At 36.1% G+C, this 72,089-nt stretch overlaps 1 protein-coding gene across 7 annotated transcripts; it reads right to left on the reverse strand.

Annotated features, from left to right (window-relative positions):
- Positions 1 to 14,729: 14,729 nt before the first annotated feature.
- Positions 14,730 to 53,708, reverse strand: GABRG2 (gamma-aminobutyric acid type A receptor subunit gamma2). 7 transcript variants are annotated; one of them, XM_042826336.1, is made up of 9 exons: positions 53,652 to 53,708; positions 52,494 to 52,714; positions 49,557 to 49,639; positions 48,727 to 48,864; positions 47,474 to 47,494; positions 20,485 to 20,655; positions 18,245 to 18,450; positions 15,147 to 15,164; positions 14,730 to 15,005 (listed from the first exon to the last, which is right to left on the reverse strand). In XM_042826336.1, the coding sequence occupies exons 1-9, from the start codon at positions 53,691 to 53,693 to the stop codon at positions 14,730 to 14,732; spliced, it is 1,176 nt and encodes a 391-aa protein (XP_042682270.1). In that variant the 5' UTR covers positions 53,694 to 53,708. The 7 variants fall into 7 exon arrangements, with proteins under 7 accessions (XP_042682270.1, XP_042682271.1, XP_042682264.1 ...); XM_042826337.1 differs by lacking the exon at positions 47,474 to 47,494 and having other exon boundaries at positions 20,485 to 20,634; XM_042826330.1 differs by lacking the exon at positions 47,474 to 47,494 and having other exon boundaries at positions 20,485 to 20,637.
- Positions 53,709 to 72,089: the final 18,381 nt, after the last annotated feature.

The raw sequence follows: 72,089 nt of genomic DNA on the forward strand, positions 1-72,089 counted from the left end.
TAAGTTTTGGTAAAAGTCGTAACTTCAGTCTCAGTCTGAAGAGGAGTGGAGGGCATCTGTCTCTTGCTGCATTTCCACTTACCTGCTGAGATTGTACTCATACTGGGGAGACTCAACTGTTTACTTAAGAATTTTCATTCTTTACAACAAGACACATTAGGCTATTAACATAAACTAAGTCAGTGCCTGTTTAATGTGTGGTGGTTCAACTGTTACTTCATAAACAGCTGAAAAGTCTCTCCAGGGAGAAAATGAACTTTTCAGAGGTAGATGTGAAAAAAGCCAGGGAGAGGATTCCCAAAGTTTCTCACTGTGGTGAAGATGCATGAAGCGTAGTGAAAACCCATAAGTAACCTCCTGGTCTTGGTGTAAATCAGTTTTGCTGCTGTGAGTTATGAATTTTCAGTAAATCTATTATCTTGAACTTGTCCGTTCTAAATCAGTCCGTAATATTTATTTATTTTTTTTTTTATCAGTTCAATTAAAGTTTATCAGACTCTTAAGATGGAATGTGTTCAAGTGTGCCCATGAATATCAGATGCCTTTCCTAAATTCATGAATGAATTTTGGATACCAAATTCTTCAAGAAAAAAAAGAAAAATAACAAGGTGTCTTTATTGTTCTGGTTTAAGGAAGCTAAAAACATGAAAAAAAAAAAAAAAAAAAAAGTCAGCATTCTCATGTGGAATACTGCGTCCAGATGTGGAGTCCTCAGCACAGGAGAAACTTGGACTGGTTAGAGCACATCCAGAAGAGGGCCACAAAAATGTGAAATGGAACGTATGATAAAATGTAATGCAGAGATGGCTTGTATTTAACTTAACCTAGTTTTCATGCTCCCTTTTTTCACGCAGCGTGTGCTGGCCTTAATGATATCACCCTCCTTTTCAGATTAGCAATTAATTCAGTTAGACATCTGACATGCCTTTAAAATCAATTTGACAGTATAAAAGAAGGCGTTTTTCTTCAACTATGTTCTGCTGTTTGATTCTTGAATAATTTAATGTAATCAACTGACCATCTTCATTTCTCTGTCATAATAGCTGAAAGAGACACAGTCGTGGACCAGTTAAATAATGGGGCTATATTGTCTACAGTAACCTTTCCAGAAAAAGGAAACCTGCAGCTCATGAATATGCCTTAATATTTAGTGGGGGAAAAACAATTTTGCAAGTGTGACTTGGTTTGTGTGAATGTTGATGAAATAAAAATTTGATACGATACTAAGACTTGAGTAATCAAAGCAAGACTTTAGCAAGTAGGAATAGCTTGCAAAGGTCAGATCACATAATCAGGAACAGAATTGGTCTAATGTGACTTTGGTGATCACAGTAAAAGGACTGAGTGCTTGAACAGCCTACAGGTTGAAATCCAGAGCTTGTTAACTTAAATAGCCTAAATATATATATATATAGGGAGAGAGAGAGACAGAGAGAGAGAGTTTAGTTTCTTAAGAGTTCAAAGCAAGAAATTACACAGAGAGAATGTGAAACTAATCAAGGAAGTTTGAGAAGTGAAATAGTGAGCAGAATGTTTCCTGATGCATGAATACACACTGAGGATATTTTAGTATGAGTTTGCTGCTAGAACAGCTGGGTATTGAAAATTAATATAGTAGTTAAGAATCATTTGTAAATTATTTTATCAATTTACATTTACTATGGAAAATAATATCATTTGGATGCATCATTAAATCTGTAATGTAAATATAACCTAATATCTGAAAACTGTTAATGATAATAATATCTTTCTTTGGGTTCTTGTATGTTTAAATGACTTAAAAGTTTCAGTCTCCTAATGGCTACCACAATTGGAGGCTGGAAAAGGAGAATCAGCTGAGGAGCAAAATACTAATCCTCCAATCTGAGAAGTTAGAAAAAGATTTGCAAATTTCTGTTTTCCTAGCAACAGATCATAACAACAGTTATGACCTGCTGACAGATTGTTTAACACAGAACATCTGAAAACAGATGTGTTTGCATTGTTATAAACTGATGTTAAATCTTCAGGGAGTTGCAGATGTACAAGAACAGAGAGATGCAAAAGCAAAAATGTACTATGAACTTGGGGTTTTTGGAGCTAAGAGCATCAAAATGGTGCTTTGCATTTCTGCAAGAGGAAACAGTGATTGAGATAGAGATGGATGAGGTTAGGTTGCCTCCCAGTTGCAGGAAGTTGTCACCCCCAAAACGATGTGTTCCATATACATTTTTTTCAAAACTCAAAGCAAAAGGAGGTAACATTCTATCCGGTGTCAGGCAAGGTCTGCAGTGCGTTGATATCAGATAGCCATGGTTCTGAAAAGAGCAAAAGCGATGATCTTGTCACCTCTCAGTAGTCTTATTGGCACTGTAAAATGGAGAAGGAACTAACCGCATGTGTAATTTGCAAAACAGTTAAATTGTTATAGGGAAACAGAAAATGGTGTCCTGAGTCAGATCACTGCTTGTACTGTGTAGCTGTAGTGCACAACTGAAAAAGTTCCACTGCATCTCCCGAGTCTCCAGATGATTTTAAGTAGAAAGCAGATCAGGAATTCTGGCTGGTGGTCTGTTTTCTACTCTTAGTGAGACTTACTGTGACTCCATTCTCAGTCATGGTCTCAGCAGTACATGTGATGCTGGCGTACGCTATCAGCAGGGCTGCTCTGAGCATAACTTGTACTAGAGGTAGTAATCTGTGGGTTTCCATCCAGTCTGGCAAAATGCTGTTGTGGTCCAGTTTGTGTGAGAGCTGTTCGTCGTTAGCTGAGGTGAAAGGTTCCCTAATACACTGCATTTAAAATTCTTTTTGCCCAGATTTACAGGTTCAGACACCGGGAGTCTTAGTGCACTTTTGTCCATGAGAAACTTCTGTTTACTTTTGTTTTTTATTCCATCCCGTGCCTGTTATTAAACCTCTGTGTGACCTTAAGATACCAAGAGAAGGGGAATTAACTGCCAAATCAATATAATTGTGAATAATTTTAGGGTTGTTCTGTGTCCTTCTTTACTCCAGGAGTAGTTCTGGGGGGGAAATCAGAAGAGTTGCAGTAACTTTTAAAAACTGCTCATTTTGAGAATTTGCAGAAAATATTAATTACTACTTGGTAACGCATGACAAGATTTTTTCACTCTTTTCAATTAAACTGAAAACTTCCACATTTGAGCAATATGCTGCTTTACTCACTTGCTTGATAGCTTACTCTTTTTGCTTTTTTCTATTATTTCTACTTCTTATGCAGGAGCCCTCTCAACACTTTGCTCTCTCGAAGCAATTTGTTGTTTTTCACAGTTTGATCTTCACTGACAGTTTCTTTGCTGTGTTTTCTGTGCATAAAGAGCAAAACATACATTTCATTCTCAGTGACTTTCATTCTAGATTAGGAAAACTAAAATACAAAGTGAGAACAAATAAAATCTTCATGAGAGAGAGAGTGAAGAATCTGTAAGATCTGCAGTTTAAAACCCTCTGTAAAGCCTTTCATCTTTAATCTTCTTATAATGCTGTCACTGGCTGACAGGCAGGTGGAGAGATTTTTTATTTTCTGGCATAGAAAGACAGATATGTGATTAAGGCATAGATTGAGTCTCAAAGGATTCTAGTTCAGTTTACATCTTTTGGTATAAACTTTGTATGTGTGTCAGTTCAGGCTTCACATCGTCTGTATCTTTTATTTCTTTTCCTCTCCTCTGTAATATGGGGATAATAGTGTACCTCAGTCTGTTCAGATGCTGTAGTCTGCAAAATGCCTATGTACTGGAAGAGCTAACCTTGCTATAATCTGAAATTTAGGCCTGGTTGGTGTTGCACGATATCTCCAGTTCAGGGGAGCAATTGTGCACATGCTAATAATCCCTTCAGAATGTGTGGCTGAGGGCATATTCATTGTAGGTGTCTTCTCTCACCTGAACTGATGAAGTATTTCTGAACGAAATAAAATGCCAGATATGTCTATTAGCAATATGAAATCTAGATAGCACAAAGTAAACATTAAGCAGACTTCAGTGATGTGAAAAGAATGAGGATATGTTTGTATTTCAGCATGTAGATGTCTCTGATGTGTAAGCACAAATGAAAATTCATCCTTCTGATGCTGCACAGACAGCAGTGGCTATTTCAAGGGCAATATCAGCAGCATATAAACGCAGGTCAATACTTTAAAACACTCCTATTGGAAGCTATTACTTTTTCACTCATGATATCTTACTGAAGGCAATTTATTTTATGCCATTCTCATTTAGTTATGGATTGATATCTCATCTGACTTTCATCTTGTTAAACTCACAGTGAAACCAGATTCCTTTTCAGCTGGGCATTTGTCTCTTGCTTAATTTTAACCTATTTTTCTTTTTTGTGTATTGGAAGTATACAAAAAATAAGAAAGAAGCACTTTGGAAAATAATGCAGGAACTCTGATGGTGTTCAGTCTTCTGTACTTACAGCATCAGTCAAGTGAAGAGTTCTGTGCTAGTGAATGAGTGAACCTGTGTCATTCTACAAATAATTTTTTTTTTTTTTTTCCCAGCTGATGAAAGTAGGATGATGTTTTTTGTTGTACATTAAGCAATCTTAAACGACTGTTTGAAAGCCATCTGGTATTACCTGCAGACAGTTTTAATACCTGTAGGAAAGGAGAACAGTGTGTCAAGCTGACTTTTACCTTCACTCAAAGTCTGTGAAATATGCTCAGGAGGAAAAGAATCAACCAAATGAATGGAAAAAGAGAATTAAGAAGAGGCTTGAACAAATGGCCATTACATTTACCACTGTCCCCAGGAGCATCACCATCAGAAATGTTCTTGATAGGAAGAATTGCACGGCAATACAAACCAATTTACCCGCTTTTTACTTGCAGATTGGGGAGCCTATACAAAAATACAGGAGGAAAGCTCTGCACAGATGCACAAAATTGCTGCAATTGCTCTGTCTCCCTGATTCTTTTGTCCTGCCCTAGAAGGCTAGAACTAAATCATTATACTTCTGTGCAAAAAGCTTTTAGCCATGGATTTTCAGTTCATCATGGAGTCTGAATGTGAAACTCAACATAAAATGAGCAAACTCAGATGATAGGTGTATCTTGCAGATCAGCTGTAGAGTATGCATCCTTGGTTTATATTGTAGCAAAACTAATTTCTCTGAAGATAACTCATACAAAGCAAATGAACATACAGTTTATAATACTAGCCAAGTGTGATTACTCCAAGGAGGATTCAGTTTTAAGCTATTGTTTCTTGAAACAGAGAAAATCTTAACATTTTACATTTAAAAGGGATGGAATAATGCAGTATAACTTTATGTTACCCCTCAACCTGCAAAAAACACAAGTATCCCTTAAGACAAATAAGACTGCTGCTCTCTTAAGGTGACATTGAAAGAGTTTCCCTCCTTAATGGGGTTAGGCAGATTGCTAGGCAGTTTGAAAATGCAAAGCAGGGCTTCACCTGCTCTCAGAACATATCCAGGTAGCCTGATATTTCCTAAAGAATATTTGGGTAATTTTTATAAATAATCAATAAAACTGAAGATTACTTAAAAGATGCTATACCTAAATGGCATTTTTAATACTGTTAACTTGTATAAGACTTTGCAGGTGTGAGTGAGACAAGAAAAAATGAATATTGTTGCCTTTTTAATGTGTATTTATGTTGAGCTTTATAAAAAGAAGTGTGGCCATCCACACGTGTCTGTGAGGTTTGGATAGTCAGTAAAATCCCCAACAAAATGCAGAAGTTCACAGCAGATGTTTCTGTAGTTCTGGGGTCAGTTTTGGCTAACGCTGGTCACATTGTTCTCATTCAGTTGTGTCCTGCCTGCTAAACCTCACTGGCAATTTATCCGGTACACCATAGATCATATAAATGGGCATGTGAGATATTGGGCTAATCATAAAAAAATGAATAGGTTCCTTATTAGTTAAAGATAATTTCTTTGTCTGTTCTCCAGTAAACAGAAAGTAATTTTTTTTACTATGAGATTATTATCTTGATAATTAATAACTTATTTTTTATAATGTTTTGTAGAAAAGACCGAAGGTTGTTTCTGAACAAGATAAATCTGAATAAAATTATAGATAGGTGCGAAGTTACTTTCAGGTGGCAATGAATTCATTGATACTTGTAATATAAATGCAAGGAATCGGATTTTTAATTGTAATATATTTGAAATTACACCGAAAACGAGAGCATGAAGTTTTTCAAGGGTCCTAAGCCTTAAAAAATGTAGCTAGTGACTTTTTCATCTTGCAGTTTCCATTATTTTACTTCTTTCTGCAAGCTTTCCTTTGATTTCCTTTAAAGCCACAGAATTGTAGGGGTTGGAAGGGACCTCTGGAGATCATTGAGCCCAACCTCTGGTTGGACTTTTTCATCTTTTTCTTAACAACAATAATAATAAGGAGCCGAGTCTGCATTTTATTTATTTTAAAAAGATATCGTTCTTCATGACTGTTAAGCACCTTTAGAAATTCACTGTTGCTACCTTTTAACAAGGAAAAAAAGCATTTTGTTCTTCTGCACAAACTCACATGATTTTTGTTTAGCATTTTGATCAATGCTTTGCCTGCTACCTTTACATTAAACAAAGCTATAAAAGTTAGTAAGGTTTTTGTTATTAAAACCCTTTCATTCTGTTCTAAATGTTCACTGAACACATGCTCTAGGTAACATCAGAATGTCAATCCACTTATTAGAACTGTGACAGATTATTCAGGCAGGATAGGATGATTTTAACGTATTGGTTCTCAGAATGATTTAAAAACTAGTGTACTTGTAGAACTGGTCATAATGGTCTTACCACACCAAGATTCCTTTTCTCAATTACTAGCTGCTCATTCTCCTAAAATTTTAAGGAGAATGCAGACCAAGAATTAGACTGCCAATGTTTTATCTTTCTTTATCTAGAAATGTTGATGGCCACCTTGAAGTTTTTTTTCCTTTTTAAAATTTCCTCAAGTGCTACTTTCAGTTCTGTGATTTTTTTTTTTTTTTTTTTTTCTAAAATATGTGTAAAGAAGGGCTGTTTTTGAAATTCATATTCTTCCTTTGCACTGTGTGTGAAAGGAGAAATCCCCAGTGAGCTCGCATCTACAGAGAGCTTTCCTCTCCTGTGTCTGGTGACCAGGCAGTGTGAGGTGGTAGGAGCAATAATGTAATACTTTGTATTTATGGGGCAAAATCCTCAGAAGAATTTTTTGCAATTACCTGAGCTGTACATGGGATGTGAACTTCCACCTGCTAACGCAATCAATGCCCACAATCTCTACAACAGCATTATCATTGGTCCTCCTTTGTACAGATAGAAAAAAAAATCTCTAGGGGATAAATTATATGTTCACACAATGAGCTTGTTTCGAACTCATCCCTTTTACCACAGTGTATCTTATTTCAGATTTGAGATGAATATTAAGACCTCTCTCAGAAAGGTCAGTGTTTTGCTCTTTAACTCTTTGTGAAGGACAAAAATCATATACAATGAAAAAAAAAAATGGGGGGGACCAAGTGATTCTCAAATTTCAGGCATACTGAACAGAGCTATCCACTACATCTTTACTGGGTGGACTTCCTGCACTTTTGTCAACTTTTGAATAGCTGTAAATATGCAGTTACAGAGAAAGTTATGCTTACAGAAAGCTGCAGCACACTGCATGTGAGAAGGCTCTGTAAAAATTGTGGCAGAAAGTTATGATTTTGGCTAAAACAGCTTCACAAACTGTTTGAGAGTTCTGTTCAGTTCTGTTCCCAGATATGTGGGGCTTAGTTTTGTTTCCTTGCACACGAGTGGTAGGGGATGAGGTCGGCCACAGCTGGAAGGAGGAGCTGCCCTACATTTTCTTTGAAGTGAATGTCTGAAGGACAAAAATCCCTAAAATGTTATTTTGTTAAAACATAGGCTAATCTACTAGAACAAGATGACTCTTCAAATAGAATAATTTCTGATTAACTATGGCAGATCGTGCAGAGCAGTTTAAAGCAAATCTCTTTGTGCATATTAGGAATTTGCAAGGTGGTTTCTTCCACACATTTGTACTTTCTATGTAGAAATTTTCAGTAGGTTTGTACTTTGAAATAATGCATTCCATATACAGTTCTATAACAGAAGCTGCCTGTTACCTGTCTGTCCAAATGCTCTGATGGACCTTCTCTATGGGACCAGGACCAACAGAGATGCTCCTGCCACTTCCTCAACTTTCTAAAAATTTTTAGGTTATCTTTATATTAAATTTGAAATTAAATCATTCTGACAAATCAAAACAAGAGCCTTCCTTCATATCTTTGTATTTTTTAAATTTTTTTTTATAGTATCTTTACAAAATTATTCTCAGAAATAAGGGGAGGAAAACTCTTCAATAGCTAAATGGCCATCCCTTGAGCTGCTCCTGCAGTATCACTCAGTAAATATTACTATTCTGCAGAGCTGATAGTTCTTCCCTATCCCAGGTGTTTAAGCCAAACAACAAAAGTTCTGTTATCAGTTCACTGCTAATAGAAGACTTAGGGAGCTCCCCTTTCTCAGTTGTCAATGTCCTCTGTCAAGGTGAGCTCTCACTGATCTAGTCTATATCTGTGATTCTCAGACACTGTGAGTCTCCAAGAGCCATCAGGGTGTGCTCACTTGGTGCACACTGTTCCAAAAAGCACTGCTGGAGACTTCTGAGGGAGCAGCAAAATTACAGGATCCACTGAGGGCAGCCAAAAACTTCTGATGAAGTGTTGCTCAGGTTTGGAAGGAGGTCATGACAGCTGTGTCTGTGTGACCACTGTCTTTGTTTTCCAAAAGTATTAAAGGAGTTAGAGCACCTGGATGTAGAAGGCATCTCCAGGTGCTTGACACTGCAGGAGTGCTGCTGTATGAGGAGAGTACAGACCTGGGGAGCTTAGGCCACAGCGATGTGCCACCATGGTTTGTAGGCTGTGCAAATGAATGTATTCTCTGGGCTACCAACATTCAGTCTATAAAGACTGGGCCTTATCACTAGCTGGCATCAGCTCTGCTGAAATCAAGGAAAGTGAAGGCAAGCTTGAATGTAGCAATATGTTTGTCTTACTAACTTCTTAGTATTGAGTATTGAGTATTAACTCACTGCTTTTCTTTTCTTTAAAAGTGATAGTTTGCAAATTACCAGAATTTTTCAGAACTGAAGTGGAGTCAGAGAAAAAAAGCTGGAAGAAGCTGTGAATACAGTGATTTGTGGGACAGAAAAAGGATTCTTCACAGTGAGGGTGATGGAACACTGGAACAGTCTGTACACAGAGGTTGTGGAGTCTCCTTCTCTGGAGATATTCAAGACCCATCTGGAAGCCTACCTGTGCAGCCTGGTCTAGGGAGCCTGCTTTGGGGGGGGTTGGACTCGGTCATCTCTGGAGGTACCTTTCAGCCTCTAGAATTCTGTGATTCTGTGATCGAGAGCTGTCAGATAAAGCAGGAAAGATATCACATTCATGTGAGTGTTCTGAGAGGGTAAAAGAGAAATGCTTTTTTTCTGTGATAAAAGAAATATTAATCTCACTGTAACAGTGTGTTTAGCAGCCCTAATATAAATAAGAGAAGAATCTCTGAAAAAGTGGTGAAATCCATACAGTTTTATGAGATTATACAATAGGAAAAGCTATTTGGAATTGCTGAAATTATAAGTTCAATCTTTTGCTTTAAGGCTGAAGGGAAATACTGAAACGAATTTTGCAAATCTCTGAATTTGCATTGTCTCTTCAACACAAGGGTGCAGGTTTATTTATTTAGCAAAAATTGCAATTTTCATTTTCTTTCACACAGCAAAGTCTCCTACCGTGCAAAATTCTCTTTGGCAGGACTCTCTAACTTTCAAAGAGTTTGTGGCCTAAGCTACTATTTTTATATGCACCTTATAAACGTATAAAGTTGACAGATGTTCCTGTGCTCTTGTCTGTCTTCAAGAATGAAATGAAAAGATTGTGTGTTGTGTTGCTTTTTTTTCTTTTTTTCTCTTTTTGTGAGTGACTTAATGTGAAGCTTCTCAAAGCAAAATATTTGAGTTTATAATTAGGCTTATAGCACATACCTGAAAATATGAATGAACCTGAAAAATAGGAATGTCAGGAAAACTTGAAGCTCATCAGAAACAGATTTCAGTGTGCTGGTATCACAAGCCGTGTCTCTGGTGGGAAGATTAATATTTCTAATATATTTCATTCTAGTTGAATTAAATTTATACTCATGTTTCTTCATTTCTTATTTTCCCTGTTCTCATTCTGATAATGGATATGAATTTTATGTAAGTCTAAATGAGAAAATCTTATCCAGTCTCATCATACTGCGCCTTTTATTTTTCCTATAAGAAAGGCAAACTTTTTTAATATTTCTTTTTCTGAACTAATTCAGCATTCCTCAATGAAATATTCAGAGAGGCTTTCTGATACGTAAGCAAGGCTTTTAGTTTATGGCTGTTATTCAACATCTTTTAAAGGTCATGAACTTTCTTTTTCATATTCAACAGATACATTTTCCATTGCAAATCTTGAATTTAAAAAGAAAAATATGGTGACGTGTAAATAGGAATTCCAAATCTTATCATCTGTAGGATTCTTCTAAATAAGTAAGGGAAGTGCACTGGCTTTTAATTTTTATAAGTGGAACAATACATCTCTCATGAGTTTAATAATGATTTACCTGTGAAGTTTTTCATAAGATTTAATTAAATTCTCTTTACAAAGCAATTGAATTTTTTTATAGAAGACAACACTTGCATTTTAAAATGTCACTTTTTCCCCTGGGCTTTAATTAAGTTTCATCTTGATGGGTCTTATATTTGCATCTTTCTTTCCATGTTCGTACTTGGAAGAATTCAATCTTCCTTGTATCCCTCAGCTTATTTTAGAACGGGCATTTTTTTTTTCTTTCAGCTGCTATGAATAGGCTTCATTTTTTCCCTTAGTCCTTACACTGGACATCCTCATTCATTTCTAAATAACATGAACTTTCTCCTATAGTGTCATCAAAATCTGGTTCCTCACCAATGTAGTGAAAGCCTGAACCCAAACTGTGCTCTAGTTGGTTCAGAGACCTGCACCTTTTGTGGTTCTGACCTTGACAATCACTTTCTCCTACGGATCACATTGCTTCTTATCTCCTCTTCTTAGCTTGTTGCTTTCAATTGCCTATTTAGTCCATTAATGCACACAATTTTTCCATAATTCAGCAAATTCTTTGTTTTTTCTCTAATTCAGTTCTCAGCTGCAGGCAGGGCAAAGCACATTAGCTCAATATTGATTTCAGCTTTTGTGTCATTATCGTGCTTTAATTTCATGGTAAAAAAACATGGTAAAAATGAAAAATTACAGCTGTGAGACACAGAGGCTTAAAAATCTTCAGTACTGACTGTTTATGTTCTGTTCATATTTTTCTGATTGCCAAGTTTTGATGATAGGAGGTTATATAGAAGTTATATACAAACTATATAAATTTTATAAACTTTTAATTTTTAAAAGCCTTGAGTGTATTCTCTGTTGATGTGCTATGTTCATATGCATATTTGCCAGGATTTCTGGGATAAAAATATGTTGTCTTGATCGGGACATTAGGTATACTTGCAACGCAAATAGCAAATAAATAATTGCACTGCTAACCTCTACTTGATTGAATTTTAACAACTATCCGAACATCCAGAGACACGTACAGGAGCAGCTGTAGCAGTCTGCAACATGATGAACTTGAACACATTTTAATAAATGTGATGAGTCAGGAGAGTTTTTCTTCCCTAAAATGCAGCAGGGAAGGTTAATATATGTAAAATATATAAAAATATTATATATATAAATACGTACAAATATTTATATAGCTAGGTTTCTGAGCAGTTTTCTTCTGAATAACAACCCTCCTCACACCAAAAGAGCATTTTTCTCACTATTTTGTTTGCTGTGATGGCAGTCTAACCACAATACAAAAGTCATTGTTTGATTCTGGGCAGCATAGCTAGTGCTGTCTCTGTTCCGAGGAACATTGTGCTTCTTGCTCAGTCAGCACTGCATCATGCACTTCCCTGCTGTAATTACATGTTTCAGCATGAAATGTCTTTTTCAGACTCGTGCATCTGCTTTTGGAGGAAATTATAAATTTCCTAAATAGGAGTGGTAGAACCTGAGGTATTTGATTACAGTTGAGGAAGGGCTTGTTTGCTCTCCTTTCAGTAATGATACATGGTAAGAAAATGTCACTCAAATCCTGAGCTGCAGAGTTGGCATGATTCCTTTTGTATACTGTGCTTTATTTCATTGGGGGTATTGTGATTTTTGAGCTGAACCGCTGTCCTGCTGTGGGGAGACGCTGCTGCACAAGCAACCTGATCGTTCGATCCTCATTAGTGCCTGCAATTTGGTTGTGCCGTGGGCCTTCCATAGGCATGTTCAGCCTGATGGTTGAACTAGGCTAATGGGTTCTGAGCATCTGAATCCTTCATTTCAGTGACCTTGACAGAAAAACAATGTGAGCATGTTAACTGAAATCCACTTGGCCTGAGGGAATTAAAGGTCTGATTTAGGCTGAGACTCATAATGACCTTTATACAGGCTATCTGGGAGAAGGGAAAAGATGCAGGTAAAAATTGAATTCATAAATGTTTGACGCCTGCCACTCATTAAATGAAAGCTGCTAACAGAAAGCTGCTAAGTCACTGACCACTGCAGAAAATAATTAGCCAGCGATCTGTCTGGCAGCAGCTGATATGCATTTCCTTGTGAAAGATGATTGGAACCCATTCAGGGAGTAGAGATGCTCTGCTCAAAATAAAGAAGGAAAAGTTCTCTCTTTTCATGATGATAAGTCTAGCTCAGAGATTTTTTTATTTTTTTATTTTTTTTTTTATAGAATAAGGTAATCTTCAAAATACTTTTGAAGACGCTTAGTCTCAAACCATGAAAATGTGAGTGGGCCATTTGACTACAAAATGAGACAGTGCAGAGGGTTACGAGGATTATTGTCACTTTATGTTTAGACAGCTGATGAATCGAACTTCTTAGGGCCGAGTCTAGTCCTTGACATGTGCTTTTAACAAACTAATCAAAAGAAAACTCTGGAGCTGAGTGCAGCAGTTTTATTGGAAAAAGTCCACAGGTGTGTGCAATTCCTTTATTAAAAGATTTTCAAATACATTGGACAAGAAGCAATTGATGATTGAGTTATTCCTTTTTTATACATTTTTTTTATTTCCAAAACTATACAAACATTGGAAAACTTTCATTTTCCTCCATTTCAGCTATTAGTAATTCTGTAATGATAATTAAATATCTCCCATTTCAGTCTGCAAACCCACTTTTCAGGAGTTGACATTTTACATCTTTGACAGTAAAAAAAAAAAAAGTCAGTCATATGTACATGTGCTTAAGGTTGCATAATTGAGCATCATTAGGTGCTGAAAACTAGTGAGTATGTGGGTTTCAAGATTCACCCAGGAGGGCTGAAGGTTCTGAATACACATAAACTGCGTACATATGATTTAGTAGCCAAGACACTCTTTGTTCCCTTTTGTTTTCAAGGATATATATCTGTGTGCTAGCTATGGTTTAAGGGTTTCTTTAGTAAAGGTACTCACGGAGTGAAAAGCAGCACTGGCAACAACTATTGCTGATCAAGGACATGAATGGGCAGAGAACTGTATGCGTATACACAATACAAATATTTCAGAAAGAAGTTCTTATGTAAAAATAATATCTAGAATAAAACCTATTTCTTGGACTGGACTAAAGGACAGGGAAAAGAAAAGAAAAAAAAGCCTTGTGTGAATATAATAGTTCAGCATGGGAGAAGAACAATGTAAACACATGGATTAAATTCAGAAGCTGATCTTGCAATGTATAATTACTGGAAATTCATTTGAAATATAGCAACATTATCGATGGAAAATGAAGGCTACAACTGCAGCAGACATGTACAGTATACTTTATGAGCTATTATATTGGCCATACAGATTTGTCTACATGTTATTTATTTGAATCCTTAAGGCTTCTCTAATGTCTTACATGAAAGTGCTGTCTGCTTGGATCTTCCATGCATGAGGGAAAGGGGACATTTTCCAAGGAAAAAAATATGATTTTTATTCACATTTCAATTACAATAGCACAGCCAGAGACACAAAATAAAAGACAATACTTTATGGTACCTTTGTTTCATTTATTTTGGCCCCCAAAAGATGCATGCACTAGACTTTATGTACTACAAGGTATTGAAATATTTACAGCAATTGTACATGTGCTCTTAAAGGGATGGCAAAGGGAAAGGTCTATTTTTATCTGGATGGGAGTAAAAGTTATTTTCCTAGCTTATTAATACATATTCAAAGTGAGAGATGACTCTTCCAAAAAGAAAAGCCCACAAAGAATAAAGCTATAACATAATTATAGCCAATGTTAACAAACTGTACAGTACTTTACCTGGGAATTCTGCTCTCTGTCACTCCTGTTTTAAATGGCAGCGCCTACTAGTGAGTGATGTTGCCATGCTCCCCTTGCCCTGTCTGCCCTGATTCTCCTTATTCCATCAGGTATAGCTGAGTATTACCTGTTTATGATATTTTTGAGATATTTTAATATGTTGAATGGACAATTAATTCGCAATAACCTGATGGCAATTTCTGGATAAATGATATAATTGGTATTTACTGGGTTATGGCACTAAAGAATTCAGACCACTATAAAGCGCATCCTCAATACTTCAAGTGGACTTTGGGAACCATCTCTCTAAGAAATTCAGTGAGTAAGGCTCGTATCACTGATCTCCTGCTTTTAAAGGTAAAGATATGATACCCAATACACCAAGTTAAACAAACAGAAGGCAGTGGGGAAGAAGATGCGGGCATAGGAGTCCATTTTGGCAATGCGGATGTGTATTCTTCCATGCCTCCATGCTCCTGTTCGACAATCCTCAAAGCAGCAAAAAAAGCTAGCACAGTCCTTGCCATCAAGACACTCATACCCGTATTCTTCATCCCTTTCTTGGAGGTGTGTAGCATTGTTCATTTGAATAGTAGCTGATCGAGGTCGGATGTCAATTGTGGGTGCCTAGGATGGAATGGCAGAAAAGAAAAAGACGGCAGGAGGGAGACACTCTGTTATTATCACCAGACCAACAGGAAACAGAAATTAATGGTCAACATGGGAATGATGGTTCTACAGGGGTACATGGGAGACTGGTAATATTACCTTGAACTTAAAAATCAGCTTAAATCAATTGCATCATACACTAACTTTACAGGAAAGCAGCACAAATCAAGATCAAGTTGACAGCTGAGGACAGTTAGCTTTAATGCCAGACTAAGTAAACCATAGAGGTTAAAAGAAACAGAACTGATGATATTTGGAATTGTTTCTGTTTTATACTTCATGTAACTTCCTGATATATGAAGGCAATTCGGGTGTTGAGCATGGGTGGAACGAAAATAATCAGTTGGAAATGCAGGATTATTTGTGTTACTGGGCTGGCTTGTGCAAATATATATATATGGAAAAAAGGCACAATTAAAGTATTTTTAGTAAGGTTATGAAAATCTTGGTAAGACTCTCCAATAGTTAATTTGAATGTATGCAGTTCATCTATTAGTGTTCACCAACTGGAAGATTCATCATGTACCCAACTTTATATGGCAGGCATACATTTATTTGAGTGACTTGAATGAGCTATGCATCTAAAATGCTGTTAAGCACTGGTGAACATTACTATGATGAGTCTTAGAATTTGCTGCAGATTGTGTAAAATAATTATAGTTTCATTCCATGAGCATGTACAATTCTTGGCTTTCATTTTACAATGGTTCTTTGTTTTGGACAAAATCTCTGCATTTCTGAATGAAGATAAGATTTAGACATATTACAAAGTTAGATATATTTGCTAATTTTGCTAAGAATGTGTTGGTCAAGTGTCAGCATTAAAAAATATGTGCATCTTAAACCCTTTCAAAACTCTGACTTTTTTTTGCATAAGGAACAGCATTTGAGTGATTGATGATAACACTGAATTTCATTCATGTCAATATCAAAACAAATTTAGTTTCATCATTTGAAGTTAAGTCATAAATTGAGGGATCAGATCTGAGTTCTAAAAGGGTGTATTGCGGTTTCTGGTGTAGCTGGTGGCATTGGATCCCATGGGCAATTAACAAAGAGAGAAGCAGAAATACTTTGAACAGAAACTCTCTTAATTCATGCGATCCAATAATGTTGGTCACTCTTGAACTTAGTGTAAGTTCAAAATCATAGTGAATCAATAATTGGGCTGCTGAATCAACTCTACGTATTATTTAGAGAAGCATAAACATTCTACTTAATTAGGAAGTTACCTAGAGTAGAATGCTTAGATGTCTAATTTAAGAAAACAAACAAAAAACAGCACTCTCATATATGCTCTAATAGTTAAATTCAGCAGTCGCATGCAGTGAATTTCCATTCCAAAAAACATTATACCTTGAACGAAAAAATATTTTTATTTTTTTATAAAAAAAAAAAAAAATTTTTTTTTTTTTTTAAAAAAAAAAAAAAAAAAAAAAAAAAAAAAAAAAAGAAAAAAAGAAAGAAAGAAAGAGAAAAAAATAATGTAAATTAAAAATATGTTTCTAAAACATAGTAAGTCAAAAAGAACTAAATTTATAGAAAGTTTGGGGTAACAGCCATTTAAACAAGAATCTATGCTATGAAACCCACATTTCTTTATCTTATCTCTGACTTGTAACTACATCCAGACCAAAGACAAAGTGTATCAAACTCCATTTAGATCTTTTCATATTCTCAAGGTATTCCTGTCTTTTATGTTGAACTGCTTTGAAAGAAGAGACAATTCAGAGCTTATGAAAGCAAATTTTAGGAAAAGCTACCTGAATACAGAGTACTGAAGACTCTACTTTTAAGTTTTCTAGACTCTAGGTTTAGATTTGGAGAATTGTTATTTCTATTTGTCCCAGGATTGTCCCAGATAAAAAGTGTAAAGAGCAACTAATCTCTAAGCAAGGTAAATAGATCTGAGATAGTTAATCTTTGCTCTCTTAATTGTCTGTGACACAGGTTCTCATAAGCAGCCATTTATTTCAGCCTAAGACAGACATATGTGCCACCATCCAAAAGTGCTTTTTGATCTAAACACACCTATGATGAAATCCAAATTCACCACACCTGAAGTAATGTGAAAATTCTTCCTGTGTAGTCTTACGGATGTTTAGCTGGCTGTTTATCCACTGCAGTGTATATCTGTAATTTTAAGAGTGTATTTCTCATCAAGCTTTAAAATTGAAATTATGACAAGTAAGTGTAATGAAAACTAGTTTAATTTATATATTTTACTATTTTTTTTCTTTCTTGCAAGCTTGCTTGCTTCTGTGTAACTAAGAGAGAATATCTTAAGGACTTTAGCAGAGCAAATCCAGACACTTTCATTATTTCCTACATGCCTGAAGTGGATTTGAAAATATTCTTAACTAATATAAAACACTTGTGTTCGTCACATCTTGCAGATGCATATTTGATTTTTCTTTGAAGAAGATTAGGCTGCTTTTGTTCCCTGTAGTATTCTACACTCATTCCTTTCACCTCACAGTTTCTAGACAACACACTTCTCAATCAGCAGCAAAAGGCAAGAAGTCTGCCCTGGACAAAATAAGACAATACTTTTTCCCTACCTAAGCATACTCTTAGAAATCTCCTAAGGGTATTCCTGGGTCTTCTCTTTTTACTGTGGTTATTATATACATTATTTATTATTGTGTAGCATGCATCAATAAGTAACATTGCCAATGCTGATAAATCACTTTCAAAAGGAGAGAAATACATAATGGAGAGAGAGAATACAAGAAAAAGAAGATAAGGAAACAATAAAAAGGAAACAGGTGCTTACGGGGGAATTAGAAAGAAAGCACAGTCCATAGTTTGAACGTAACGTTACAAAAAGCAGAATCATGCCAATAATACATATGTAAGTTAATGGCAGAGAATATTGCTAAAGATAACAAAGAGACACTGAGAGTTCTTCCATGGCGGTCATAGTAAAAGCTCTATCTATAACATAAATAACAATTTCATTGATAGTTATTTGTAGAACAATTTGGCAAAAAGGGTCCTTGTTTTAAGACATTTGTTTCTCTGCTGTCTAGACAACTGTGATATATGCATTCTTAATTATCGAGGTAAATGATTTTATTCCTATTAATACAGAAGTGTAGATATGCTCAAATGAGAGTACAGGCATAGAGAGAAGATAAGTATTCCTTCAGATAATGTAATTTAATTTTATACCTCACTGGTAAAAAGATACATACTGGATTTTTCTTCTTTTTGTCTTTATCCTTGCTTGGCTTTCTGTTGCTGACAAAGTAGTGCAAAGTTCCGTATTCCACCAGTGCAGAGAAAACAAAAATAAAGCAAACTGACACAAAAAGATCCATTGCTGTCACATAAGAGACTTTTGGAAGAGATTTACGAGCAATCGTACTTAGGGTGGTCATTGTCAGGACAGTTGTAATACCTGGTAGACAGACAGAAAACATCAGAAATGTTATAACTTCATGTAACAAAGCCATGCTGCCATTTCTCTCTCTGACTGTTTCTGAAGGATGCCAGCAGTTCTGATAGAGAGCAAAAATATCAACCCATCCCAAGCAGTGAAATGTGGATTCAGTGAGAGCTTCAAGGATGAATAGGGAGTGTGAATCATTTTTGCATAGTCATTGCAAGTGTTGCCCTGCTGATGGATTCTAATTTTAAAAAATGTATTGAATTCAGCTTTGTTGCTTTATAGTTTTGCTTTTAGGTATCCATTTTTCATTTCTAATTGAGAAATGCAGTTTTAGGGTTTATGTTCTTGAATCCCGAAACTGATAGAGAGAAAAGAACTTTTTCTAACAGAGTGAGAGGTCAGGTGGAGAAAAAAATATACCTGTCACTTTAATCCATTCTTTGAAGTACTCCAAAGGCTAATATAAAAGGCTCTAAATATAAATATAATATAATTTATATTATGTATTATAAATAATATATTCTCATCTATTTATTATATATTATAAATAATATAATAAAAATATAATATAAAAGGCTCTAATATAAAACTTTCCATGCTGTCCAGCATGTGTCATTTATGGAATTCATATCAGTAATGACAATAATGCCAGTAAGAAATGTATTTACAGCCATTATATGATTTAGAAATTATGAAAATTCTTAAGGAAGCCTGTAATCCAGATGAAAATTCAGATCAAAAAGTGTATTTATTTGTATGTGTACTGTGTAAACGAGACTTTGTTTCCTTTCTCTTATTTTTAATGCATTCTAGTTGTAAGCAAATGATACTAGCCCCAAATTTCCACACTAATTCTCTGTTGCTGCTTATTTAAGTGATTTCTTGCAAATAAAGCTGGAAGAGAGTCTCTCAGGACTGTTTACAATTGTCACGCTGTGAGGTCAGATTTCTCTCAGTAGTGCCTCCTCTGGTTTTCAGAAGTGACTGTAGCTCATAACTAAAAAGTATTAGGACAGGCCTCACCTTCCCTTCTCCTTTCAGAACATTATTGCCTGTGATGTAAATAACATTAAAAATGCACCAGAACGGCTAAAATTCATCATATTTTTATGGCAAATTTCATACCACTGATTTTATCTTAGAGGTATGAATAGCCAAATTTTCAGCAGAGAGACAAGTCTGCATTGTACGTCTAAGCAAAAACAAAAATAATAGCTGAATGCCTTTATTCATTTTATACTTTAAGGCACATTTTCTTGTTTCATAGAGTGAAAAAAAAGCAATAAAACACTTAAAGCATTATGCGTTTGGGCTGTTGGTCCTCTATTCCTCTATTTCTTTCAAGGGAAATCTGTAATGAAAATGCTGACCCTCCCTGCAGTGCTCTATTCTGTAGTTCTTGAGGAAATGAAAATGCAGAAGGAAAAACTAAAATGATTCTTAGTAGCACAGGTTTAATTCAGAAGTAGAAAACAGTGTTTTTTAATCTCCTCAGTTTGGTTTCCACTCTGCTAGCTCTTACAGATGCAGCTGGTTTGTGTGAGCAGGCTGAACTCGGTAGCTCCTTCATTCGTGTCAGAGCTGCTAACTGTGTAGAAAATGCTAATTCAGATAAATTGCATTTCACTTTTTAGATATAGGCAAATTCAGTTGATTTTTTGGTCCGAAGGACATATTTGACCTTTGGAGCTTCAAGCTGAAGGCTGGTACCGCATTCTTTTTACCACTGCGTCACACAGCCAGAGGGATTGCTTCATTCATGGTATGTATTTCATTCTTTTTGATGTTCATTAAAAAAATCAAAAAAGGTAATCAGAAAAGATGCAAAAGCTTTTGGAGATGATCGTCAGTACTCCTAGTTAGGTTGTGACATGGTAAAATGGAAGAGAGACAAATATGGTCTAAGTGCTGTTACTCTTTGGAAGTGATTACATTATTCTAAACAGGGGGAACTTGTATTAAATTCTCCCCTCTTGCATTTAGAAACTGGTGTCAGTTTAACATCATAATGCTGAATAAAAGCAGGAAAGTAAAGCAACTCACCCAGTGATGTTCTGGCTGGAACTGCATCCTTGTTAATCCAGAAGGAGACCCAGGACAACACAACAATAAGTGTGCAGGGAATGTAGGTCTGAATAGTGAAATAACCCATTCTCCTGCTCAGGTTAAAGTAAACAGACATGACTACATAGTCTCCTGTAAAATAAAAAGATACTGAAGTAGAATAATATGTTAAATAAGTTCGTAGAATTTCTAGATGTTGGCTAGAACTTTCCTATTCTATGTCTGTAGTATATATGAAAGACATGCGTGTTCACTTATGCAGCTTGAACTTCAGATTTCAAGGGTAATCTCTTTTGCATAGCACAGCAGGCTTCTAATTTACCACTTCATTCATCACATCTTGCAGATGTATAGATATTTCTCTTCAGGATTCAGGAATAAAGCAAAGCTCTGGATTTTGATGTATTTCTTCTAAGCTAAAAAAAAAAACAAAAAACAAAACAAAAAAAAGCCCTGGATCTCATCTTTGCTTCAGATTACAGCACTTCTGGGAAATCTTGATTGCAAAAGAACTGCAAAACCCCAGGCTGCAAAAGACTTCATTGCAATTCTATGAAATGCGGTCTAGAGATAATTCCCAAACTCAAATAGAAGGTTTGCAAATCCAGAGTGAGATGCTTTCCTGGAGATACCCAAAAGGCTCTATGGCTAGTATGCATTCTGTTTAGATCAGTACTGCTCCTTAACAGAGAAAGTTCTGTTTTCAGATGTAATGAAAATGTTAATTTGCCCACCTTTGAACTTAGTCACAGAAGAAGCTTCAAAGTTAATTTTTCAGCTGGTGTGGCTTTTTTGTTGTTGTTGTTATTTTTTCCCTCCAATATGAATGTCTGTTTACAAGGGATTAATTGGTTTTTAATTTCATTGCATTATAAGGAAACTAGAAACTTTAAAAAGCAACTTATGTACTTGGGATTTACAAGATCTGGTTGAGCATGAGCAACCAGTTTTAACAAGTAGATGTCATCTGATTATCCCCTCAATTCACAGAGAAACTTGTCTTGTATGTTTGTGTCATTGCGCTAAGCAAGACATTGACCAGGAGCACAAGAACTGGAGCCTGTCTCATTCTTCATCTCTGTGGTACATCTACTGACTTCTTGGAAAGTGTCTATTTTATCAGTTTGGGCAACCAATTTCTTAACATAGGTTTTTCAAAACCACTTATTTTTTTTCCTATTTTCCTCTTCTGTATTATTGTAGAGATCACTTAAAAGCAGTACTTGTGTTACTTCAAAGTGAACAGTCTCAGAGAAAAGGCTGTCTTCAAGTTTAGTGTTACTGTATTGCTTTAGTGAATCAACAAATTACCAGAAAGAAGAGGTGGGAAATATGAAGCCAAAAGCATGTGACAACATAAGAAGTTAGAAAAGATTAGCTCAGAATTGAAACAAAATTTGGTTGTTTTCTCTCTGCTCTTGCTTCTTTTTAAGTTCCAGCTGCAGTAGACCATCCTGGGGAGTAGCTGAGCAGATATATCAGATCTGAGCTAACTACTTCTTTCATATATTTTGCCCATAATGTTTGTCCTGTAGTTGGGCACGTCTGTTTGCCTGTTTTGTTGGTTTTATACTCTTGCTTTGTAGGTTCTTTTACTCAAAAGAACAAAAAATATCGCAATTAAGTACAGAAGCCAGCACTACTGCTCAAAGGTGTTAGAGCCAAATCCACAACTCGGCACCAGTGCTGAAAAAATGAACAGTAAATCCATCTGACCCAGACTGGGGTGTGCTGCAGAGACTTCATACAGAGACTCCTTCTTCAATAACCATGTGTGCAACCGCACCAAGTGGTGTGAATAACACACAAAAATGCGTTTATATCAGGGAGAGGAAGCGACTCCAATCTTTCAGTTTTTTAGGTGATTTTCACAAATACTATTTCACTGTTTTCCCTAGGAAACCTGGTGGAGATTATCAGTGAGATTTATTTAGATTTTTATTTTGATGGAAGTCGTTTTTTGTTTTTTTTTTTTTTGAATGGTGAACTATTGTACTGATATTTTTACAATTACGCATTTATTTAAATTTAACACATATTTTGTCAACAATGTAATGCATACCAGGTTTTAAAATGCTAACTAACGTGTGAAGGTCTTGGTCCATTCCACAGCAATGAGTCATTACTTCGAAATCTCTGTCATCTCAATGACATGCTCTGAGGACAGTCCATTTACACAGGGCAACAGCAGTATCCCAAACACAAAGCTTTTGCTACTGGAGACAATCCAAGTGGAAGGAATTTATATATAATTTAACACAATTCCTTCTGCTTTTTTTTTTTTTTTTTTTTTTTTTTTAATACTGACCTTAACCAATTTAGAAATAGCATATTTCTGCTAGTGTGTTCTCAAAATTAGAAAGTGATGTAATTGTTCTAGATAATGCTCATTTCCCATAAATGTTATTGGACTTTTCATCATGCAAAGCCTGTCTTTCTTATTGCATCTGTACATAAAAAATTCCAGCCACTCCAGAACAATATTTAATGGAAATTCTTTTTGTCAGTTTCTGATACTTGTAGCAAAGCCCACAGCACTGTTTTGGCAGACCTTATTTCACACCTTGTATAATCTGAAACATTCTACAGAAAGCTCAACTAACTAAACCCCTATATACTTAACAAGCTTTATGGTTTTTACAAACTGAGCAGTTGAAGCAGAGGAAGTCAGGACTTGAATATCCGATATAACTTGCCCAGCAGCATGGAGATTACCAGTCAGAAGAACTATTTAAGTATATGTAAATTCTTTTAAATTACATGTTGCTTTCTAATGTGAAAGCCTACTGGTGCTATAAATGTTGTTGTGCTGTGGAGTAAATACTACTACTTCAGAGAATCTTACTAGAGAAAGGAATAACATTAAAACCACAAAGATAAATAATTTTTCCTTATCTTGCTTTGTTCTGATTTTGGGAAGTGGGATGTAGAGATGATTTTTTACCAGTATATGACAGGAAAGGCTGTGAGACAAGGCAAGCCAATAATTCTGTAATGTATTGAATATTTCCTCCAGCCTTTGAGTAATATGAACAATTATAAATAAAGCAGTAAGGAAAACAAGATTGCCCCAAAGAGGCATGATGCTAAATGTTGCCTTTATATGTAATGGTGCAATGTGCACAATGTAACGGTGTAAAAGCAGGACTTTGAGATGTGTGGTTTAAAATAAGGCAAGTAGTCTGGAAATAATCAAATACGTAATGCTATAGAAGCATACAAAGTAATGCAAGACCAAACATGTGCAATTTAGGACCTAATACCAGTTGTCGTAAGATGTACATCCAAAAGGTAAAGCGTATTAAGTCCTCTGTGAGACATGGACTTGGCAGCATTTTGCTTTAATCCCACTTTTCATGACTTAAAACCATAGCCTCTTAAAATGGATTCTTGCCTCACTGCTGTTTTTATCCATATTTGTTTTATTTCTGACTTTATTCATGGTCTTCTCTGCTCTTCAGCTGGGGCCAGCTTAAACACTTTGTTATTTTCAGATTATCTCTGTGCCTGAGGTGATTTTCACTCCTGGTGTGATGCCTGCATGAAGCTGTCAAGCTAAGACACTATTTTAGTAAAAAATGACCAGAATTGATACTTAGCACAGTGTTATTCACTAGTTCTCACTTGGTAAATTGTTATTTTTTTTTCATTATTACCTCATCCTTGTTCCCTGAACTCTGATTCTTGTCTATCCAATGTTGCATACTGCGGCTACAGAGATTCTCAGACTGCCAGATGGCTGTTGGGAAGACTGATATACTTTTGGACTTTTTTGGAAATGAATGATAATGTAACCTGGCAGCTTCTCTGCGACACAGCATACCTACATATTTAACATTTGGCACTATAATTAGATAATTATTGGATTATTTTAGCCTTTCACTAGAGATATTACAGTCTTACTCTTTCTATGGTTTATATACATTATTATATATGTTTAGAAAACACCTAGTGTTTTTTACTTGTAAAGAAATACAGTATTTCTCTGGCAAAAATAATCCTCTTACATTGAAGAGCACAAGTCATTCTTAATATATTTACACATCATTTCTCTCTCCCCTCCACCCTATGAATATGTATATATCTTCCATTCCTCTATGTCAGTATATATGGATAGCTAGATGTAGTCTACAGATATGATAATCAGTTCAACCGTTTCTTCAGCAACATGTATTTGAATTTTTAACCAGAATGCAGTCTCTTGGGAAAGTGTTCTTCAGATCACGCTTATATTCATGTACAAATACTCATCACATTTTCTACTAAGTGCATATTCCTGTTATTTATTTTCTGAAGAGCAGGAGACATGAAGCAGGATTCTGACTTCAGGCACAGCCTCTTCATGATGCTACTTCTAATTGGAAATAGGGATTTCTCTTGGTGGCAAAAATCCTTGTTACATATAGAGAAAGTGTGTGGGCTTAAATTCACATCTATAGAGCAAGAGATATTTTGAAATGGAGATCAATTTTCCATCAGTGTCAGATGATCGTGACTTCTGTGAGCCCTTACAAGAGGATTTTTTTTCAAACAGTCCTATACCATTCTAATATACACAGACTCAACGCTTGGAGTGGGAACTTGAATCTCTTCTTTCCATATACTTGTGTAATACAGCAATTTGAGTACTCAGATTCTGGCTCTGTTAGACATAAGGGGAAGTGAATTCCTGATTTGAGGAACCATCTGTGCGTACGTCCTGGCCTAATTCCCAAAGGTTCAATAGAAGGAATTAGTTGTGCCAGGAAGTGTAGCCAGGGGGAGATGTACATTGCACTTAGTTGATTTAATCAGCACAGTGGGTGTGATCCTTCACTACATCCCGCTTGTGGAATCAGTTATACCTGTGCAAAGTGGGGGGGAAATTATACCTACTAGTAATGCATGTTTAAGTGACTGTGCAATGTGTGAGGTGCTGGGGCAACAAGACTCTAATTTGTTCTCTAAACCTATTTGGAAGCTGGTACAAATGCTAGAGAGAAGAACAGCTTTCTATCGCAGGGAATTGGTGTCTTAATTATAGTTCAGGTAGCAACACTTACAGCTCAGATTGCCTCACTATTATTATAGGATCCCATTTTCTGTTGTTTTAAACCACAAGTTTAGATTATAAAAAAAAGTTCAGAAGAGCTTCATAAATGTTATGTTAGCAATTTGATCGAGTTACCCATATGTATCATTTCAGTTCATTCCCATAGATAGTTTTGGAGTGGGTAAAATTCAGTGTCACTCCTGTTAAATATACAGTTTCTAGCAAGAAAATTCAGTTAAGTGAAGGTCTGGCCTTTTTACATGAGGGCATTTCTGTGGAAATCTTTTTAAGCTAACAGTTTGGAAAACAACCCATGTGTCCATAGACGTAGGCAGTTGTTAGAGAATTTTTGCTAAGACTTGATTCTGATAAGCTTCATGCTGCCTCCGCTGCCTACCAAACCACACACTGCTCTGCAGGACGCAGCAAAAAGAGACAAAAAAGAGATGGATGCTCATACAGTGAGATGGCTCTGTTCTCCTCATACTTTCTTTGTTCCTTCAGACAGGATGATACCTAAAATCTCCAGAAATTCTGTAAGTGATGGAAGTTTACAGAGCAAGAGCTCTTCAATTCATGCCAATTCCATAGTGTAGGAGCAATTCTCCCCCAAGAACATGAATGTTCTGAACATGAATTTCCTTCAATATTTTGGTTACCTTGAATATTTTCATTAGGTATAACAGCATGAAAATCCACGAGTGCTTTAGTAAGTCTTCATATTATTTATAATTTTGTACTTTTCATGCTTGAAATACAAAAATCTGTGGAGAAAATATATTCCATAGCAGAATAATAATGATGAATCAGTATCTGGCAGAAAAAAATTCTATCAAGTAGCTACATAATACTGAAGAAAGCAAGGGTAATATATGAGCCAAATTCCCCCAGAATTTTCCCTACAGGCCATCATTTGTTCTTCAAGGACTGCTCAAATGACTAGCCACTGGGATTTAACATAAGTCACTGTTTATACAGCAACTAACAGGCACAATTTTGTTTACGCAGCCAACAGCATCCACATGGTGCATACAGACCCAGACACACACCAGCTGCCCAGATTTCCACTGCTGATTTTCTTTTTTTCTCCTAATCTTAAAAAGAAACCAAATAGCAGGTTTATCTGGAAAAACATACGTATAGAAATATAGATAGAAATGGAAGGTTTTGTCATTTAACTGGTATAAACGAGTACATAAATGAGTCACTATATATGGAAAACTCTGCTTAGCTCTGTCACTGGATGGATTGTACATCGGGAAAAAAAAATCAGGCCACAGGAGGGCACTGTCACCTCAGACTGGAAATGAGCAGCGTTTCCAAGTCTGCCCGTGGAAAACTGAATTGTAAAAATTTCTGTGATTATTTTCCATTTGACTTACACAAACACTGGAATGGCATAACTGATTCCTACAGCTGTGTTAATATAGCAACACTTGTATGAATAAAACTAATTTTTGTACGAAAGAAATATTACCAGAGGAATATCACCTTTGTGCTACACGTAATGAGTGTATAAACTGCATAAATTGTTAATGAGGAACAACCATAGCAGCAGAATTTATTTTCTTTTCCTCATAAATAAGTAATGGAAACATCCTTGTTCTCTCTCTCTTTTACTGTTAACGTGGCCAGAGGTCTCATTTTCAGTGAGGAGGAGATCATAGCTAATGCTGCTTTCTTTTATCGTTTTGTTTGCTTCTTTTTTTAAAGAATGAACAGGTAAATGGGAGTTTAATGGAATAGAGCAGCTGTAGTGATAAGTTCATTGCTGTCAGTGCTCAAGGTAAGCTGTCTCTGAATTAATCTCAGTAAAAAAGACAAAGGAAGGCCATTCACATTGTGAGACATTTAAAAGAATGCCTTTGAAAAATGTCTACAGTATTTTTACAGAATTGAAAGGCCTTAGTCACTGATTGGTTTCTGTGACGATTTACCCACACATAAAACAAAATGTTCCCAGACCCAAACGGGCCATTGTTTGAGATGCTCAGATTTCTAGAATATATGAAAACCATCTGTTATTTTTCTAGAGCTGACAGAATTGCACCTTGCTGTGTATTAATTCAGTGCTGTAAGTATCTGGACTGGAGATATATACTTAAATCCTACTGAATCCAGACGAGATTCTAATTCTCTCAAGTTCTTAAAAATTCAATTTTTTTAGACCAGTACTTAGTATAAAAATATTAGCAAATGGGACCAACAGAGATTCTAAATGCATCTATCTTTTTTAAAGGACTGGGTTTGGTGCCATTTTTAATACAAATATTCAGATATTTGTATATTCAGATATTCAAATACAGACGAGGCCATGAGGATGCTCAGAGGGCTGGAGCACTTCTCTTATGAGGACAGGCTGAGAGAGCTGGGCTTGTTCAGCCTGGCGAAGAGAAGGCTCCAGGGAGACCTCACTACAGCCTTCTGGTACTTAGAAGAGGCCTAAGGGAGAACTTGGGGGGAACTTTATCAGGAACAAGCATAACTGGGTTTAAACCATAAAAGGGTAGATTTAGATTAGGCATTAAAATAAATTCTTCACTCAGAGGGCAATGAGGCACTGGCACAGGCTGTCCAGAGAAGCTGTGGATGCTCCATCCCTGGAGGTGCTCAATGCCAGGTTGGATGGGATGCTGGGCAGCCTGACCTGGTGAGGGCAACCCTGCCTATGGCAGGAAAACGGAATGAGCTTTAATAATAATAAATAATATGATAATGAGAAATGATAATAATAAATAACTAATTGGTAATTAAATTGCCTGTAAGATGACAGACTTCTGGTATATTATGTATACTTCCACTTCTGACACATTGGAGGGCAGCAGGGCAAACAGACAAAAAGAACTGGTAAAACATGGGGAAAGCCTTTTCTCTTTCATGTCAGAAAAGCGATGGCAGCTGAGCTCTGGTGCTCAGCAGTGGTTGGGGCAGAGTGCCATCCTCAGGGCAGGCAGGAGAAGAGACAACAGGAGATGGGACTCCGGTCTCTCCCAAACCAGGCCAGTGTCAGACTGTGGGCTGCATTGCACAGTGCATCTTTAATCTAGAAAGAAATATCACGTAAATAGTTTAAGATTGGTGTACTCATTTCAGTGCTTTTGTTTCCATCTCTTTTCTTGCCTTGACAGGGTCTGTGTTTGGAATTCTTGCTAGCATTTATTGTTTTGTTAGGGGTAAGAGGTCAGTGAGATGTCTTGTGATGTTACTGTGATATAAGAAAAACATATTCCTTTCTCAGCACAGAATTTTTTGTGTGGATTCATATTTAACCTACACAAATTACTCTTTTATATAACATCTAATATCACATATTTTTGATATGTTATTTCTTTTTTACTGCAGATCAGGATGTCCTAAGGTTTGCCTGGTCCTGCAAACCCATTTTGCTAATGGAAACGAACTTCTAAGAGTGGTTATTTGTCAAAGGAAGAGATGATGACATTTACTTATCTTTGCATTGTGCTTTTACATATATCACAGTAAAATCATTTTGGCCAAAATATTTTATCACAGGAGCACTTGAGCGAATTTTCATAAAGACAGATACTTGATCACAGTGCTGATCATAAGCTGATAATTATAAGATTTATTGCTTTCCACAGCCAGGTAAAATAAAAGACTGGGGAAGAGGGAGAGTCAGAAAGAGTACTGCACCCTAGGTATCTGACCATGACTCCTCATTATTTCATCCTTTCCTAGATACCCTTTCATTGCTTCTGTACTTTACAATTTTAGATTCTTTCATCGACTCATTTTTGAAATGCATAAGTGCCAGACAGCTTCAGAAAATAATTAGGTCTTTTCCTTTTCAAAACTGCTCAACATTCTCTTTTTCTCTGAGTTTTAGCAGTAAAATACCAGTATTGTGTCATAGGAAGTCATGATGTGAAATAAAATACAGTGAATGTTTAGCCTTTGGGGCAAAGAAAGAAAGGAAATCTGCAATGGCATTGTATTTGCTTGCAATAGACTTGAAGCACTTGGAAACAGTCTCATTTTCTACCTGACTGCTGGTGCTTGCTGTGCCTGGGTGTTACATAAAGGACAAGGCGATTCATAGTCATCACTGATCCAACGTGGCAGCTGTACTAAGTGACTTCCACTCCAATGCTAAATATCTATTTCTAAGCCATGATTATAGCTTGATTATGTAATGGGGTAAAACAACATTAAGACTTTCACAAAGCTTGTACTATAGTCCATTTATATAAGATTATCTCTGGGATTCAGATAGCAGCAAGCCCGGTTTTCAATTTACATTCCAAAGGATGAATCCTAACTACATTGAACAGCAGGGTGGAAGGCGGGAAGAGATTTCCTCCTCTTTTTTTCTGTTTTTAAAGAGTAACACATGTATGTCTGTGTGTGGATGTGCCTGACGTCAAACACCTTGATTTCCAGCAGGACCAGGGGAGAGGAGCTGGAATTAGTTTGTGTTTGTGTGAAATGACAACTCGAGCTGATGAAATTCCTGCAAAATGAGATGAATCATTATAGCTATCCAAAGAAATGGAATTTCTTTATGTATGACATGATGTTCTGACCACATTTCTGAATTTCTTTCTGGTCCTTGGCTGCTCGTTCCACATGACGTGCTGTTTTCTCTGTTTGTTTGACAGAATGTGTTCCACTTCTCATTAGTTTCTAATTATAGAAGGAAAGAATGTAATGACTCTAGACAGTAATTAAAATCTATTATTGTTGTTCCCACCTTCCCTTTGAATTCAGAGAGACATGCTTCACCCTAACAATTTTTTGTTGCTAAGAAATATCACTACACAGGAATGGAGGTAAAATTCTGTATGTTTCTATTCCTCAGTCCATTCTACAGTTCTGAAAGAAAAATGTATGATACAGAGCCTTTCTTTCTTTTAACATATATATATATATTTTTTTTTCCTGATTAGGGATGTAATTATGAACTTTTAGAATTTGTTTTGGAGTATTTGTTATGAAGGCAGCTTAGCTACTACAACGGCATCAGCAAATGCAGTAGGATTTTTAGTGTGCAGGATTAGTGTTCAGATGTGGCAGCAGCATGATGTAATAGGTTGCAACTGCTGTGAGGGAGTCATTAAGTGCCAGTGTGCAAATAATCTGCAAATTAAAGAACCTTCTGCTCCTTTTCCAACTTCTCTCTTCTCCAGGAAGTGTTAGCCTAGCTCAGCATCTCATCTCATCTCTGGGCAGTTAGAAGTTGGGTTTCTAAATAACTTGTTTGATGTACTGTGGTAGGAAATAGGAACAAATAGATGAGCAAATGTGAGACCGACAAAAATTTCAACTAAAATGAGAAAGCAGACAGCCACAATCCCCACAGGCAGGCGTCCTGTGTCCTTGACTCTTTTGGATGTCTATTTGTTCTCTGAACAACCAAGTAAAGCCTGTTCACTTCAGCAAATAAATAATAAAACGACACTCCAACAGCTGACAGCTCCACGTGTGTTTAAAGCAAGACTTGATTAGTTTTGAATTGCCAGTGTTATAAAAAAGGTTTTGAGATGCAGTGAGATCAGCACTGTAAGCAAATAAGAAATATGATTTATTGTATTTAATTCATTTCAAAGTATCCAAGTCATATACCCCTAGTATACACATTTCCTGGCAGTATCCAACCCTGGCTGCTCTTAAACACAGGAGATAACTACCTATGTACCTAAGTACCTGTGAGAACAAGTCAACCGAATGGTCAGTCAAGGGAGACAAACAGATCCCAAAGTGAATCAGTTCTCAGGTGGGCTTGCGAGACTTTCTCATCTGAGCTGACATTGCGCTTAGAGCATAGAGTCTGCTGTGGTCAGTGAATGAATCTAAGGGCAGAACTACTCATGACTGAACAGGAAGGTTCACATCCTATCATGCATTTATGTACGCTACTGCAGACTTCTCAGAATTTCAGAAATGGTAGAAAACTAGATGCAAGCCTATTTGATGAAGAAGATAGAACAAAGAAAATAAAAATATAGAAGGAAATAAACTATAGAAGGAGATAAAACAATGTAATATTTCTGATCTAAATAACAGACTTACAGGCATGTTAGCAAACTCCCTGAAATAAAGCATTCTTTAACAAGCTTTGTGTGTGTTCTGCTTGCTGAACTGACTGCACAGGACTAATGTAGTTTGTACAGCAGTGCTTCATAGGTTTGCTTTTAAATCTTCCTAAATTGTTTTGCATGGCAAAGGTCATTTTGGAATTCCTCTGAAGGCCTTTCATTCTGAGAGAAGAGGAATTTGAGGATACAGTGCATTTAATCTTTTCTCTTGATGTTTCCAGTTATTTTCAGAGCCAAGAGACAGTATTACATAACCTGGGGCTGCAACAACACTTGATGTTTTCTTGTCTTTCCTCTCCAGAGAAGACATGAGTGCATGGAGGCAAAGTTCTGCAGGGAAGCTATGGGTTTCACAGATTCATTCTGTCTTAACCCCCCAGCAAAAGAAATATTTATAAAAGAAAGTACCACTTGAACACCAGCATTTCTTCCACTGAATGCACAGGGAGATCACTAGAAAGACAGTACGATAAACAAAAAGCCCAAGGGATGCTGGGAGGAGTACAACATGCTTTATTGCTTGACTTCCAGCAGTATGTTTATTTTAGACCCTTAATTTCATTTATTTTTGGCATCCTTTAAATATTTTAGAAGATTTAATCAGCAAATATTTAATTTTAAACCCCCAGGAAACCATTCTAAGTAACAAGAAAAGACTAAAATTCGCCCAGCTATGAGATCCTGGAAGGCAGAACATAAAGGAACAAAAGTAGCATAGATCAAAACCAACTTTCTTCAGAGCTCAGTGTGATCAGCTACCAAATGTCAGGGGCTGCAGAGAGCTAAGGCAGCTCAGTAATAAGAGAAGATGACTTTGAGCTCAAGAACCCAGCACAGATACAGAATAAAAAATAAACTGACTTCTTGAAAGGCAGCAGAGCCCAACAATATCTCCAGCAGTGTGGATTATTGTTCAGAACATTGAAGCAACAGGCAAGATATCTCAGGTCTAGTCCCAGCACCTCCATGAACAATTTTAGGGCTGTAAAACAGCTGTTTTTCTTCTCTCAACCCCATCTTTCTTCCCATGGAGGTTTTGGAACATATGCCCACTGTATGCTTGAACTACATCTGGCAGATTCTATTTTGAACTTAAGTGAAAATATTTAATGGGAGTGGCTGAGAAAAAGAAGAAATAGTCATTGCATAATATATGATTTATATTTTATGTCTATATACATATTATATAATATCTTTCTTTTTGCTTTCACACCCTAAGGAAATTTCAACAAATCTGTTAAACACTCTTGTCTTCCTGTTGACACTAAAAGCCATTCAATATAGGTATAGTTGAGCAAAGAAGCAAAATAAAATATACAGTGTTTCGAAAAAGAACAGTTGTTTTGTAATATTTATATATATTTAACAACGTGGAAGTAAGGTAACAACTACAGATAACAGAACTTGGTAAAAAAATAACACTGGCACTTGCAAAATGTTAGAATGGCAAGATGCAAAATGCCAACACTTTTAAATTTGCATTATTTCCTGCTGCTGAGTAAACTTAAAAAAAATAAAAATAAAAATAAAAAAAATTCATAGCAAAAGATTATTCTCTCTTAAAAAAAAAAAAAAAAAAGGCAAAAGGCAAAAGGCAAAAAAAACTATCAAACATAAAAACCCATGGTTTAATTATAAGGAGTTTCAGTGTTGAAAAGCCTGCTAAATTCTGCAGGAATCCTCCTCAGCTTCCAGTTCTGCTTGTTGGCATATTGAGTTCTTCAGAAAGCTGTTATTTTCTGAAATATTTCACTAGACAGAGTCAGGAAGAGAGGATGTTCATGCACTTTGTTAAACTGTGATCTAATGCTAAATCCTTGTTTAAAACTTTCTTATTTGACTACGTAGTGTGTATGACTATGATGTATATGACTATTCCTGTGTGTATCTTAGTATTCATTTGCATTAGCAAGACGTAGTGGAATTGGTTTCCTGTTATATAAAGCAAACACCAAAACATAAATTGTCAATCTCAGCACTGGCTTTTTAGCATTTAGCACTACTGAGTTAACATGGAATAAAAACATTTATATATTTAAAAAACAAACAAATAAAATAAAATAAAATAAAAAAAAGAGAAAAGCAAGAGGAAACGGCAGTATTTAGCCTGTAGCATTCAGAATTTGTTAATGAGGTTTTATGAGGTTTTTGCTATGAAACCAAAATGATCAGCAGCAGGTACAGTTTCTGGGAGGAAACTTTTGACCAAAAATATTGCATTTAAAACGTTAGCCCAAGCCTTGCATGTGGGATGCCCTTTCGTGCCTCAACTGTGCTGGTCTGAGCACACACTGGGTTACTATTTCCAGGTATTTCAGTGTCTGCCCTGTTTAAAGATTTGCTCAGTCCTGGCTACCTCTTTATGGAGCCATTCTTGTAGCCTCCTCAGGTCATTTTTTAATTGAGCTGCCTCCACTTCCCAGCAAATAAAGCACTGGAGTAAGCATGAACTTGTGACATAGGGTAATCTTGATTCAGCACTTATCAGGTTTGCTGTTGGTCTGTACAAGTTGCCTAGACCAGGAAAAGCTGATGATGAAAGAGATCTGAATGTCTGTGTATGTAAGTGGAAAGGAAGAACAGAGAAGAAGGTGGGAATTTTAACTATTTAATTTTAACTATTTGTGAAATATTGGTACCCATCAATGTTCTCAGAATTATTATATGCTATGGGATGCTCTTGCTTTCTCTGCCTATATTCAGCAGTATGCAATTTGTTTTTATACCAGGAAAGTGAGCTTTATGCTATTACTAATGCTGCATGGGCACTTTTCTGAACTTGCAGCCAAATATAGTTGCTGTCAGGGCTCCAGTTCTGGTACAACTCCTTGATAGGCTTCTGTCTAATGTCATAGAACTGTTTCTAAAAAGGAATGATTACTTTCTGGGGACATGGGCTTACCCTCATAAACCATTAACTAAAGAAGCACTGGTGTCTTAGACTGCCTAGAGCAAGGAATCTTCCCAGCTATGCACACAGCATACAAATTTCCTTCAGTTTTGAGTCCCACCCCCACTGGAAGTAGCAGTAGTTCCTATATACAGATAATCTCAGGGCCTTTTTGAAGCTGCACAGAAGTGTACTTGGCTTTTTCCTCTCACTGTAGTATGTGATTGCCTGGAATTGAAGCTGAGTTATGTTTAACTCTCATTTTTAAAAATGAGTTTGTTTGCATTTAAATTGTACAAATAAAACTAGAAATTAATGTGGTCTATGGTTCATTCATTCTCTGAGATTGGTGATTCTGGGGAGAATATGTTTCTATTTGGCTAATGTAGATAATACCTTCATATATAGATTTGAGCTTGTTTCATAGAAATTTGGCTAATAGACTTCATAGCAAACAGTTTGGATTGGTTAGAAGAGCACTTTTTGAAGGAAGAGATCAGGTGAGACTTGAAAGAAATCAGTTTTCTAATCTGAAGGATAGAAAACCTGAAAATATGCTTAATTTGGCTATTATGGAGGTATGCATTGTTCCAAAGACCAATACAGCTTTCTTTATCTTGCATGGTCTGTCCAAGGTATGGAAATTACAGTGTTCTCTGTCTCAGGATAACCTGTTGCTTTACTTTCTTTCTGAGTAGCTCCTATCTCAAACAAGAACATTCTCTTCCACGTAAGCTGTGCTTTTATCTTTCTGTACATGCAAACCTGCTATGTCAGGTAAGGTTGCTCCTGCTCACGAATATGTTTTGGGAAAGTATACACCTGAAAACTGCATTATTTCCAATGAGGAACATGGAAGAATTTGAGACACATTCTCTTTTCTGATCATAAGTAGATAAATCCAATTTATTGCTACAAGAGTCTGCCAACCTACCTGGAGTGATTTGTTACTTCAGAGTTCATATCTAGAAATATTAAAAGTAAGACATTTTGAATTGCATTATTTTTTAATGACTACTTAGAACATTTTTAATTAAAAATATCACAAATGCATTTGTATTCCAATTTGCGACATTCCTCTGAAGAGGCTACCATGGATGAGTGCTTGAGAGGTAAACAGTAGCAGTCATTCCCCTGCTATCAATTTGCCTGAGGACAATGACTGCTCTGTGAACAGATTCAAAATTGTTTCTGGTTTCTTGAGCATTTTGTCTCACAGAAGCCAGGTGCAAGCCTTCAGCAATGTGCAAATTAATCTTGTTCACAATCACAGCTAATGTCACAGCAGAAACATACGCTGACAAAAGTAGGTGTTGCAAACTAGTCCAAAGTGTGATTGGTGAGGAAATGGAATGGAAATAACTAGCTCTAACAGAGCAGTTATTGATATGCTAAGAAAGGATATAGCAAATGTCTGGGTATATTTTTAACCTCTTGAGCTTTTTACGGGGATGTAATTGACAGTAGGTAGAAAATAAAATCCATGGAGGAAGGAAAACTGTCAAATCCAGAATCTCTTCAGCTATCAGAGAGAAAGAAGAAATAAAGGCACTGAGCAGAAGGAACTAGGATATAGTTAAGTGCTGATACAAGAAACTAAAAAACCATACAAGAAAATGGTAAGCAGTGAGTCAGTGTTCTAAAATAACCTTTACTACCTGGCATGAGCATCAGGTAGGCCACAGGTCTGCATGCAACAGGCCTGTTGGGAAGAAGAGATGAAGAGAATGCTTAGTTTGTAGATCATGTCTCAGAAGAAATAGCTCTGAAACATGAATAATTTATAACTAGTAGCACTATTTGAAGTTAAAGAGATCAAGCTTAGGATGAAGAAAACTTCTTTAGAGACTGCAGATACCATCTTGAAGTTACCAAGCTTTGCAGGGATAAAGGTAGAGCTTCTAGATGCGTGTAATCACACTGGTTCAAATCCTACAAGGTATTTAAATGACTTGCCCTTTTCAAGAGGATACTTTGAAGGATCTATTTATTTCTCAAATAGACGTATTCAGGATGATGTTCATGGCTACTGCAGAACGGGTTCCCTTGGGATCCCATTCCACATCACAGTGTGAATAGCATCACACTGTATGTTTTCAGGCCATGAAGTACAAGCTCTTAATCTTTTCCAAAATGTGAGGTTATAACATTGTGATTCCTGTGGGTTATATCTTCTTAAAACTTTCTTCTGTTAACATTTGAAAATGCTATATACCATAAAGCTTTTTAAAATGAACTGATGATACTGGAACTAAAATGCTGTGTGGCATACAGAGAAGGTTGCATTTGGAACGCTGCAGGACCCTCACTTCTGAGTTGATCTGTGTTACATGGGCTAGGCCATACCCTACAAAGAGGTGTTGTAGTAGGGTCTCCTAGACTCTTCTCTAGAAAAATAGCTGCTGTGTTTGTAACTCCATAAAAAGAAAAGGCTGCAACTTGGGCTAAGAACAAGAAAATCTTAAACATGCCCCAGTTACCTGTTGTTTTTTTCACTTATCTTTCTGTGGAGGGTGCTATCATAAAATACTTGAGGGATGAGATGTTAGACTACATGAAGAAATATCACAGTGGTCATTTCTATCTCACAGGGATAGCTTGTTATGGAGTACTGCAGATCAGACTTGAAGTTACATCACTTAGCACAAGGATGAAATCATAAAATCTTAAGCAGTGAGTCCTTATGCTCAGGAAAACAATGTTTTCTTTGAAACTGGCTTTTGAGTTTCATGGAAAGGATATGGCTATGGAAATACCATCTAGTTTCCTTTGGGAAATCATCACTTCCTCCCCACAAGCGCAGCATTGCTCTACCAGAGGCTGTATCAGCAGCAGTCTGCCCTATGGGTTCAGCTCTGTTAACCCCATGTCCTATCAGCACCTCACGTTTCCTTTGTGCATACAGCAGCTGGGAGAGCAATTGGAGCCAAGATAGAATTTAGAATACTTCAAAAGAAGTAGAGTCAAAAGAAGTTCATCTTTTTCTTTTCTTTTCTTTTCTTTTCTTTTCTTTTCTTTTCTTTTCTTTTCTTTTCTTTTCTTTTCTTTTCTTTTCTTTTCTTTTCTTTTCTTTTCTTTTCTTTTTTTTTTTTTTTTTAGGACTAGCTTTTACTGTGGAAACGAGAGCAGTGTTGTTATCAAATTGCACATCAAAGGGTTCCCAGACACATGAATCTTTATTTTTTTTTTATTTCCAGTAGTAGAATAAGTTCAAAAGAAGATGACTGATTGCATATTTCTGAAAAATCTGTTGTATGATGTAGATTCTTTCATGCCAAGCTATGTGAATGTTTGGAAGTATGAACACAAGTGTAAAGTTCTGTAAGCAGGTGAACATGATATAATTTGTTGTTCAGTTGTACTACCATGAGCTAGCAATCCTGATTGTTGACTGAGATTCTGCCATAAAAGATATTACATCAAGAAGAAAAGAAGTTTTTATTCCTCAAGTTTATATTACCCAGAATTACAACTTTACCATATTAAAAACATTAGTCCTTATTGCCCTTTTCTGAAGGGCTACTTATTCATTTACATTTAGTTTTATGTAGTGTCTTACAAATTTTGTGCTTGGGTAGTACCTCTGGTACTCCATTCAGATAAGAAAATTAGTAATGATCATACACTTGTCTTTGATTTTACTTAGTAGAGATGGAATGAAGTCTCTGCATTAACGTAATCTAATCTGGAGGGTAGAGACTATAAGAATCACTTCAGCTTGAGCTGAATTTTCTTTTTTTCAGAGGTATAGAACCAGATATTACTAATTTTCTATTCATTTCTTCATATCTGCTAGAGAATTTTCATGCAAGCATTCAGTGACTATTTGAATATTACTATTCCTTTGATTCCACAAGCACTATATACTGATACGGAAATATGTTTATCTGAACTGAACATAAAATGATTTCCATTTTTCAACCTACAAAGATTAGGCTAAAAACTCAGGTTTCCAGAAAGCTCCCAATTGTTTCCCGGTTTCATTTCAATTCCCAGTATTCTCATTGCAGCATTTTTGCTCATAGACCTTGAGTCCCGTCTCGGGGCTGAAATTACAATGGCTTGTGAAATTTAATTAAAAATGAAACAAAGAGTGAATAGACATTTTTTAGAGCCTCAAAGCTGATATTGTTTAAGTTCTTGGTAAAATGAAGAGATGCATATTACCTTTTATCCTGTATCCGTAAGAGAAATCAAGGTTATACTCTCTCAGGACCTCCACGTTTATAGTTCTGAACACACTGATCAATTGTGAACCAGAAGTTGCAAGATGTAAAAATACACACAGAGGGACTGGAAAGGTTGTCAAATAAGACTGCAGTGCTGTTTTCCATACCATCCACTGCTCCATACGTTTCTTCTCCCAAGAAAGGTTAAAGCATGAATTTGGCTCTTATCAGACTCCAGAGAAACTGAGAGAGCACCTGTGAGGAATGCTTCAGCTGCTGAAAAAGCTAAGTTGGCATTTACATGTTCATTAGACAGTGGGGAATTCTGCCACAAGATCCAAATTTGCACGAAATAAGCTTTCTGCTCACAGAACTATTCATTTTTCATTTTTAATTCTCCATATGTAAAATCTCCTATCATGCTGCGAAATGAAAATCCATTCTAAACTTTTCAGGAGGTGACTGCAAGGAAGAGGGCAGGCCACAAGGAAAGAGATAAGAAGGAGAGGATTTTTCACCCCAGCATTACGTCTGGGATGTGGCTAACCAGGATGGGCTCCAAAGCTGACAAGCTCAGCAGGTTTGTCTGCTTGGGGTAGCTTCATTCTGAGTTGGTTTGGAATGTAATGTCCAGGAGTTGTGGCAGCTATACTGTGAGGACTAAATGATTTATTCCACTGCGTGAAACAGGCGTTACCATGTCTAATGGCATGGGTTATTGCAGGTCAGCCAGTTGGTAGGACACTCAGTGACAGTCTCCATCATTGCCAAGCTCTAAGACAGTGCTACCAGGATGGATGGATGAGAGAGCGCCTTTACTTTCTGGTGTAGGGCTGGGTTTGGATCTCCACTCATAAAATGAGCTATTTCGTGAGTTGGCAGAAATGTTATGTTTCCATATTTCAGAATTCTGAAGGTTGATGTTTTTCTCTTTCCTTTTTCTTCTCTGACTTATAGATCCATAATTGCTTTTTCCTATTTGCTTAGTAAAACATAATCCCAACAAAGTTCCTTGCTGCATGCATGCTATCTGATTGAAGGATATCACAGATTTCCCATGCTTGAAAGTGTACTTTTTTCCTGCAGCACTGCTGCATCTAGTCATTCTGTTTTTGAAAATTCTGGTTTTTAAAATAATAATAAGCAATATAAAATGTAATTTCTTCAAATCAAATAAAATCAAATAAAATTGATTTTCTTCAAAACTGAGATTTTTCCAGAATGAAGACAAATGATGTTTTTCATGAACTCTTATTTCATTGCTCAGACCCTCAGCTCTATTATAAACAGCAGGAGAGTGACAGTTGTGCTCTAATAAGTTATCCTAATTAGTTATTTATTTAGGATATAGGAATTGGTGCTTTTGTTTATGATTTTTACTTCTTTTGATTATTTCTGCAGCTCTGTTTCAGAACAGCAGTTTGCTACAGTAATATACAAAAACAAATTGTGAAGAGTGGTAGGAATCACTAGCAATTTCTATTTTATTTTATTGTTTTATTTTATTAAATGTTACTAGATAACAGTAAGAAATAAGAACTTGCTACTAGTTATTTATTGACCATGGTTTTGCATTTTGCATATCTAGAGAAGGAATATTAAAGTCAAATAGTTACTGCTGTCTGTAAATTGAATGGGCAAGGAATGGGCTTTAGATTTTTGAGCTGTACAAGAGAAGAGAGTTGTTTGCTTTTTTAACCCACATACTCACAGAATGTGAGCAGCTCTACACGGCTATTGCTACTAATATAATGATACAACTCTACTTCCTCTTCAAACTTATGTTCTCAAGGTTAAAAAAGAACTAACGATGAGATACAGTCAACAAGAACACAGTATTTATAATAAAGGTATTTTGTTTTTTTAAAGTAATTTTTTCCATTTTAAGAACCATATACAAAACAGACAGCAATTTGATAACTAGCTGCATGGTCATTTCTAGTCACTAGCATCAAGGAACAAAAAGGGTGTTGTGATACTTTATGCATTAAATTTTGAAAAATATTTTAAGGTTCTTCTATGTAGGTCATGAGACAAGAAAGTATTGTTACATAAATTTTATCCTGCAGCTCTTTGGCTTTAATTATGCAGTCTTCTTGAAAATAGCAAAGAGCTGACTTAATAGACTGTATCACATTTTGAGATAAGTGCCATATTTATAGCTTCTGTAATGTACATCAAAATGAGGACAATTATGCCTTGTCTAAAAAAGCAATGTTGAAACTTGCTATTTACAATTAAGAATTTATTTTTACAATGAAAATGAGGGAATTAATTCTTATAAAAATTGATAATGACAAATATTTGAAAGCTACTACCATGCTCAATGTTACTCTATTATGTTTCTCTTTGAGAGTATGTTGTCAAAATTGTTTTATGGTACTGCAGACCACATGGATCTAACGATACAAATAGAACTTACATTCATAAGGTACTGCAGAGAGTTCCAAGTTTTTACGTACTGCACATATTTTCATTTACCACTTTGATCTATTTTCTTTCTGTTTCTTCTATTTGATGTAAAAAAACCCCAATGCTGTTTTTAAATGCAGTCATTTTACGTTAGTTTAGTTTTCTTTTTAAGTCAGATATTTGTCTGAGTTTGAGTATTATTAACTCCTAGCAATGCATCTGACTCTGATGTTTACAAAGCCTGGCATATCTTTTCCAATCAGCCTTACATTTATATCAATTCAAATACAGTGACAACCTGCCCAAACTAAACAATATCTTAAATAAGTAGCTTGCTGAGAATGCAAAGTAGTGATGTGAGATTGAGAAGTTCAGAAGTGTGCTTACAAACTGAAGAGACTTAGCTGTGCAAGCACAGCATTTGAAACATATGTTTTTTTTTATTTAGGACACGTATGTGCCCAAGGCAAATGCAAACTTATTTCACATAACCTATCCCTACACTGTACAAATCATGAACATTAAATTGTCATCACCTTCAAATATCCTTCCTGAGTTTGTTTCTCTGAAACAAATTTTGAGCACAAAGATAATAAGGAACTTAAGACCCATGGAAAAAATAAAGAAATTATCTTAAAATCACTGGACTACAAATGTGTTTTTTGAACACAAAGAGGGATTACGAGTGAAGCATCAGACTGAAAATCAAGTGCCAGTGCTGTGCTGACCAATTCACAGGCTACTAGAATTACTTTGACTCTACCATTGAAAGACTTAGGTGCACACAAAACCTCTAATTTATTACAGGATTGCTTGAAGTTTAATTTAAATAGCACAATAAAAAAATTATTCAAATCAATAATTTAAATATACATATTGACTATGACAAAAAACTTCTAAAAATGTTTAATATTCATTTATCTTACTGCTAAAATAATTGTAAGTAGACGTTTTTTGTTTAACTTCTAATCTATCCCACAATTCATTATAATTAGATCTAACATCAATTAAGTGGAATTACAATGATTTTCTCTTGCGATATTGCAAAAGTTTCTATGAATGTTAATCAATAGGTGGAATGTGATGATTTCATTACCAAACATAAATTTAAAAGAGACCTGGTATGTTAATGTACTTTGTGTCTCAGACTCATTACTATTTACATAAATATATTCATAGATATACTAGAGGCATTGCATACATTTTTGTACTAAGATATTTGCAGCAAATCCTTTGAGAGGATCACTTCATTAATTTGCTTACTTTGGCATAAATTTATTTTAAGATTGCCATCATTGGTTATTTTTCTATTTAAAAAAATCCTAAAATTCCTAATTATTTTCTTGCTCTTAAATGGACAAATATTTTCCTTAAATGCATTGTTCTTTTGTACCATGAAAATTTTGTTTCTAGAAAATCACTCCTGCCTTTTTTAGCATTTGTGCTCTTGCAATTACATTGCATTTGGTTTAGCTGAAGTGCTTGTAAGGTTCCACATTATCCCCTATTCTCTAGCTCCTTGTATATTAATCCTTTTTATCCTTACCTGACCTTTCTAAAGCTCAGTTTACACTGGAGCAAACTATGCTTTCACATATAGGAAACCTTCAGAAAGCCTTTTTTTTTCTTTTTTTTTTTTTTTTTCAGAAAGACAAACGACCCTTGAGAGTCTTTGTTCAGTTGAGAGGTCAAGAAGTTTTGGGCTCTAACAGCCCTTTTCTTCAGGGACAGTCACTGCTGGGTGACTCAATTGACATTAATGAGCCTTGGAAAAACTGAGAGTAAAAGAGCTGAATTTCTGTTACTGGAACGTTAAGAATGCTCCAAACTCATCTCCAAAGATTGGAAAAAAAAAAAAAAAAACACAATAAACTCTAATATGTATCCCTTGCATCCATTTTTTTGGTATATGATTTGTGTTAAATTCCCTTCCATCTGGCCTATGCTGTTAAGGTGCCATGGATCTTCATATTGCTTTGCTGTCACAGGAGTGGGTCTATAGTTATTAAAAACAGCTATGAACCAGATGATGGAAAGAGAAGTGTTTGAATGGATAGAGAAAGCAGAAAGACAACTGTGCAGATATCCTTCAGATCTTTAAAAGTGCCACCAAGCAGCTGGCACAGTAGAAGAGCTGTCACTGAAGTTGGCTTGAATTCTTCCCAGCCACTCCAGGAGCAGCCTCTCTCTGGTCTGCCATGGTCCAGTTCCTCAGAAGGCCTTCAGCTCAGCCCTGTCGTCTTGTCTGTCTGGCACACAGCACATGGGGATAAATAGATATAAGGTGTTCTGACTTTGCAGTTTTGAAATGGAACTTGTGCATAGAGTTTGGTAGTCTAACAGGAATGAAACAGAAACCTTGCTTACAGAATTAGAACATTTATGCAGTTTTGTGTGAATTAATTTATGAATGCTCATTTGCCACACAATTAACCAACTTGGATGAGAAAATGTGGAGTATATAATAGTTTTGGGAGGTAGGGACGGAACTGTATTATATCTCTACTCTGAAGATGTGAGTATGAAAAATAGGCTATTTTCAGTGACCAAACTTTACAACATTATAACTTTAGCAGACATTCTTTAGTTTGATGAATTGCTGGAGCACATGTGAGTTATCTGGTTTATCTGAATAAAGTTTGCTATTTACACTCAGAGTTCCTTGTAAATAATTATGCAGGAGCATTTACCTTGTCTATTTTATTCCCCGACAGCAGTATCAAAATTGTGAGCCACAGCCATAACAAAAACATCTCCCTTCTGCTCACAGATCACCTGTAACTCTGTAATGGTTCATAATGGTGCTATGTGAAAGTTAAATAATTATGCCAGTTCTGTATTTTTTTCCAAATAGTTGTACCCTGGATATGGAACTGCTTAGAAGTGGTTTATGTGAGCAACCTTGAATTGGTAAAATAAGGGAGAGTTGAAATGGCAAAAGGAAAGAAATCTAATTTACTCACTGGTGCTCTCTTTGTACAGAAGTGATAAGAACATTTATAATAAGAATGAAATGTTAACATTTTTTTAAGATGTTTTAAGTGTTAAGGATATTAGCTTGGGCTTGTGGGTTTCCTTCAGAGCAGCAAACATAATTTCAGTCTGTTGTATCTGCCTGCTGCTTTAAATATTTCACATACACAGTGAGTATACTTTTGTAAAAGATAATAATATAGCATTCGTTTAAAAAAAAAAAAAACAAAACACACAAAAAAACTAAGATATTGAGATAAATACCCTGTCAAGTTATCAGGAGAACAATGAAGGTGCACAGAACAACTTAAGACACAGTGTGGTGGGTTCTCTGACTTACAGATCACATCAACATTTACTCCTCTGCAAAGCTGAGTACAAAGCATGTTCAAAAGCCAAATGCAGGGACTTGTATCTTGTAGCCATTCACTGGATCAGTATCTTTAAACAGGGACTTTGTCAGTTTTCAGACAAACATTCTCCCTGACAAAGCACATATTGGAAACTAAAACAGTTTTAAACTATCTCTAAGCACAGTGGAAATCCACATCCAGTCATTTTTTAATGCCAGGTCTGTTTCCCAACAGAGGGAAATATCTTCGAATATTCAATGTGCCTGTCATACCATATCTTGGCTTTATGAAAAAATATGAGAAAGGGCTCCTGTTCTTTTGGAGTGCTGTGAGACCGTGTGCCTGCCAACAGTTCAATTCATTAATATGGCATTAAGATAAAATATAAAAGACTGTAAATTTATCCTCTTCCATGAGATAACAGCCTTGACCACGTTTTTTAGATAAAGCAGAAATCAGACCCACATCTATTTATGTAGCTAAATAGATGCAGAGCAAGATAAATATTCAATTACAAATTTTACACTGTTTATCAGTTATGAGCAATACAAAATCTCTGTTACACCACTCTGATTACCTCTGCAAAACACAGATCGGAAAGAAAGTAAAATGGAATTTAGAGATGTTGGCTTACCAGAGTCATGGGTCTTGCGCAGCTTGTTGAATTGTTGTTTATTGATACACAATGACTGTGTATCTAATTAAATAAAAGTTCAGGGCTTTGCTCTGTAGCTAAGGAATATACAATATCCAATCCAAAAAAAGAACTACTCAGTCATGGAGGTGAACTGGGAATAGCAGAACCTCCCTAATAATAGCACATTCACGAACGATTTTGCAAAATACAGTATTCAGGAACACAATATTCACTGCAAAGCACCAAATAGCCAGCAGAACTAGCCTTTGCAACAGTATCACATTCCATATCTTAACGTGGTTTTTGACTACTGCAGCCCCCAGACTCTTTTTTCCTTTCTCCTTTTTAGCTTTATCCTTATCATAAATGATTGCTCTATCGCATCTTTTTCCATTTTCAATAAGCTCATTCAGTATTGCTCTGTATTTTTAATTCAAATGAAGGAGAGTTATTGTTTTTACTTTAAAAAATATTTTATATCTGGTTTTTGACATTTTAGATTCAATGTGGATTAAAAATAAGAAATAAATGAGGTGGGAAAACAGTGCAGCAAGTCCATCACTTTTCTTAGCAGTTCCCATTACTATTGACAGCGGATTGCTCTGGCTGAGACATAGTTTATTGCTTGGTCTGTGACTTTTGAAAAACATGAGAGTTGCATTAGAATGTTCTGTGCAGAGATAAAGAAGCTGACAACTCTGAATGGCTTGCTTCAGATACAATAAACAGACAGGATGGTTTGTCTCTTCCAGTTTGCCTTGTTTTCCCATCTTTGTCTTATTTTGACAGGATTTTCTAACCGACAGGTAGTCACTCCAGCAAGTCCATCCGATCTTACAGAGCTTATACTCAAACAATTCTTATATGCTTTTGCCCATAACTCAGCACAAACCTCAAATATTCAGCTATGGCGTGACAGAAATAGAGGTGACAGTTTTCAATAACCAAGTCACAGCCATCCTTTCTGATTTTATTTTTTTTTCTTCAGTCACCAAGCCAGCATGGCCCTCAAAGACTAGGATGTGTTAGTCACTGGGAGATGTGAAGCCAGAACCAAAAGGTTATTTTGAAATGGAGTAAATGAAGTTAGAGAAAGTTTACCCGATTTTCTCACATGCCTGGATACTACCTGTAGGCTCCTCCTGATTTACATCTGTTCAATCTCGTTCACTTTTAACTCCTCCTTCTTGTGTTCAGGTTTTACTGATTTCTGTTGTCAGCCAAATTAAGTTAGGAGGAAGAGCTGTGGGTAGTCTTGTAAAACATTGAAGTGGGACTACTGTCAGTTTGTACCTAAACTACGTTATCCACAGCACTGTAATTAGTTGCATAAATGGTTGTATCTCATTTTGGTTATGCAGGCATTCAAACTTGTAACTTGCGTACTCAGGGTGCAAACAGGTTTCATGTTTTTCCCTGTCTTTTATTTTAGGGAAACTGTTAAAAATGTGTGTACGTTAGAGTAATTATAGGTAGAGAATTTGTTGGGCAAAGGAATATTGAGCTTAATGCAGTTCCCAGCATGCTAATAAGAACTTATGTAACAATGAACATTCTTTGGGCCCTGCAAGCTATGTCACAATATCTGCAGGGGGTAGATGATATTAATGACAATCTCTATTTTAATTTATTTTTTCCCCATTTTCTAATTATTTAGATTCTGCACCTGGATCAAAATCAAATCTAATTTTCTTGCCCATTTATGACTGTACAACCCAAAGGATCAGGGAAAATCAAATGTAGGATAACTGCAGGAGGAGAAGCACAGGCTAGTTTTGCAAATTTTTGTACTCGGCAGATCTTTAAGGTAGTTCAGGAGGCTGAGTAGCTTTCAGGAGTCTTTTTTAGTAGCTGAGCGATTAGAGTGACTTTTTGCTTCTTTGAAGGGTGTGCTAACTGGTAATTACTTTTTTCATTTAAAAGGTGTGTTGTCATGTGAAAATTACTGATGCAACATTATGGTAGTACTCCAGGTTAGTATGACAGCCTTTAATGGCTATTTCCTGAAGAAAGTTTTATCTTTGCATGAGAAAGTATTTGTGTGTGTGCTTTACTACCTGTATTTTCTGGTAAATCTCATTACACAACAGCAGAACATCAGAGAGTGCTTTGGATTCACCGGTGCAAGATGTGGATCTGAATGTGTAGCATGTTAAAATTGTAGTGCTTTCTATTTCTGACCAAAATAAGTTTATTAGAGAATGGATCAAAGCAGAAAAGGAAAGAAAAAGTGCAAATAAAAGAAACTCAAGTAATTGAAGTAAAGCTAGTGTTAAGCCTGGGCAGGATGAGACCTTAGTGGTTACTGCTGCTTTTGTGCTGTGATTGCTGCAGGGGAGGTTGAGGTGAGATGCATTGTTTTGTGTTTGGTTGGTTTTTTTTTGCTTAGAGAGCAACTTCAACATGTCATGTGCTATGCTAGTTACTAGCAGCTATGGCTCCATACACAAAAGTGCTATCTTGTCCTCTTTTGCACCTTTATTTCTCTGGGAAAATGAGAAAGGTCAAATGCTTTCCTAAATAGCTGACTAAATATTTCCCTCAGCTAAAATGGCAGAAGACGCCATAAGGCAAATGTGACTACAGCTGGGAGGCTTCATCTCATTTTTGCCCTGCTCATAAGACTAAACATGCCAGTGGTGCTTAATATCCAGTGACTCAGGAGTTGGGAGCTGAATTAATTCTCAAACTCTTTGTTTGCACTCCAGTGCAATGCACAGCAGGCTGCTCTCAGCTCTAGTGTAGCTCACTTGCCTTTTGAATATAACAGTGATGCTGACCTTTTAGAAAGAATTGTGTTCTTCTTTCCAATGGATGGAGATATTTCTCAGGTCAGACTAAACACAGATATCTGAATTTGAATTAATATATTTGCCAGAGCAATAAAATCAGGTGAAAATCAAAAGCAATCTGGAAGAAAAAATGCTTTCATTAAAGTAAGGAATCAAAGACAAGGGATATCATGATGTACACGAACATTAAAATGTTATTCTTCTTTGCATCCTTTCTCATATTCACTGATTTCCTTTCTGCTGACAAAAAAAACCAATATATATGTCTAGAAGAATGTACTTTCTGCAAAGCTAGCATTTTTATTAAAAGCAGAGTCCTTCCTCATTTATTATTTTAAATTCCATTACTTGTTTCCAAGGAGATAAAAATATGCAGGAAAGTCATCTGAGATTCAGGCTTGCAAGGCTGTTTTCTTTACTGAGAGCTAAATGTGCCCTGTTTTAATGAACAAAATACACTTGGAGCTGCTGTAGTAAAAGAGGCTGGGACTTTGGATTTGATTTCTGTCCAGGTCAACTTTCTGCTTGTGAGTGTTGGGAACAGGACTATTAAATATTCAAACCAGTATCAGATAATTACTTCGTGACTCAGCTGTGCTATTCCCTATGCTGACGCAGGCTAGGAAGTTCTTTTGCCCACCCACCCTTCGCAGTAGTGGCTGTCTCTTGGCAGTGCCAGGTATTTCAGAAGCACAAGGCAAGAACTGATAGCAGGCAGCAACTTTTTCTTCCTGTAAGTTCCTCTTAGGAATTACTAAAGCCTAGATAGTTCCTTATTTAAAAGGCTGTATCTGTTCTGTGAATTGCCAATGTCAAGTTCCAAACAGTAAGAGATTTCTTTCTTCTTAGTTTCCTTCAATAAAATCATAAAAAGAAAATATACTGGTAAATAGATCAGTTGTCTTACCTGATGTTGTCTTCACCACCTCGGTTGTATTTCTTAGTCCCGTAAAGGAGAACTGGTAGAGCCTCCAGGACCTGGTATCTCCCACCTCCACTGAGCTGCGCTTCCATTGGTAAATGATCTCTTCCCTTGGGTAACCATCTTATTGCAATGGAAAATACAGAATGCTTTGTTTCATAGTCATTGCTAGGATTTTAATGTACTCTGGGGAGTAAAAATACTATTTTCTATTTCTGGAAGAAACTGGAGAAGCATATTGCAAGTAAATTTATATATATACATATATACTTTTCCCTCTAGTTACTTAGTACTAAATGTAGTAGTAATGCAGCATTTTTACTATTGTAAAATTTGAGGTACATTTTTCAATATTGAATTTTGCACTTTATTGTGCAATAGGATGTAGTTTTGACCATCTGTTTGTTTTAAGGCCCAAATCACTTCAATTGGGCTCAGTATTCACTCTTTGACCTAAACACAGAATTCAAACCCTTGTCTCCATCTCTTGGAATAGCATAGCACCCATTTGTGAAGAGAAAGTATCAGACCACAAGACTCCAATGCCAAAGATAAAACATTTTACTTTTGTGCTGAAATTTAAGCATAAATATTAATTGCAATGTTTGCAGAAGTCATATCAATTTTACGTAATGTTCTTAAATTATCTTTGTGCACATGTGATTTCCGTACTTCCAAATAAATACAAAATAAAACTGAAAATTATTGCATTATGTTTAGCAAAAACATAACCCTAACTGACTCTAAGTATATAAGTTTTTAATAAGTAGTTCAGCACGGGTCAGGAAAGAGCTATTTCTAAGCATGTTACTTACAGCTTGAAAATTCCAGGGGGCAGGAATGGGCATCCATTGGGAAGTTGTGTAACTGTAGCTGACACTCAGCATCAATCGTCAGTCTGAGGAGAAAGAGATCAGATATACAGAACATACATGAGAAGCTTATGCTAAAAACTTCATAATGGCTAGCAAAACAGGATTGTTACGAGTATGGAACCTGAGTATGAAATATGCATACATACAATGAATATAGAAAGGAAGAGGAAATTATTAGTATGTGTGTATTAATTTGTGTTCCAAACTGTTTTTCTGCTTTTGAAGCAGCATTACTCATGATTAACAAATCCCTAAGTGGATACACAGATCTTCTCATGAGTAGTGGCAAATTTCTTTGTCACAACATGCCAAAAAACACTATGGAAACATATTTTACAGGAAAAAAAAAAAAAACTACTTCTTAAGAAGCAATAGTCAGGAGACCAAATTCAGACATCTGCATCCAAGATAGCCATCTCAACTATCTTCTTATCTAGTGGAAAGAAAGGCACTCTGGGGATATTCTTGATTTCATTCCAAAATAGACATCTAAATTAAATCTGAAGAGGAATGCACCAGAAAGGTTTTTCTCTCTACTGAATATCAAGTGGTGTAGGTGCTGCAGATCTTTATGAGGCAGACACATGTACTTTTAGAAATCCAAAATTAAACAAGATGCATCCCCTTATTTGCCTGCTGAAAATTCCATTATTTTTCATTTAATTAGCCTATACGTAGCCTCAGTCATGCATGACCTGCATGATACCTGAATTGTTAAGCAAATAAGCAGCAAAAGAAAAGGCTTTGAAAAGGAGGAAGGAGTGGGAGAGAGGAAAAAGCAGTAGCGTTTATCTGCTCCTTGAATCTCTATGAATGGGTTGTCCATGAGGATCCTCGTGTCTTTTCCTGCAAGATATTTTCCAGTTGTTTGGCCCCCTTGATTTGTCTTAATGCATAGGATTATTCCTCTGCTGTTACAGAACTTCAAATTTTCATATGCTAAACTCCATCAGAGTCATCTTGGCCCATTTCTCCAGCGTCTTATGGACCCAGACTTGGGATTTCTGAAAGCTAGTCTTAGCAGTAAAGTCTGAGGCAAAGAAAGCATTGTGTACCTTGACCTTTTCTATGTTCTTTGAGACCAGATCCCCATTCCCATTCAGTGGTGTGCCCACACTTTTCCTAATCTTTCTTTTGCCGAAGATGCATGTGTAAGGACTCTTAGTGCTTTCCTGTCCATCACTGAATTAAATTTCAATTGAATTTTGGCTTTCCTAATCCTGTATCTAGGTGCTTGGGCACTGTCTCTATATTCCCCCAGCTTTTATCTCTTGTATGTTTTCTTTTCATGTATGAGTTTTGTCAGGAGCTTTGTGTTGATCCATGCAGACCTGCTTGCTTGATTTGTTTGCTCGTCTGGATTGACTGTTCTTGAGTTTGGGAGAAGGAATTGAGGAAATCAACCATCTCTCTCAAACAGAATCCCAGATCTGCAATGATACTACCACATTTCTCCTCAGGATTAAACCAGGTTGAATCCTTACTGGTGTTTGCTGTGACTCACCAGAGAAACTAGGCATACATTAATATTTGATACAACTGTAAGTTTTGTCACATATATCTCATTCTAATGAAGGAAACCAAGAGGTCTGAAGAGAAAGGTGATAAAGTCCAAAGAGATTGTAGCGTATCTAAGTCCAATTTAACATTTCAAAAGTTGATCTAGGATCTTCTTTATCAGGCTTACTTTGATTTACCTTGGATTTCAATTCCAGTCATTCTCTTATCTCTTGCAATGTGATGCAATGTGTAATGAATGTAAAATAACTACAAAATGAAACTCTTTTTTGTAATTCAAATATTTGCAACATTAAAAGGTTGTCTTAAGGAAAGCTTCAAATGATTCATTAGAATGCTAATGAGCATACTTTTCTGCTTTTTTTTTTCTTTTTTTGCCACCCAATAAAACAAGAGCATAAAATCAAAATCACTTTGTAAAAATAGTCTGAAACTCTGATGGTCTGATAGTCTGTCTTACAGCTAACATCTTTGATTCTGTATTCTCCTTTTAAATTTTGAATTCTCTTGAACAGATACCATCTTTGCTTTACATATCTTTGCTTTACCTAGGCCCAACTACTATAACACTTTAGAAAAACAACAAAAAAAACATACCTATAACTTCCACATTTAGGAAATATATTATAATTGAATATATATTATTTAATTAGTACACATTGCATATGTAACATCACAGTGTAGGTATGCATGTAACTTCATTATTTAAAAGATTTGTAAAAGTCTCAAAATAAAAATTATCCAGGCTGATGAGAAATCTGAAGACAGACGTTTCAAATTTGGATTCATGGAAATTTTGAAACAGGGCATATCTGAGAATTTGACCTAAACTATAAATGACCAACGAAAAAAAGTTATTCCTTTTTCTCATAATATATTTGAGGAATAAAATATTTTGTCAAGGTGAAGCCTTATCTATCTAAATAGTAATTGGTTCAGAGTACAAGGCCTCTGCTGCAGATAATACCTCATTTATAACATCTCCTTGATTCAAGGACATTTCTAATTCGTTATTTTAACCCAATAAAAAGTTAGGCAATATGGTCCAAACCACAGGTAAACAATAAAACACATGAAAATGAAGATGAGTTACTTTAACCGTGCTTATCTTCTTTTAAGTATAGAAATATAACTATTTTGAGAGCAAGGCAGTAAAATCTGTAAGTAGAAATGAAACTATTTTACTGTGTCAGTATCAAATAAATTGCATGCAAATAGTGTATTCTAAATATGTCTCCGTTTTAGGGTTGCACATGTAAGGGAAAAACAATGTGTGTTGATGTCAAGTGACCTGTATTCACAGAACCCATCTTTTTGGTTTTCCCTTGAGAAACTGAAATTAAAGCCAAGTATAAATACCTCAGTGTGTATAACACTCTGCCATCATTCCAGATCCTGAGCATCCTATTAGGAGTTGTTATCCAGTGAGCATCAGCTTTCTTGGAATTTCGGAAAAATGTATCAGGTATCCAGATCTTCCCAACCATGTTGCTGTTTAATCTGAGCACTTTTATAGTGCTGTTAAACTTCAGACGTCTGTCATACCACGTTTGGGCGAAAAATATATCAATTGTATATTCCTGTTGTGTCAACCAGAAATACTGATGAAAACATAGCACTCAGCATTTCACATTGCTTCTGACATACTTTCCTTAACGTCATATGAAAAACAAAAAGTTAAATACAGATGATACTAGAAGTGATAAAAACATTTTTAATGAGACTTTTGAGAGGGTTGTTTAACAAAGATTATTGTTTAAAAAATATTTGTCATTATTTTCCTATTGACAAATTGACCCACATTAAAATGGAGTTATGTATCTACTATACACATTCTGTACCCCCACGCCTCAACCCACACTTGATCATGTTAGAGTACAATTACTTATTCCCTTGGACCTAGAACAGCTAAGATTTCAGCTGATATGATTGTCGTTATTGGCTGTGACTGCTAATTAATGTCAAAGTGGTGAAGTCTCACTTTCACCGGCATCCACCAGGCAGCCAATTGCTGCAAAGGGAATTGTAGAATGCAAAAGAGTCATTTGAGATTTCTTTCTGACCATTAAAACTACAAGAATGAAGCAAGTAGCCATTGTTCTGCTAAGGCTAGACCAATTTCCATCAGCTATACGAAGATATAATTAAACTTTGCTCTTAGGGTCTAAGTTTTCCTCTTTTATTTCTCTATGGCAGGAATGGTAGTATCACTGGTGAATGCTTTTGCCTCTTTTGTTGTAATCTGGAAACTCAAACTCATCGGAGCTAATCTGTCACAAAACAATGCAGAATACGGTAATAGATTTGTGAAGATATATTAAAATTATTATTATTCACAGTTTAGCTTGTTGTCTCATCCAGATTCATAGCTCATCTAGTCCTCACATCAATAATAATGAGGTTTGAAAATAATTTATATATAATATGACATTAAAACTATGGAAACCTTGTAATGTCAAAAATGATGGAGGCTTTGCAACAAATTGAACATTGTATAAAAATGTGGCATTCACCTACCATATTGATAGCATTCACTGGCCCAATGCTGTTCACATACATGTCAGTGTGAATTACTGTTGGTTTAACTGTAAGAGAAACAAGAGTCACTACTATGAGTGAAGGTCAAAGTCAACTGCAAAAGAGTCAAAATGATGAAAAGATTGTTTTAATACCTCTGTTGTATAGCTATGGATGCCTCACATTAAAATATGCTGATAGAATAAATATAATTTTACAGCAATGTCTCCAGGTTAAAATAAGTTGAACAATACAACTTATTGTATAATATCTATTCTTGTATAATATCTCTCAGATACATAATTATATCAGAACAAATTCTCTTATGCTATGAGAACTAATACAGAAACCAGCGTCATTGCTTTAGTGAGTCATATCTGATGGAGAGTATGTGTATTTCATGTCAAATCACAGCAACACATCAGGCAAAACACTATCAACAAAAGTAAACATTCCTCTCACAGCGTGTTGCGTCACTAATTTAACGTTACTATGCTGAAAGCAATGTGACTGCTGTTGCCTGCAGAGATAGCTGTAGATAAGTGACAATTTCATGAACCCCAAATAGTATTAATACTCAAAGTTCTAAAACAGGAAATAACCAGTCGTTAGAATAATTTATTCTGAAATTACTTCAGCTTTATTATTCTCACGTACCTTGACTAAAACACGTTTGGTTGTTTTCCCAGATGCTTTTTATGAATGCTTAATTTCTCTCAGCCTTCTAATGTAGAGAGAATAAGGCAGATTCTTCTGTTAATTTAGACGTACATGTGCTGGAGGTTAAATGTCTTTAGTTTATAAACCCCTATAAACTTGTCTCTTTCGTTAACCTGGCTGTTCTCTGTGTTCCTCTGCCTACCAGTGAATTCTCTTCTTGTTTTACTGCAATCTTGCTATTTATGTATCCTCTTCTACAGACATATCTTCTGGCTGTTCTGTGCCCACAATGGGGCCTTCTCAGTCTAACTCCTGTGAGCTGAAGGACCTTTATTTCTCAGGTCCCTCAGTAATCAATGGAAACATCCCTGCAAAAGCTGTTTCACTTCAAATAAGATTTCCATTACGGGTCTGAGCTCCAGTTTATATACATTAGTTGTAGGGGAAATCTAGGGAAATAGAGTAAATTTACTTGATTGTATTTATCTTTTGTGAAACCTCCTGAGTCACTTCTTGCTCTGCTGAGCAATGATTCAACAGATTGACATGGAGCTGTGTCAGTGGAGGGTCTGGTTGGATATTAGGAAAATGTTGGTCACCAGAGGATGGTTGGGCACTGGAACAGGCTCCCCAGGACAGTGGTCATGGCAACAAGTCGCTGGAGTTGAAGGAGCATCTGGACAATGCACTCAGACAGGGTTTGGATTTTGGGTGGTACTGTGTGGAGCCAGGAGTTGGACTTAATCCTTGAGGATCCCTTCCAGCTTAGGATATTCTTTCATTCCATGGTTCTAAATGGCATCAGTCAATTCAGACCTGTTACTGTCAGAGTCTCTGAGAGTCCATCACTCTGTGCAAGGATCAGCATGCATTCTCCTTACTTAGGCCTTCCTTTCCAATATATGTATCTTTTGACATATGTATATATATTGATAAAGGATATATATATATATATATATATATCCTTTCGATTTTCTAACAACCTCTCTTAGGCACACAAAGAAGAAAAAACTCTTCCTAATTCCCCAAAATCCTGTGCAGGTGCATGATTACATGTGGCCTGATTCAGCAAATCACAGCAGTCTTAGTAGCTGTTTCAGGAGAGATTTAGGAATCTTAAAAATGTATGCAGATTGCCAAAATCATGGCTTCTTTTTGTGCCAGTGATATTTTACTATCTCTTGTCTTGTTCTCATAACCACTTTAGATGGATTCTGCTTCATGCACAGTATAATATTGTATGAAAATGCTTTCCCTTCACCACTTAATCAAAGTTGGGCTTAAAAGAAAACCAACATACCTCCTATATCAGGTCTTAATTTGTTGTCATATCCTTCCAGCAAGCCATTTAAAATAAGAGTGACATCACTCTCATGAACTTTGGGAGTCAGAACCCAGGTCTTATTTGAAGTGTAATCTTCGTAATCATCATCTCCCTTTTGTGTGGAACTGTTAAAGACATAAAAATGAAGAAATGGAAAGCCTTGAAAAGTACGAATTTGCAGGTAAACTCTCTGGAAACAATACACACTTCAGATTTCAATAGTATTGTACAAAACACTGAAAAGTAGCCTGCTTTATAAATGGAGACTCACAGGAAAGATCACACATTACTGCAGAGGTTGTAGTTCACTTTAGCAAAATCTTTTAATATGGTTGAGCTCATACTCTGTATATTCAGAGAAGCATCAGTGCTTACCACCTTTGGCATGTCTGTTTTTCCTCTCACTGACTCAGGTGGGACCTATTATAAAACAAATCTAATTGTCATTTAGCTTATGCAACTCTCCACCAAAATATCACTTAGTATGTACACAGTGTTGTTGAATTACTTTCCTTTGAGAGAACAATTTGATGCAACACATTACTGACAAGAACAATAATTAGATTCATTCAGTCACACAGCTTCTCTCCACTCTGATGAACTTGAGCTTATTGCGCATTTGGAAAGTTCAGCATAAATTTTTTCTAGTGTTTTTCACTTTTGCTAACCAGAACACACACACAAAAAAAATAGTCCATCCATCATTTTTTTTCAGCTTCTGAGCAGTATGGCAGCAGATGTAGTAAATTCAGCCTTCCTTGTGCAGTAAAAAAGAAGTTCGGCACCAGAAACATGTAGACTAGCACTAATGGTTGTTGTGCTATCTTGAAGTCTGTGCTACCAGGTATAGAAGAGATGACAGAGTCTAATTTAGAATATGACATCACCAGCTATGTCAGTGCTTATCAGAACGGAATGGTGCTGAACAGTTGTAAGATTGTTTCTGGCAGAACATACCAGTGCCTTCCTTCCCTGACCTTCTTCTACAACAAAGTTTGAGCTCTGCTGGATATTGAAACTGTTAATGACAATACAAATGTCTTAAGCAAGTGGGTGGAGTTTGGATATGAATGAGTCAAAAATTAATGTTCCTATTTGGGACTGAGTTTGTGTAGTCTCTCCTTAACAGCACGAAAGTGGGAAAGTGCAGGGAAGCATATTTGTAGGGGGTCAAGAGCACGTGTTTGGCACATGTGAAGAAAGCAGACACAGCTGATCGTGTTCGTGGGAGTGATAGCAACGGAATAATTAGTCCCAGAGTCTAAAATCTCTGTTCTTCTAACACAGATCTTTGCTCAGCTTTGGCCTTGCATGTTCCTCCGTACAGTGCTCTCTGATGCCTCCAGCTTAGACCTACCCAGTGTGAAAAGCCTGAGGGCTTCCCCTGTCTTGAGCCTTTGGAGGTGTAAGCCAGTGGCACAAATACAACTTCAGTAGGAAAGAGACTTTCAGTTCTTTGTCCTCCATCAGCACAGGCTACTGAGAAAGAGCCATAGCACTGCCTGGCCTCATCACATAAAACTGCTTTTTCCCAGGAGGTGCTGAAGGTATAGTGAACTTGGAAGCAGCATGAGACTGTGCACAGGATAAAAGCAAGCAGGAACACACAGCACGAATGAGAGAGCCAGGCTTGCATTGCGCTGAGCTTGCTGGTGAAGTTACATCAACCTGTACCTTCATTGCCTGTACTAAATACCACTACTGTAGCCTCCAGGCATCACCTAACCCATCCTGCATCAGCAATACATCCCTTGGAGCTTTAGCATTCCATGTCAAACAATAGCCATCCAGCCATCCTCCCTTTGGCAATACAGACCACAACCTGTCTGTAGTATTTTACTGGCAATCAGAGGCTGAATTCTAAACAGCAGTATGCTACATAGTAATCTGCTGGTAATGAAAAACAGGCCAAGATAATTAAATTGGTGAGGGAAATTTGTTTATTCAGCTGTCTAGGGTTGAAAGATCTAATTGCAATTCAAAAGAACATAATTGAAGCGGGGTTCCCCCTCCTGAAGGAAATCCTTCTAAATAGATTCATTCCAAACAGAAGGCACTAGATTGTATGTTTTTAGTCTTCAGAGTAATTGAAAAAATGATTTGAAGTATAAAAACCCATGTTATAAATTTGAAGTATAAAAACCCAAGTATAAAAACTCCTGTTGTATAGTCAGCTAAATATCCCTTCTCCAAGAAGAAATCATTTTCTAAATGGAAAAGAGGAAGCAAATCAAATACATCCTTTCACAAAGACGGCGAGGCCCTGAATATGAAGGTGCTGCAAACGTGTCCAAAGTCAGGCAGACAGGACTGAGTGCGTTATATTGGACATTGTGAAATGAGAAGATGAAAAACCACATGCTTGTCTGGGACACCTCTCAAATCTAGAAAAACCTTATTGAAGAGCAGCCTGCAGGCACTTCTTTCCCTTGGTATTGATTTGTAGGAAAGTAATAGCTATTTGTTTGCTTATCTGTCATTCCAAACCATTTTGGCACTCTGAATCTCAAACTGCAACAAATATTTTATGAGATTAGCATGGAAGAGAGGGAGGGGAATACAGCCAATGCAACTAAGGATAAAGCCACCAAATTCCATCTTTTATCTGAATTCCAAGTAGATCGTAAGTCAACATGGATATCCAATTGCCTAAATGTCTGTCTTTGTAAAATTGCATATCAGCCAGAACAATCAGGGGTGCATCTATATCCAGATAAGCAGAGTTTTTGCAGTGCAAGTGCCATTAATACTAATGAAAGTTATAATGACAAAGCCCTTTTCATCTCCTTAAGACTTTCAGATCAGTCCTTCTGATTATATGGCCTAAATTCTGCAAGAGCTTTTAATATCCAGAACAAATTTGGTAAAGTCCAGATTATACTTAAATACACACAGAAATCTGTTTTTATTTTTGACTGCTAGAAGTTTTCATGTCTAGCAACAGAGACAAGCAAAGGCACATGTGCTTCCCTATTTGCAGATAACAGTAAGTTTTTTGAAAGTTAATGTTTTGGACATCACAGTAAAATCTCACTCATTGAGATATTCCTACTTCTCACATTAATGTTGTAGTAAGATGTGTTTGAGACCAATGTAGGTATGCACAGTTTTGCTATTTGAAAAACAGACAATTTAAGGGGTTGGAATGTGAATCTGAGACTTCATATCAGAGTAATTAGAGTTGGAAGGTGCTTTTGGAGGTCATCTGGTCCAATCCCTTCTCATCTTGTTACTTGAGACTGCAGGAATTTGCTATGCTTGTAATAAGTAGGTATATAACTACTATTCAGCCTGAAGTTTAGAGAGGTTCTTTGGATGTGTCACATTACCTGAAACACCTCATCACAAAGCAGATAGAGGGCAGAAATGATTAGACATTTATAAACATTTTTTAGTTTGGATTATAAAGTACATTCCTTTAGACAACATGCTTTGTGGAGAGAGGACAGCACAAGACTGAGTCCCTTTTTTCATTATTTTGTGATAAAATGTGTAAGATCTGTAAATTGGTAAACCACTCTACATTTGTATATGAAAGTCACTGTGTCAGTGAAGCTTTTACCATAGCAGGGTTGAAAAAGTTTCAACTCATGTTCCTTAGCTTCCTCAGCTCCTCACTATAATGATCCTAATTCTGAATTAAATTGTTACTTGATTTATAACATTTACATAGCTCTTTTGTGAGGCTCTCATTGGTGAGGTGTAACTTCAGGCAAAACTGAGATTATATAAGCTAAAATTTTAGATTATCATCTCCTTTGCTAGTGCACATCATCCATATGGTTTTTTTTTTGCAGTACCATCTGGGCAAAATTTTGTCATTGTTCTTCATGGAGCGACTGTCGTCTCTTTAGGCAGAGCTATCTACTGCAGGTAGAAATGGGTTTTCCTATCAAGGGATGAAGAACTAATAAAGAGATGCTCTATTTGATTGTCACAGACACTATTACAGACACCTTAGCATCAAAAGCATCATTTCTACGCTGGAAATATGTTGAAATAGTGGAAGATTAGTTCAGTCACTCTGAGATGATACTTCTGCTTTGAAATTACTGATGCTTTGGGAAAGTCTTTTTTTCCATCTTCTTTTCTTAACCTCATCCAGAATAGAAAGCAAAGCCTACTTGTCAAAAACTTCATTAATGTCCTATCCTCTTAGCAGTACAGAGCTACAGTTCTCCACATAACAGTTTCAGAATCCAGTCTTCCACTTAGTAGACTCAATGTGATGGCTTTTTCATTTTTGCTTTTATTTCCCTGAAAAAAAATTGAGAGCTACGTAAAAATAATAATTTTTTTTTTTATTTGGCAAGTAATAATATTAATGGTATTTAGCTGTCCTAAATTAGTATGCTTTGGAGCCCTCTGGACTAAATTCTAAAGTTCAAAATTCAAATTAAGAGCAGATTATCTTTTTCAGAGTCACCATATTTATTTAATTGCTAACTTACAGTCAGTGTTAAAACTTTTTACAATCTCTGATGTTCTGTGTCTTTATATGAAAGACACTCTTATGTGGCTTCCAGAAGCACCATATGTAGCATTTCTTGGAACGACACCACCATTTGTCAGTAAGGATGCACTACACATCATTTAAAATCACAGTCAACAGCAACAATTTTTCAGTCTAAACCGAGAGACAGATTGGGCACATCTTTTTTCATTAGTTAGCAAGCGCTCACAAAGGATATTCCTCTGAAACATGGTAGATATTTCCTAATCTACAGGATGGTGATTTTCACGTCTCGGCACTGCAGAATTTGAATGGTGGTATAGACAATAAAAGGGACATAATGCTCTAATCTGAACAGACACCTACCATGATAGCTCCATCTTTCAGCACTCAGATATGAAATCTTATATTTAACTGTTTAAAATGTCTAGAATTTGCCATTCTGTGATTCTGTGGAATTTCACTGACTTCAACGAAGATATTCTGAGTTTTACCTGATGTACCTCTATATTTAACTTTTCTAAACATAGAAAATGAATTTTAACCATTTGCACATGTTCTGGTAAGAAACTTCAAGCAAGTGTCTGTTATCCCTGCTGGAATCCATGTGCTATTGCATTGCTGTTTGCAAGTAGAATCACAGTGGTCACGAAGTGCCTGAAGAAAAAGACCTACAGCAGTACTGAATAGACAACAACTAATTAGTTTAACTACAGTTAAAATTTATCCGTCAAAAACAATCCGACAATTTTATCTTTTATACCAAACATCTATAGAAGCTACAGATCCTACAACAAAGGCTTAATAAAGCACTCACGTACACAGTAAATCTCCACTTACAGCGCCAACGTTTTCTACCTCTCAGTGAAGGACTGAAACAAAGCTTGCTGGTTTACTTCACAGCATTGTTTAACTTAATGAATAGTCAAGCTAAATCCTTTCCTGTGCACAAAAATGCACTGCAATCTGTATGTTATACATTATTCATGATGATAAAATGGTCACTGGGAGGGAAGGATATATTCTGTGTTTCCCTACAGATACAAAGATGTGAGTGTTCAGCGAATAGCATATTTGCAGGAGATTATAGTTCCTGTGGAAATATAACTGTATCTATTTTCTCTTCTGTTGTCTGCTGATTGTATTTTAAGTAAAACTATTTCATTTAAAGTAGAAAATGTTTTCAAACAGCAATGTACCAAATTTTCTCTCCCTGCTTACATCTCTGCTCTATCCATTTGCATTGTTTAAATCCTAAAGTCTTACCCAGGACCAGACCTGACATAGAATCATACAGGTTAGAAAAGGTCCTTAACGTCAACCAGTCCAAGTCTTCACCTAACACTGTCCACTACTAAACCATGCCCCTAAAGCACTGCATCCACACACCATTGCCTCATTTTCTCTTTCTTGTCACCTGACAAAAGAGATTGAAATGTCCTCACTACAGTGATTCCTGTTTGCTGCTTTATTATAGAGTACACGACAGGACTGAATCATTTTCCTCAGAACTGTAGTTCATTTAATGTGAAGAGTATTCTCTTCTCAAGTAACTTGTCAATTCCAACATCTGAGACAGAAACTAAGGATGATGCTTTGCTTAGAGAGAAAGATGGAAAATACAGTTATCTGAAGTTGCATAAAAGGAAATGGAAAATATTTTGAGAGATTTGGACTGAGAGAAAGTGTACTGATGTCTTCCTCCCTCTCCTAAAGCACTGGTACTGATAAGACCATGATTCTGGTATTCAGATGGATCTTTGTCCCAGAAGAGCCACACAACATCTGAAATTCTAAGATTCAATATTTCTAGAAAAGCCTTGTTTTAGAGATGGCTTTTAGTGTGTTAGCTACTTCAGGCCACTTAGTTGTGTCATGAAGGTGCCTAGAGAAGTTCACAACAAGGAGAAAGAAAATGTTTTTTATTGTTACTTAATGGTTTGGGTAGTTGGATTTTAGGTAGGTCACCTGTGGACGATTATTTCCTGGACTACTGTTACAGCTATCATTCTATGAAATATTCTAATCATTTAAATTACTGAATAATTGATCGTGAAATGATCACACTAATGACTTGGATAACTAATGTAATGTTGCTGGTAGCCATGGCAAATGACACAGGTCTGTGAGCTCCCATTCACAACTGGGAGCCCTGATTTAAACAAAAAAAAGTTGAGTTTTTCCATCATTCTTAAATCACAGAACAGGTGAAGCGTAGAAGAAAAACATGATAAAAGTAATACAGTAAGATGTGCAGTCAGCTACTACACCTTACCACATCATAAGTTTTAGCCCTTAGTAGTTGTATTTAAGTAATCTATTTTCCGTTTTTAAAGATTCAGCACAAATTGGTTATAACAAGTCTTTATAAAGAACAGATGAACTCAGGAGTTAAGTTATGGAGACAAGCATCCATAACTTAAAATGATTGTTTTAAATTCTTTTTTAGCTGTAATTTTGTGTGGATTTATTTTCTTACAGTTTGTTTACAGGCTATATGATGATGTCTCTTTTTACTGTGGTTATGGCAACGCCCTAAAGTAGCAAGTGAAGGAGAGCATTAGATAGAAATGAAAAGAAAATTAATAATAGGCTCAGGTATTCTGCTGCATGAAGTTTGAGTTTAGCTTCTGCTTTATCTGAAATTGCCTAGGCATATCTAATTGTTAAAGGAGTAAACCTGGAATTACAAAAGTCTCAGAAGATATATTTTTTGTTTACCTCTATCTCTCCCCTCTCTTTTATTTCCCCCCCTTTTCTCTTAAAACAGTACTACACAACTCTGTGTGTAAAATCTGAGGAACTTGGGGCAGGATTGTTGTTGTTCAATTGCTTAATTTGATTTGAAGAAATGGAATAAAGATTCTTGTTCTGTAATACTCGATGAGATGTTTATATTTATGGCTTGTCAGAATACGTGTGCAATTTTTCTGTATTTTGCCAGCATGGTAATTTCACCCAGAAGGAAGTCACTTCTGGAATCAGTCATTCATGGTGTAGTCATCTCTACCTCGTGATCTGTCAGTGTTTAGAAACAAACATGTGAGATGCCAGAAATTTCAGCAGTTTTTCATATTAAATAACCCCCTGAACTTTTTTTTGAGATTGGGAGTTATTTTATTTTTGTCTACAGATGTAAGCTTTAAAATTCATTTTGAACTGATTATAAATCTTCATTAGACTAAAATATGTAACATAGAATGTTTGCATTGTCATCTCACATGTTCAAGAACACAGCAAAACAGTATAGTGTGATGTTCCCCATACTGGGCGGGGGGGTCAGAAACATTGTATGCTTATCCCAATTAAGGAACTACTGTCATTCTACTTGTTTTATTAACCCAGGTCATTTAAGAAATACTGAGCTAATAATATTACACTGTACAGGATATCTTCTGTTTTGTACCTGACAGTACTGTGATAAATGTTATTAGAAGAGCAAAGCTATAAGCAATTGCATTGACAACTGAGAAAATAAAGAATCTTGCCTTGCCCCATTAGTTTTTAAGTGGATTATTTAGCTGAAGTCAGGAAATAAAATCCTTAAGCATAGCCTCCCAACTTTGAGAAAATCTTTTTGCTGGACACAACAGTTGCTTTTCTAACTAGGGAACAGGAAAAGTCTTTCTGTGAAAAACAAACTTATTTTGTGCTTCCTTTCTTTGCACATCGTCTTAATAAGGTAGCAGTAAAAAGTTTGACATGGAGATTATCACTGTATCAATGCTATGTAAAACCAAACTATCAATACTGCAATTTGAGCATTCAGAATCAGATCTTGAATAGCCCTACACAGGGCACAGGAATAATAATAATATAGACTTCTCTTTCAAGGCTGAACTGGGATGTTTCTTTTGTAGCTTAAGTGAAAGAAGGTGAGAAGGAATTTCTTTTACATGAAGAAAGCTGTTAAACTTCTGTGAAATGCTGGGCTGAAGCATCTTTGTAACCAAGGATATTAGAGATAGTGCTTGTCAATGGGAACCCTCTCGTCTTTATCAAGGGTGTATTATCAACTTTTAGGCTAGTCAAGGCTTTCTTTTTAAGTCTGGAGAATGATGGTAATGGAGGATATGGATTTTGGAATGTCAATAATCTGAACAGCAACACTTAGACACACTTGCGTGGAAATGAAATGAGTTTTCTAGCAATCTGCATTGTCAACATTTTTTCTTCCTTTTAACATGCTGATTATCAATCAAGTTTAGGTATCAATTAGAATACAGACATCTCATCCTAATTGCTAGAACAGGCATCCACACTCTGACAAGTCCTGTCCTCAGATTTGCTCGTTCCAAAATAAATACTTTAAAAGGCTTTCCCAGCAGAGTTCCTGCTGAAGTAAACTTCAGATGTCCCACTCCTGCTAATTGATTCAATTAGGTCATTGACTTATCTTATTCAGGTATGCCAGTGCAGGACTGTTGAAGGCAAATTTGTTTCTGTCACCTGGAGAAACCTTTGGACTGTATCTCCTGAGTGAGTAGACTTAATCTAATCTTGGAACCTAATTGCTTAGTAGCAAGTCCATTTTCTTACTGTAAATGTGCTTTTCACTGAAAGATGTTGGTAAGGAAAAGTTACATCAACTCTGTGTGTATGTGTGTATTTTTACAAAATAAATAGGCACATAAATGTGCTTTGTTATTTGTGTTTGGTAAAGATTAGGCATGATGGAAGACTAGACATCTCATGATGGAAGAAGAAACAATCACTAGCCACACCTTACAGGAAATCAGATTTCATTGTACTTAATAGCCATATGATAGCCCTTATCTTTAGTCAAGTGCATTAGGTAATTCCAAAATATTTAGGGAGCCAGGCAATAATAAATTATTAACAATATAGGTATATTTGTTTCTTCTGTTTTTCAATTCTTGTTTCTTTTGATCATGGAAGTGTCGTAACAGTCCTTTTTGTCAGAAAATGTGTCTTGAAGTAAGGGCTCGATGAACAGAAAACAGTTGCTTGATACATAGCTCTTTAATTAATTCATCATGAAACTAACTCATTCACAAAATGAGTGTAAGCAAATGGTGATAATTAAATTATTATTTTCTTAAACAGTCCTGTTGATTTCACTTCATTTTTTAATGCACAGTAACCAGTAGTAACTGATGTGCTCCCACTTAAACCAACTTACACCATGCAAGACGCTGTTTGCACTCATACCCATAAAACAGACTGTGCATGGGTGGATATGGAGTTTAGACCTAATCACAGGGTAAATGTGTGATACGTTAAGAATGTAAGTGTTGAGCTACTGTCTCTGTGTCAGCTGAGTAGGAAATCTGTCAACAAGTGTGCCTGAATTTTCCCAGTAGAATGCATTTATTTTGATAAAATGGACCGTGTTGGTTTTGTCATGAAATCCCAGTGGACTTTCCTTGGTGGTTGGTACTATCGACATGTTCTGGTCAGAATCTCCTTACTTTTATTTGTTGTACAAGCATCCTGGCTTCAATATAGGAATTTTTAGCTCCTCTGCTGTTATATGCACGTTAGGATGAATATAGTGGTAATATTATGACCTGTACGCCTCTGGAGTAGCCCCTGATTTTATGTCTCTTTTTTTTTCTATTGAAGAAAGAATGACCATAAATAAATCTTTCTCACATAAAGAGGAGGAGTAAAATTCTATAATATTGTTAGAACTATATTTCAATCTCTTATTCTTACATAAGAATAAGCTATCTCATTCAGAGGAAATTGTCACATTTCTTCCCTACCAGCAAGTGCAAAAGGAAAATTTCATCTTATTTCCAGTGCATGAGAAGAGACATGGAGCTCAATCCATGGCGTATGATACTCATGCTACACTTCAGTGGAGAACTGACATATTCTCTATTTATTTTTCATATAAATCTTTCAATGAAATCTCAAAAAAAAAAAAAAAAACCCTTCTAAAAATGCTATTTCTTAAACCCTTCCAATTTTAAGTCACTTTTCAAAAGAAAATAATGCACACAAACATTCACAGATCATGCTTCAGTATATCAGAAAATAGAGTGATCATTATTACACCTTTCAGATTTGCAACAATGAGAGATGTAAACTAATGATCTGTTGGTGACTTTGAGCAAACAACAGACTACTCACAAACAGAAAAAAGAAAAAAAAAGTGAATACTCATGCTGAAGACTGTGGCTATTATGGATAGGGAACAGTTTTCACAGAATTGTCAAAGGAGACAGTTTCATCAAGCAGGATCTGACGTGGAACTCCATTCCATTTTTGCACAGTAAGAAATTATTATGAACCCAAGTTTCATTTCTGCATTTCCATTGCTGCTTTTGTGATTTCATGATGAAAGATTTGCTTTGTTAGCCTTACTCTTCTGTCCCTGACAAGGCTGTTGTCTGTATAACATTTGGCTCCAAGAAGTAGAGCTCTGAAGATAAACTCTCGAGTATCAGTGGAGATTTATTGCATGCTTATGTAGCTTGCAGAGCATTTTTAATGTGTCAAAACTAGATTCCTGTAGGAGGAAACAACTCAGAAGCCCCACTTGATTATGCACACAAAGTTAATCCTCAGCAAAGACACAAACAATCCATCAGTGCTTTGACTTTTGGACAAATTCAAGACCAAGCAAGAAACATTTAGTTCAGGGAATTAGAACATGTGTTTCCCTGCTTAAAAACACAGCAGTTCTGAAGGCGAAACGTTTTGGACACTTTTCACACACCGACGGGGAAGAAACAAAGAAAGAATCCAAGTTTGTCTCAGGCATTCTTATTTCCATCAAAGATCCTTTGAAGCTGTGGTGTGAAGGAAAGTATTCTCCAGTGCTAGCAAAGTATCCAAACTCCATGGGAATCACGATTCTATTGTGTTCTTGTGTGTGGACAAAGAAACACACCTTACTAAACGAGCCAAGAACTTGTAACACAAATCACAGTAGATCAATACAAGAATCATCATCATCAGTGCAGATGTAATTGTGTAGAGAAATAATATTTTTTGAAGAAAAATTTTCAATAATAATAATAAAGTTTTTATATATATGCTACATATTCATTCTATGCTTTATGTTAATTTCAGCTTTTCCCTCCTCAATTAGGTCCTGAGATTGGTGGTGTCATAATGCTGGCAGTAGGGTGTTACAGTGAGATCTAGCATTCTTGTCTGGAAGGAATGTGATGGTCATGTCACTAGTTTCTTGTTTCTCACCCAAATTATTTATTTGGGATCAGTTTTTTTAATGTTTGTTAACATGCTTTTACATCTTTTCTTTTTCTTTACCGTCTACAGCTCCTCATTAATCCAGGCTTGCCACATAAGGTATTTAATTCATAGTACCACATATGGTATTAATTTGTGATTCTTTTTACCTCTAAACCACATTTGCCTAGCTCTATGTCTACAATTCTTAAACAGGCCACCAGTGACATGTTTATAGCTATGGGCTCTCCATTCCCAGCCTGTGCCCTATCCCTTATCACCTCATGCCTCTACCCCTCTATGCTATATCCCATGTCTTCAGTTCTCAAGGCCTCAGCTATAGTACTATACTTTCTCTGCACTGCATCACTTTGTAAATTCTTCATTCTTCATAGAGTCACCACTTGTAGCTGTTGTCTATGAAACCATGGTTATACCATACAAAGATAAATAGAAGTCATACCAGTTAGCCATAGAGATCTGGTCAATTAGAGAAATTGCTGTGGCAGCTAAACCAGTTAAAAGAAAGCTGTAAGCAGGTCAAGAAAAGTCCAGACCCAGCAGGCCTGGTGCAGAGCTTATGGCTTGTAATAAGCAGTGCCAGGGTACAGAAAAAGATATAAAAAGAAAATAAAAATGCTTTGTATATCTATTGCATAGAAAGATAATCATCTGTATTAAGCTTTTTATGCAAGAAACTTCAATTTTTTTCTGAATAAAAAAGCTAGTTTAATGATGAAACTAATAAGATATCTCAGCAACTTCTATCAGTCTCCAACAAATAAAATGCTAGGCATGTAATATGCAAATTTTACCTACCTCCCAAATTTCTGACATGTGAGTGGGCTGGGCATAATGATCACTGCAAAGCCTATCTTCCCATTGCTTATGTTTAAATGTGACTATTAACTCAAGTCAAAACACCAGGAAAATAGGAGCCATTTCTACTTCACATACACACACACATACACAAATATGTATCTCTCAGACTTCTTCCTCCAGAAATATTTTGGTAGATCTTATTTCACTCTCTCTCATCAGTTAAGTAGGATTTTATTTTATAAATAAATATTCATTGCATTGCTTATAAGCAGAAAAATCTTTCTTTGTAAAAGAAATAAAGTTTTTTAAAGATAAGGCTGCTACGAGCATATTTTAGAAGTAAAAGATACTCAGACATAGAGGAATATGGATACTTCATAAGTCAAAAAGAGGGCAAGAATCAGAACAGTCACAGTGTACAAGCAGTAGCTAAAAAAGTTGTCTCATTGAGTTTGAGTAATGTGTGGAACTGGCTACAAGGGTCAGAAATAGCAGCAGATGTAACCATGACAATATTCCAAAAACAGAGAAAATAGCATTGGGAACAAAGATTATAGAGTACAACTATTACTGATTTATTTCTGGAATTCTTTCATTTCTGAAATTCTTTCATGAGAGGAAACAATAATATTAAGATCTCTAATGAGACTCAGGTAAATAGATTTTCAAAACTTATTTATCATTACGACAGTAAGAAGTGCAGAACATATCAAAGAGAATTATACAGAGTAAGGAAAGACATACAGAAGTGAAAGCGATTCCTTCATTTTAAAAGATTATATAAGAGGATATTTTATTTTTTGGTTTTCGCTGCAGCTAAAATGAAAGACCCACTAAAGATACTGCAGAGCATTTTTCAAATATAAACCAAAATTCCATGTGTTCAAGACCACAGTGTCTAGATCCCTAGCAGGTTCCTTGGCCCCTTCTCAGAGCTCTAAGTAACCTCCACTATGACCATGACAGTCATAAGTTTTAAAGCTGAACAGATACAAAACCAAGCAGTGATGGACAGCTGCTAAAATCTAACATTACTAGCTCATCTAGAACTAGTTCATTCCCAGCTGCTGGGTCTCTGTTTAGAAAATGTAGGCACCAAATCCATGAGGTGCCATTGGTGGAGGGTATACTATTTGTGAGCTCAGAAGGAAGATCCATGTTAATACCTGGGGTAGCAGCAAAACCATCATGACATTGAAAAATAAGGTAACTGGCAAAACGTGTTGTTTCATAGCCCATTTTCTATGGGTGCAGAGAAGATTCCACAATAAAAAATGTAGAACACTTGACAACTCTATGATGCTTCCGAGCTTATGTGGGTACTTTGCAAATGGCATCATCAAAATCTCTTAAAAACAAGAAGTGTTTTCGTGGATTGAGCAGATGCCAGAAGGGACAATTAGCTAACAATGGAGACTGTAAAACCTGAAAAGAGGGCAAAGCCTTGAAATTAACAGAACATGAGCAGAAGCTGAAGTAGGATGAAGATGTTTTACTAATCATAGCGTATCTTCCACATAGCTAAATTCATATTCAGTTTTCCCTGTTCCAACATCCTTTTATGAACAGACTTATGCAGAGTAACTGGCAGAGGACTGATGAGAAGAAATTCCCCTGGGAGCCAGCAGAGCAAGCCTTTTACATGCAGTTTGTTCCCCTGAATCCCTAGGTAATTTGGCAAATATGCCTCAAGATATTTTATTAAATGAAGAACAGGTGCTGTTACAAACCTTACCATTTTCCAGGAAACATTCTCAGTAAAATGATTTAGAAGAAAGGACGTAAGTGGAATACACTGAACTGGCAATGTTGCCATTTTTGCGTATCTCCATCAGATTTTTTCGTGATTCTGCTCTTCACACTGCTAATTGCTTAGCATCATGATTCTTGTGCAGAAAACCATACTGGTAAACTTGTCATTGGTAGACATGACAACTCTATCAAAGTAATAAATGCTTCACATGCTTCACATTCTTCACAAATTTGGATTTTTGCAGGTGAAATGAGAAGTCCGATTTAAAATACATACAATTTATTCATTATTGAGCTTTCATTTTTTCATTAAAACCTTTCATTTTTTTTCATTACAACCTTTTGTTACTATTTAATTGAAGAGCTGAAACCACTGTGTGTGCAGGTAACAACTGCAGATAATACGTTTCTCATTCTCTAATCTGAATGCATATGACAGTGAATTTAATCATCTCTGCTGCTAATCTACTATAACGAGAATAAAATAAATATTGCTTTGTGTACTCTAATTGAAGAATTGATTTTACAGATATAGTACTTGTCCTCTTCCTTTTTTTTTCCTTCCTTAACAGCTGTTGTAGCGAAAGCTGCAAATTGTTTTCTGTTCTAAGTCTCTGTGGAAGTCTTGAAACACTCAGAAAATTCTCAGAGTTACCGTGTGAGCCATAGTTCTTAGTTTCTTTCCAAAGATTAATTTTACTGCAAAACTCTAAAAGTAATGCCTCCTATTTATTTCCATCAAAACTGCAACAGATGTGAAGAGCACAACAGTGCTATTTGAAAGAGCAAATTCTCAGCTACAAAACACTATTTTTCAACATAGTCACCACCATTAGCTGTGCATTTGTGCTAGCAATGAACAAGAACCTGCATGCTGTGAGTGTAAAAATCTGTACCAGCAGAGGTGACCTGCTGTCACTGTTGCCACAGATGGAACGCACCACCCACCACCTCATTGTGCTCACATCCACTGTTTGGTCTCCATAAACATTTAGCAGGCATTTGATGAATGGAGGAATTCAATTCCACAATTTTGCTTCATACACACTTCTGTGTCAGACGCCATTTTGTCAGACTGCCCCTCTGCTGCCATCTGTTGCACAGCAACAACATGTGATGGATACTGGTGGAAAGGTTCAACATCTACTGCTATCCCACCAACATCTGCTTCTGATATAATGGGCCGAAATAATAAAATAGGAGGCATTAATTCCACACCAGCCCTTGTCAAATACACTTTTTGAAATTTGTGAAAATGAAATTGTTCTTGTTGCTCTTAAAATGAAGCCCACATAAGGTTTGTTTTCATACAGGCATTCTCTGGATAAATGAATGGTAAATTCTGAAACTCAAAAAAATAACCCTTATGGCGATGCCTATCCAGAGTAAAGGGTCAGAAGTTGTTGGATATTAATAGCAAATATGAACTTGGAACTGCTTCATTCTAACACTGAGAAGCTACCACTCTAGAGACGGTGGTGGCAGCTATAAGATGAAAGGAACACTGTCCTCATGTGTGGAAAATTCAGGTACCTTAGCTTTGTGACCTTTTTGACAGCAAGCAGGTAGGGTTGAAGAACTCTATTACCATGACCAGTGGAAGAAGAGAATGCTTTCATGTTACTCTTCATTGCCTCTTAAATATTGTGTTCATAGCCTGATTAGTTACGCTGGACTTGGAAGTTAAGAATTTGGTTCTAAAGATTTGTGGCAATTTAATCTCATGTGTTGCATTAGAGATTTAGTAAGGTTTTAAGTCATTTTAAGCACATGCTTTAAGTCTTTAATGCAGCTTAGTAAGGTTTTTGAGCTTTTCCCATAGAAACCAGGGAGAGAAAATGAATCTATATATATGTATAAAATTAATGTAACGCTGATTGTCCTTGCCCTAAGGAGTTTACAAATATCAATATATATTTATTCACTGTAAAGCAGTCTTTGACTATAGCTAACTATTTTGGTCCAACAAAAGAGCAGTAATATTTTGGATTGTCCTTTAAGGTGCTCAGAGCTTTTAACAACTGCAATCTTCCCCTCTTCTAAATCCCTATCTGCCAATAAGACAGTGATTCCTTTACTACCTTACAAAACAGTAATGTAATGTATAAACAGATTAGGGTTCATAGGCTTCATTGGCCATAGGATCAAATTGCATCATATCAGTTTTTTATACAGAAGCAGAATTCTTATTTTCTTATTTTCATTCTTATATTCAGCTACTATGATAGTTCTTGGCAATGCAAATATTATTACACTATCACGT

This window comes from Centrocercus urophasianus, unplaced genomic scaffold, assembly GCF_019232065.1.
Source record: "Centrocercus urophasianus isolate 14NV4802_14NV808 unplaced genomic scaffold, USGS_Curo_1.0 seq_26, whole genome shotgun sequence".
Classification (NCBI taxonomy): domain Eukaryota; kingdom Metazoa; phylum Chordata; class Aves; order Galliformes; family Phasianidae; genus Centrocercus; species Centrocercus urophasianus.

Bases quoted from the DNA above. Each gene is read 5' to 3' on its own strand.
- GABRG2 (XM_042826336.1), bottom strand. From the start codon at position 53,693: ATGTATGTGAACAGCATTGGGCCAGTGAATGCTATCAATATG. The intron at 52,715-53,651 runs GTAGGTGAATGC...TTGACACAACAG, and splicing joins CAGTGAATGCTATCAATATG to GAATATACAATTGATATATT. The intron at 47,495-48,726 runs GTAAGACAACTG...AAGGTGCAAAAG, and splicing joins GGTGGTGAAGACAACATCAG to AGGACAAGATAGCACTTTTG.